Source organism: Molothrus aeneus, chromosome 3 (genome assembly GCF_037042795.1).
Source record: "Molothrus aeneus isolate 106 chromosome 3, BPBGC_Maene_1.0, whole genome shotgun sequence".
Lineage (NCBI taxonomy): Eukaryota > Metazoa > Chordata > Aves > Passeriformes > Icteridae > Molothrus > Molothrus aeneus.
In genome coordinates, this window is record NC_089648.1 from 78,296,706 (window position 1) to 78,368,794 (window position 72,089).

General features: G+C 39.0%; 1 protein-coding gene across 1 annotated transcript; it reads right to left on the minus strand.

The window, feature by feature from the left end:
- Positions 1-7,206: 7,206 nt before the first annotated feature.
- On the minus strand, positions 7,207-51,517 carry TAF1B (TATA-box binding protein associated factor, RNA polymerase I subunit B). The gene is made up of 15 exons (XM_066547221.1): positions 51,474-51,517; positions 50,608-50,706; positions 50,052-50,139; positions 48,186-48,283; positions 47,787-47,882; positions 47,039-47,171; positions 43,518-43,674; positions 37,115-37,214; positions 18,841-18,988; positions 16,636-16,813; positions 16,285-16,331; positions 13,469-13,559; positions 12,946-13,016; positions 10,850-11,075; positions 7,207-7,863 (listed from the first exon to the last, which is right to left on the minus strand). The coding sequence occupies exons 1-15, from the start codon at positions 51,489-51,491 to the stop codon at positions 7,635-7,637; spliced, it is 1,779 nt and encodes a 592-aa protein (XP_066403318.1). The 5' UTR covers positions 51,492-51,517; the 3' UTR covers positions 7,207-7,634.
- Positions 51,518-72,089: the final 20,572 nt, after the last annotated feature.

Below are 72,089 nucleotides of genomic sequence, written 5' to 3' on the forward strand. Positions count from 1 at the left end.
TGTCCCTCCCGCGCTAAAAATGGGATTCCCTTCTCCCTCTCTCCCCTCCCATTAACTTCATTTCTTTTTCATGTACTGCACCCACTTTTAGAAAAATCTAAACTCGCCACAATGATATGAATTGTCTTTACTGTAGTCTTAAGCTGTGCCACGGAAGGTTTACGTTGGACATTAGGAGGAATTTCTTTGCGAAGGAGCGATTAGACATTGAAATGGGGTGCCCCGGGAGGTGGTGGCCTCCTTGTCCTGGCGATTTTTAAGGAAAGACAGGATGTGGCACTGAGAGCTCTGGTCTAGCTGACAGGATGGTGTTTGGTCATAGGTTGGACTTGATGATCTCAGATATCTTTTCCAACCTAATTGATGCTGTGAATTTGCACAAGCACGGCACCAGCTGCTAAAGGGCAGCAGATCCATGTGTTACTCATTGCCTCTCAGATGAACCCGGGTTTGGGGAGCAAGGGACACTTACAATGTGGACAGTGCTGAAACTGCATCAAAATGCTCCAGTGTAACACCAACAGCAGCATCACAAACAGCAGATTTATTCAAACTGGCATGCATGAAGTTAAATCAGATCTTGAGTTTCTCCTTGAGAAATAGGGGTGGGAGGTTGCTTGTCTAAGTAACAAGTTGAATCAAACCCATATAGCAACAGCGCTATCTATCATATGTCAAGATGCTTCAGATAGCTACTGTAATTTAAAAGTATGCTCACTAATAAGAGGTCTCCTTCTAGGTCAAAATCTCTTCTCTATTTGTACAGGATATACTCCAATGCAAAATTATAGAAGAACAATTCAACCAACCAACTGAAGGAAATATGAAACTGAAGACAAACTTTAACTAAGGGTCTAATCCTGGAAGTTGCTTAATATCCTCTGACTGGATCACAGTTAGTGTTCTAAAAACAAAATGCTTTGTTTGGATCTGCAAACACTGCCATTAGGATAGCAAAAGATAAATACCAATACTGAAGTAGGATCTCGCTCTACAAAGTGAAATGAACTGATGTAAATTGCTCTTTATGACATGCAATAAAAACTATTCTATATTTTGAACTCATCTTTAAAATGTAATTCAAGATTACATAGAAGAAATTTCTTATCTGATCTCACATACGAAAAAAATACTGTCACCTGATTAAGAGGTTGGAAAGTTACATTTTTTCAAACAAGTATAACTTGCTTTGTTTCCGATACAAATTACAAAACCAGCTCAAAATCGCAAGTACTGGGAAGGACTGCTGACTTTCTCAGGCGCCATTCACTCCTCATGCTCCCTGCTTCTGTTCATAGAATTCTGGGATGTGCAGATTCAACAGCTGCTTTTTGGCACAGGGGCACACTTTTCACTAACAATAAAATCTAATACTGCCCTGTAGCCATAGGTGACCCAGATGCAGGATGTGCTGGAGTTCAGTCACATGTTTATATTGCACCCCAACTGCTAAAATCTTAGTGATGTGCCACGCTTGATATTTATATTTAACTTGAGTTTACCATGATTTTATTCCAAATAACTCAAAGCTGTTTGTCTCTGCAAAAGGGCTGCCTTTTCTTAACAGCCTGATCCACTGATGAAAACTTGGTTATCACCATAGCAATCGCTTCCACATTCAGGAGACAATGATATAAACACCGGATTGTGACACTGCTGGCTAATCTGCCGGTCACAATCTAGACTCTGCAACACCACCTGTAGGTGTATTTATGTGATGTCACTAACTGGGTTGCATCACCACCAAGTAAAATCAGGCAAGAAGCACAAAGGGATTTAGCAGAGCTTTGGCTGGGGCATAAAGCCATGCCAGCCTGGTGGGGCAGTGCTCTGGCAGGACTTCCCTTGCCCTGTTTGACTGGCCTTCCCTCCAACTTCTTCCTTCTCTCAGCCCTTTCACCTCAAATTCACTGCTCTCCTCCACCTTTCATGCCCTTCCCTTAACTTCTCCTCTGCCTCAGTCCTTCCTTCAGCATTCTCCTTCCTCTCTTCACACATTTGTTTCCTTTTAAATGAATCCCACTCAAAACATACAAGGAATCCCACCACACTCATACATCATTGGTACCCATCAGGCTGAGCACTGTCCCATCATGCTTGCCCCTCTTCCCAGTCTGTCTTTTGACACTGCTGTGTAGAGAAACTGGGATTTATTCTAGACAAGAATTAGCTACTGTTATGACTTACCTAACAAATATGGGTTTAAAATCTCATACCTGATAATTATCATCTACATGCTCTGGTCATTCACACCTGTGTAATAAACAAACAAGTTGCATCAGGTTGTGGCAGTACTTTTGATTTCACAAAACACGGCAGGGAGTCAAAACAAGATACTTTTTGCTTAATCTGAAACCCTAAGATACAACAGCTAGGCTGCAGAGCTGGATGTAAAGAGCAGGGAAGCTCCTATTCTTTCCATTACACAGCACACCAGGCAAGCTTTCCTTCTCTGCCAACAGGCCTGTGTTTGCTAAGGATAGATCTGGAAAAGTGAGTCCAAAGCTGATCACTGACCCTGGCTGATCTCTGATGCTTCCAGAATAAGCCTGAAGACATCAACGAGATTAAAAACAACAACAACAAAGCCCAAACAGAGTTTTCACAAACTCAGTGGAAGTTGAGGCAAAAGAAAGCACAAGAGAAAGAAACAGATGAGTGACAGCGGAAAAGGAAGCTGGAAGGGCCTTGTAAGAAAGAGATGGAAAAAAGGTATAGAATAAAAGAAAGCACAATGTGTGAAATATCAAACAAAGAAACAGTTTGCTTTCCACTTCAGTCATATCCCTATATGCAATCTTGAAAACATTCCTTAAAGATTTCCCTTTTGATTCTGTTTTTATCCCTAAAGATAATGTAAATATTGTTAAAATTAGTTACAAACTACTAGGGTCAAGTAGTTACAAACTACACAGGGTCAAGAGATGTAGCTCCATCAGCCAGACTGAGGACACTCTGAATTTACTACAATATAAATTCACCAATTTTGCAGCAGCCTATATATTACAAAAAGTCAGCCTAAAACCTAAAATTTTATTGACGACAAAATCTTTAGCAGGTCATCAGTTTCACTGAGCACTTATCACCTCTGGTCGATATTGTGCTCCCTCTGGGGCTGACTGCTGTGCCCATGGGTCCTGCCACGCAGGCCCACACTGGTGTTGTGAGAGGACAGTGGGTGCAGCTCCTTTGCTGCCCACTGCTCCCTGCCCAACCCACTTTGCTCTGCAGCACAGAAGCCACCAGCTGCCCAGCTGGGAGCTATGAATGCCCCGGGTCTCAGTCCAGGACACAACTGTTTGCCACAATTTTATATCAACACAGCACCACAGAAGCACCCCAGGATCACAGCACAGGCACTGAACACGTTTGGTGGCATTGTCACAAAGCTATAGCAGGGTCTGCAGCTGGTGAGCAAAGTCACTGCTGGGACAATGGGATGGTCTGACACAGAGTACTTCTACAACAGAGAGCAGCCATCTGAGATTACCAGAGGAAAGTGCTTGTATTTTCTTCTAAAACCACCTGATGTACTACTGGAGGCAGAATGTAGATGCTGAGGGCGGGGGAGGTGTGCTCTGGCTCTGGAAATGCTGCCATGAGCAGTTGTACAAGGGCAGCAGTAACCTCAGGTGAGGACACCAGCTTCCATCTCCTGTCCTGGTAATCCTCACTCTTGTTCACCATTTCAGCAGCATCCTAGCAAAAGGAGCAGAGAAAGATCTTTCACATATGCCTGTTTCCACAGCTTGGCATCTCCTTGGTGCTCTCCCTCATCTAACCTGGCCAGGAACAAAGAGCTTCACACATAAGGAGCTACAGGACCAGTAACTGTGGAGGAGATGCTGGAAAGCATCCTGCATTTAGCACAAGGACAAATGCAGTGAGAGACACTGCTGTAACCAACCCACACACAAACATGCTCAGCCAGGAAATATCTACAACCATATGTGCTGGGAAGCCCATTCCATTTGGGATCAAAATAGAAGATCCATTACACAGAGTCATCCTGACTTTTCTTGACCTGTGAAGAATAAAACTTATGCAACCTGACATGGGGAAAGGACAGATGATCTAGGGGGCAGACACCTTTGGGGATTTATGTGGGGATTTAACATATCCAGAGTTTACCTATCCAAAAGGCCCTGTGGGTCCTGGCTCTTTTGCTCCCAGCCCTGCAAGACTATCCTCTTGACAACTTAGTACAATATCCTGAATTTTTTATTCAGAACAAGCAGAAGTCTTATTTTTCAAAACAGGAGAAAAACCTTTTGAGGAAGGGACTTTTGAGATTTCCAAGATGTTATGAGAAAGCAAGATACTCATTGCCTTGCCTGCAATACTGCATGAAACGTTCTTAAATCTTCTACACATGACTGTTTCAGGGGTTGTGCTAAAAATGGGTTGGAAAAGATGAAATTGCAGTGAAGCCCATGCAATACACTATGGCAAATAAATTAGACTAGCATTGCTTACAGGCATTGAGCTTTGCTGATTCTCATTCTCTGCTTAAATCAGGTTCAGGCCCTTCACTCTGTGTAAGTCAAACACCTCCCCTGTCTGGACAACAGCAAAACTTTGAAAAGAAAAATGTATTTGACTGAGATTAAATTCATACTGAGAACACAGACACACTGATGTAGTGAAAAACTAATAAGGGTAAAATACCAATTCTGCTGAAGGCTGTACCTTTCAAAAGAAAATGAAACATTTGTTGTATTTCTCCAGCAAAACAACAGAAAGCTTGCATTTAGAAGAATTTGTACAGCCAGGTTACTTTTGCCCATTTAAGTACACTTTTTTTCCCCCTAACATATAAAGTAGGAAAAAGTGAAAATTCACTTTAGAAGGCACATAAAGATCTTAGAATAACTGATTTGCTATTGTCTAAGTTAATAATTAATTAAGTCTCCTCAGTATATACTGTTTAAAAGGTTTATTCTAAAACTCCCACTTGCCTTTATCTATACACTTAAGAACTGTCATTCAAATTTTAGAGTAAGAAACTAAACAAGGGGAGCCTCTTTTACTCAAAATTTACACGGGATTAAGTACAAAAAAGTAGCTGAGCTTTACCTGGACACTTTTAGCAACTAGTTACAGAAAGGAGCTGTAATTTCCAAGCCGAAGAGGAGGTGACTGGAAGCGCTGCGCTGCGCAGCCAGCCTGCCCTGCGGCGATGCCCGCAGCTGTCTGCTCGCCCCGCCTCCGGCTGCTGCTCACGGCGCTCGGAGCAGCTGGCCCAGGAGAGCTCAGCTACTTCACTCAGGATCAGGCACTCCTGGGGCTCGTCAGCGCCTTAAACACCATTACTCCAACACAAGTGCTGATTGATTAAGCTCCACAGAACGAACAAAAAGCATTTTTGGGGCACACCCTTTGTTTTAAATCTGACTCTTAGCCTATGTGTCCAGAAGGCACACGGCTCTTGATGATTAACTGCAAGCTTCATGCCAGTTTATTAAAGTACAGCCTTAATTTAGCCTAACATCTAAGGGAGCTTTCTTACGTTTGTAACAATGAGCATAGTATTTTTAATTTGCGAAGCTTAGATTTTACTGCTACAGTAGTTTTAGAAGAAAGCTCTACCTATAATTAAGTGTGTAAGTCCTTCAAATAAAGACTTCTGAATTAAATTAATCCTTTATGTATACCGAGGTGTCTTTTAGATAGTTAATTCAAAATTTTAACAGATATTACAGTAAAAAGAATGAGATGCTTCAGTCATTTGATCCAGCACTGTTGAAAAGAGTGACAACTGTGTATTACAGTTCTGTAGATTTTTAACTGATACAAATACTCATCTAGAATAGTACAAACACTAACTTTACCAAATACCTACAAATATTAGTAATTCACTCAGGTGAGGTCAAACATAATAGGTAATGGCTAATTTTCAAACACAAACACAGACACAAGAGGCGATTTAAACTGGTATGTTCCAAGTCCACTAATGTAAACATCAATTCAGACACACCTCGCCAGAAGTCTGAGGAATCTAGCACAGCATGGCAATAGATTTAGACATACTACCCTGTGCCCACTTACAAAATCTCTTAGCACATACAACCAAGTAATAATTCAGTCTCTTTCCTCTTCCCACATCACGCACAGTTTAGTGCTGTATGGCTAAAACTCTGCCTTCTCATCTGCCTGTTAGTCACTTTATAGGACCATTGCTTTATATCCCTGTGCTGCAATAATCAAAATACCTGAAAAAGCAAAAACTTTCACCCAAACTGTGTCTTTTGTGTGACCCCAAGTCAGGACACCTTATTACCTCCTGCCTCTACTGAGCCAGCAAAGCCTCCTGGTTTGCCAGTATTTCCATGTAACTATTAAAACTTACTTTTAGTAGTCCTGTCTGCCCTGCTTGTATGTGAAATACCACTTTATCACTTGCTCCAGACAGGCAGGGCCCATCACCTCTCCTATCATTCACCTGTTCCCAATTTTTAAACAACTTCATGGTTTAAACCCTTCGCAATCTACTCACTGAACCGATTACCCTCCCAGATTACATCTCACGGAAGCCCTTGCTCAGGGAGGAAGTCATTACTCTTTGTCAAGTTGGCAGGCACCATTTTTCTTAATTATAATAATGCTTAGAAATAGTTGTTGGTTTTGATCAAACAGATTTGGTAAATTCTGTACTCTGTACTGATGGTTGGAAATGATGACTTTAATTTCATTCAGCTGAAAGCAGCATTATTCATCTGGGTATCTACACAGCATCTAGGTTCAACATATGTATCTATATTGTTATGGTGTCTTTCATGTAATGGCAGCACCCAACTTCATTTACATGTCGTCTGGGACAGTATAAAAATATGGTGCAGAAATAAGATCCAGCATGAGAAACTGGTGGAATGGCAAGGGCACAAGCTGCTGAAGATGCTGCATTATAAAGTGGTCAGAAGAAATTCAAGGCTTTAACAGTAGACTTACAAAAGAAGAATGACAGGAGGACCTGGCAGTTAGGATCAGATTTTATACTAGGTACAAAAGTATCTGCAAAATCTGTGAAGCCTGAAATGGAACTTGGACCGGAAAGGTGTTAACCTAAATGACAGTCTCAGGCACAACAAGAGACTGGGAAATATATACAGTATGCAAGGAAATGTAGAAAACAATGCCAGAGTTATTCCAGAACAACTGGAATGCTGTTTAGAAACAATAAAGAAAAAACTCACTGCAATGACAACATTAAACAGCTGCTTCTTTTATTTGTTAACATAGTATTTAAAAACAAAATAAACATTATTTTCTAGAAATATATTTACTGTCATACAATGGTAGGTAAAAAAATAGGTATTTTAATTGCAAAATCTCACAATGTAATTAGATGCTAATGTCATGTCCAGTACACTCCAAATATGTACAATTATGCCCCAAAAAATGGTAATTTCACAGCTTCCTGTTGGCTCTGATGCAAATTAATGAAATAAATGGTAATTAACAGTTTCCTTGGCAGTTTCCCAGTAACAGTGTCTTAAATTATAGATAAAATGACACTAAAACTGAAGTACAGTAGTAGATCTCAGCACTCCTATCTTTACAAAAAATGTCGATGAGACAAAAGAATCGGTGTAAGTTCAGATGTAATACCATGGTTTGGGATCCAAACAACTAATTTACATGGGTTTAATACTGGAGGTTTTAGGCCTTTTTAACTTCCTTAGCACTGTGTTGTATTTTAGTTTTTTACAAAGTTTTTTATTAAAAAGTCTGTGTTCTATCATACACACCTCGTCATGGATATAAGAGGGTTGAATCCTCAGGAGAAAAGAGAACAACCCTAACACAAAATGATAACTCTGGGGAAACTCCACTTCTCTGTAATGAGCCAGATGACCACACAATCTGAAAAGAAATGGGGAGAAAACAAAAGCCCTAAATTACAAGTGCATTTAGTATTTAGCTAGCATTTATATATTAAACTGTAATTAGAGACAAAGTTTACACTTTACCAACAGCATAAATCACAATTCTAGTTTACAGTGTTGAGTCCTGTGAAGTGATCCACTCCCGCAAAACCATGAAGTATAGGACTGAACTAAGGTATCTTCAGAGCTGGTGCAAACACACTAAGAAGAAAAAGCCACTATAGCTTCTTGCACTATGAATCAGGATCTTACACAGCCAGGCAAAGAATACATTTTTTGACTTTCAGGACTAAATGGAATCACTGTTTGTTCTTCCAGGTTTTAGCAAATGTAGCAAAGTATTAAAATGACTACCTCACCCTATCTTTTAAATTTCTAAGACTATCCAATTCAGACACCTTAGGTTCTTTACTCTGTTCTCTCTCCACAGGGTTTCCCCTCTCATCTTCCTGACACTATGTCATGGGATAATAACCCATTCATCTATTGTCCATTGCCTTTGTGTGCTAAATACAAATTACATGTCTAGAAAGTAATTAGTGCTGTAGCAGCCTTCTGCTTCATTATTTTGTAGCTTTTGTGGTCAAAATGTTAATGAAAATGATGAGGTGATTTTTATTGATGAAGTATATAATGAAAATAGCAGACTAGACTTGCTGGTATCAAGTGTCAGACTGAACAAAAGATGACGCAGAGGACAAGCTGCAGAGATATCTCTGTAAACATTAAATTCACCAACTTAGGTTGGAAAACCACCAAACTGGATAAGGCTCAAATTTAGTTTAAAATACTCCAAACTTTCAATTTTTAAATAAAAACACTGTACATTGATATGGGGGTTCAGGTATAATATATGGGGTTCAGGTATATATATATTCACCTATAAACCCTATACATCTTCTAACTTAACAGTATTGCCTTGGGATGTGGAGAAGCAGTTTAAATGTTCCCTGTGTCTGATTCAGAGCAGCTGTCTTAAATATTCACCAGAACAACGACTGGGATCTGTCTGTCCCAATTTACAGGTAAGTGTGCTAATTACTAGACTATAAAGTCATTTGCTCGCTCCCTCTGGCCCAGCAAACATTTACATTTTACCTCAAACTGGAGGAACAGCCAGACCCGTCCCTAGTGCCACGCAGGCTGCACATCAGGGAGCACAGTCTGTTCAAAGCCTCCCAAAGTCTGGCACATTGGAAACCTGCAACTAGGTCTTCATGCCATACATCCCATCCTCTGCCCTACCTGACACCCCCCAAAAGCATATACAACATTTTTCATACACTGTAGTACCTCGTCACATATAGAATTCTACAGTCCTTCAGCTTGGAAAGAGCTTTATGAACATTGAGTACAACTCCTGTCACCTAAAGACTTAGGTGTAATAGCAAATAGTTTAGATAGAATATAATAAATAGAATAATAGAAAATAATAAATAGAACAGCAAATCAGTTTAGAATCCAGTTTAAAACAAAGTTTTAAAATAAAACATAAAAGCATTTCACCAATGATTTGACTGATCTCAGCTTTGCTCACACTGTAATCATACTTCAGTCCCAGGAATAAAGCATTATAGCAGTCCTGTTAGGCCATGCTGATTTTTAAATGAAGAGAATTTGTAAGATTTTTTTTTTTTTAGTTCCATTCTACATACACAGAGGATAAACACTCATATCTGAGGGAGTACATGTTGTTTTCCAATGTTAAGTAAGTGTCAGATGTATACTTAACTACTTGCATTGCAAATGATATAATGGGAAATTTAACCGGTAAGAATTTAAATTCAAATCTTGTTTCATGAAGGCTGTGACAGTTTGCCATTAACATTTTAATATATTACATATGAAAATGTAGGTTTAAAAACAGACTTTGCATGGAAGATTATTCACACAAGCATACACCGAAATATCCACTCATTCAATGTGTACATAAGATTTACGCAAATCTGTGGTAAAAGGATTATTACCTCTACTCCCTTAAAAAAAAAAAAGTTCTTATTCATACAAAAGAATGAATCCATATAACCAAACCTCTTGTAATGTAACACTGTGCTTACATTATTCCAACCCATTTATGTCACTCTGGGTATGTGAAAAGTAACGTGAAAAGGAAAATAAAGATAAGCAAATAAATCCATCGAAGGACAGAAAAAACAGCATACTCGTAAAACCCAGCTATTCTCAAAGGGAATGGAATGCTTTAAAATCAGGATCGTATCACTAAGACTGCATAGGGGGTATTGATATCTGAATACCATTTCAAATTATATACCAGATAAAAATTTCATATGTTACTCAGCAGACAAATTAATGTAACTCATTTCACATGAATGTAACCAAACCTTCTTTCAAAAAAAACCACTTTTCAATAGCATACATGAGAAATTCAGGAGACTCCAAGCTAGCTACAGAGTTGATCTTCTTCACTGATATTACCAGTACATTCCTCTTCTGGATTAGGGTTTCATAATACAACCAATAGCAGAACCAAAGTCTGGTATATGATCCAGAAGTCACTGTGATTAAGGCCATCAAAAAATCATATAGTATATGATTTAGAAAATTAATTTTCTGTGCTTTTTTAGAGTCCGGGGAGGACAGGAATGGGACTGTTTTTCCATTCTTTGTAGAGTTGCATCACAAATATTTTTATAAAACACTGTAAAGAAATTAAGTGGGTATTTGCACCTAGCTGCTACTCTTGCCATGTGACTCTAGTTGTTGATTTTGTCTCTTCTCCTCTCTTCTCATAAACTCACTTTGATCACTCTTCATGTTACAGTTTGTCTAGTCACAGTCCAAGACTATCCATTCCTCACACACCCCTTTCTAGAAATGACTGTAACTGTATGTGAACACATAGCTGTGCACACACCCTGTATTTGTCATTTGCAAAAATATATGTACAATTTACTTTTATGAGAACTTTCTAAAATGTATTTAGCAAAAATGTGAATACTTACTTCTCATTACACAGTTTAACTGTACACAGCCAATAGTCAGGGTTCATGGTTGTCAGTAAACCACATTTTTCTTGCAAAACTCCCTTCAGGCTATGCCCGTGAAAACAACTCCCATCTGTGTTTTCTTCAGACCAACTTAACTGAAAACTTGAAGGATTTGGCTTTTCAGCACGTTGCACTGAACCAGACAGCTTGCCAAACTGATTTTGTAAATTCACAACCATTTCTGTGCAAAGAGAAACAAAAGAAACAAATGTAAAAGTACTAAGTACCAGAATACTGGTTAGAGGTGACTAATGCAACAAGAAAATGGGGTATTTGTGCTTTTTAATTTTTTTTTAACCTCTGCATGAAAGACTGAGAAATCCCAGAAGTCTCTAGGTTATCTCAGCCACCCTCTTTGCAGGTTTTAGTGAAACACTTTGAAACATAATTCAAAATGCCATGTCTTTTATACCTAATGATATTAGTAGTGGGGCACTCTAAAACATTCCTGCAAGTAAAACCTGTAAAATCCATTTGATAGAAAGCACATTCATATATACATGGATTGAAGGTTAAGCTTTTCATGGTGCAAATTTCAACTGATAAAAAACCCCAACAATAAAAAAACCCATTCTATGTTTGCCTGCTGCTAGTGGATGAACGACAAGCTCTCCTAAGTTATTGAGGCTCAGAAGGGAAAGAAGGTATCATGATAGATCAGCACACTCTGTATGACTGCCTATGCCTTGTTTATCTAGGATAAAAAGCAGGTTAAAAAACATTGTTGGAGCTTTAACTGCTTTTAATGAGCTGTATTTAAAGCAACTCATTCATGTATTGAAAAAAAAAAACCACAGGAAAAAAACCTCCTAAAATAATCCAAGGACTGGGAAGTTTATCTTTCAAGATGACACTAAAATCTATGATCAAAATCAAAAGTTTAGGAAGGTTTCTGAAAACCTGTACCTGGCACATAAGCGCTCTAGAGCACTGTCTCTAGTGTGGTACATTTTCTTTAAGATCAATCCTGCCCAGTTGCAATTATGTGATATTCCTGCTCACAACATTATGATAAAGCTCTATAATCTAAGTGGTCCTCTTCTAGCTCCAAGAGAAGCAGAGCCAGAAGAGGAATCTCTTTTCCTATAAATGCAGGAATTAAAGGGCATCTGAGTAAATAATCAGCTTGAAATGAATACATCTAAACATGGTTTTCCATGGAACATGACTTGACGGCAGGATCACTCCAACAGGATTTTGAAGAGTAAGTACTTAAACAAACCCCCACTGCATTCTTGAAGGAGAAATCCAACATGTGTAATTCAAACCAAATAGGATTATACAACTTGTTTAGAAGTCCCTGAACCAGTCACTTCCAGAAACTGAAAGAACATATAAAAAGAAAAATACCACTCGCCACACTTAATATCTCTCTCCAAATACCTGCTGCTTTCTGGATAACATAAAATGTAGAATGAAGAACTCCAGATCTAATTTGGCTGAATAAAATTCCGGTTTTCCTTATTTCTGCAGACAACTGGGGTTTTGTGGTTTTGTTTCTTTGCTTTTATGTCAATACAAATTCCAGAAACTTCTCACAAGTACTTCCAGACCTACTAAAATTCAGCAACTGTACCTGCATTCTGACCACATGCTGCTGGCTACGCAAGTAAAGCCTTCCTTGCTTTTTGCAGAGGATTGCAAGGAGTGGGAGAGAAGAGGGACATGCAAGATCTACTAAAGGACATACTGGCATATTCATACCAAAGCATTTAAGAAACTAAAGGAGGAAACAGACAGGAAAGAAGAGCGACAACTCATGAGGAACAGTGATATAAAGGCAAACTAGAGAAGATGAGGACAAGAGCACTCATTCTGAGACATGGCTCAGTAGGTTGTTGGGAAGACTGGCAAAGGCAGTTTCAGCTGTGCATGTTTGAAAAATTCCAGCCACAGATTGTAAAACAGTACTACATTAATTGTACCCAGAGATGAAAGAGAGGAGACAAAATATTTTAAGATGTAAATGTTATCAGTCACAGCTGAAGATCTATGATGGGAGAAGTTAGAGCAGATTTCTGTGTTGCTGGGAAGAAACAAAGTTTACTCACGTCTTCTCTTTAGAACTTTAGATTTATTCTTGACTGAATAAAACAATGGCTTTTCACATCTCCACAGATACCTACCAGTAAGAGACATAAGAATTGTTAACAAAAAGAAAGCTGGACCAAATGAATAAATGAATAATAAACTATTACAAATACTGCTAAAGTTTTAAATCAAAATCAAAATAATCTAATGTTTAGTGCTATAAAGAGCCACTGCCCCTCCAACATACAAAGGAAATCTTTTTCTGAGCATGCAAACCAAGGCATGTTAGCCTAGATCTACTGTAATCAGTTAATTGTTCAGCTGTATAAGCTATTTTTCACAGTAAGTGAGCATTTAATAAATAACCTGGATAAAGCTTATGAGTATAAATAGAAAATTAAAACAGTAATTTACTCATTCTATTCACTCAAGCTTGGTGAATGGATATATGGAACAAATTTCTAACTTTTTTTATTTCTGTAGGGATCAGAAGTTCACACAGAACTGTCTACCTTAAAAAAGAAGTACTTAAAAGCCTCTTACTTGGCTTTTTCTTCATCCAGTTTCTTTTGCTCCACATCCAAGGAATGTTTTACCACCTCATACCACTTCTTGAATTCAAAATATGGCCCCCCTGAATAAAACATACACACTTTAGTTTGGAAAGAAATGACAGAGAAGGTCTCCAAGCAGTTAGACCCTGCATCTTGCACCTGTATACAAACTAACCGGAATGCTATGTGCTTAAAGAAAATATACTTGATCTAATAATTCTGTAAAAAAGAGAAACACAGAAATGGAATGAAAGAACAGCATGTCATAGGAAGTGCAAAGAAGCCCCATATCTTAGGTTTCATTGATTGAGCACAAGTCAAACCTTTTCCCTCTTTTCTGGAAAGGTAAGCCTAGAAACTACCTCCTCTCTACCAAATCAACTAGTTCTCCACTGTGTGGAGTGGCCTTCAACTGTTTCAAAGTTGAATTCAAGGGATTAATGAAACTATGCATCAAGCTTAAGTTTAAACAAATAAAATCTAAAGAAGATCAGATGCAATATTTCACATAGTTTCACCAGCTCCCCACTGTCTATCCCACTACCTCTGAAATCTTACAGGATTGGAAAGATAAACTAGACAATGGTCTTCACTTTATATCAGCCTCTCATGGTTTGGAGCACAGAAACTTGTTGATATGTGAACAAGTATTTACCAGGGCACATAAAAACATGAAGACATAGGACATATAGCAGCACCTTTATCACTGATCCTCCAAAGAGGCACAAGACTGAAGCAGACCAACTGGGTACAGTAAGGATAAGAATTCCAAACAGAAATATGGTGTAGACTTATATATGTAAAAATAATCAACTCTTATCCCTGTGGGTGGAATATCTGCATTGTGAATTAACCAGACTTTGCATTTCCCCGTGGCCCGAGCTGCACTGCATGCAATGCTTGCGTCATGCTCAGCTTTGCCAGCCAGCTGTTCAAACTCTCCTGAAGGTGCATACACTGTTCTTACAATCAAACTTATGTACCTTTTCTATTATTTGCATTTCTGCTGTTTGTATTATCCTGCCTCAGAATGTCTACATTCTAAAATCATAGATGGTCTCAAAAAGCAAGAGACATATGAAAGGAACAAAGACCCCTCAGCAGTCCTTGAAATTCAAAGGTCTGGATACAACTTCTTTTATCAGCTCCATAAACCCCGAGGTTTAAGTAAATACTCCTAAATTGCTGGGAGAGCAGTGTGGGAGGTGGTAGAAATTGGTGTTAAACTTTATATGAATTATTATGTCACATGCAATCCCATTGTAAGAGACATGATGCTACACTGTAATAACCCTTCACCTGGCCAGTACAGCTGGTCTGACATTAATGTAGCTGAGCTGACTGGAAAATACACAGCTCTGATACACACATACATATACATCTATATATATCTCAATCACCTTTTATTTGAACAAAACCCGTATTGTGGATGTGTGCAGTTCACAGAACACACACAATAGGTAACTATAACTATCTATTGTACTGCTTCCAGTGTGGTTTGAAGAAATGTAGGAGCTGAAATACTATTTTTTAATTTAAAAAAAAATAGACCAGAAAATGGATAGTTAAGTTGAGAATGGAGTCAACATAAATTGAATCTTTAAAACTCAGTATTAACCATTATTCATTTAAGCACTCTAACTTTGGGAAAATGCCAGAGGCAGTTTTGAGCTCTGGCACTGATCAGTCATCTAACAAAAATTCTCACATCAGCTCCTCTGTGCAGCTGCTCACCATCACCGCGACATCTAAAGCACAGGGACAACAAAACACAGCACATGGATCATTTGCACCAGCAGATTTTAAAGCAAAAAAGTGGGCAAAGAAAGAGCTGTTAATTCCCAAGGGCAATGAGACTTGTTAATAAGGGAGAAACCCCATTAAGACATTAATGAGCCTCAGCTTGTAAAGCAGTTGCACAACTCCCCACTCCTGTCACTATCATGTACTTCAAGTTTTCAAGGGAAGTAGAAAGGAAAATAAAAAATCCACCATAAATTTGAGTATCCACTTGAATGTGAAAATTACCAGTTTTAGTTAACAGGGACAACTGTCTCTAGTTTTAGCAGTAATTGAGTCACACATGACTAACACCATAATTTTATTAAACAAAGCATCAGAAGGGTCAAAATGACCCAAAACTGGATAAAAGGCCTTACAGATAAACCGCTGCAACACATCTTGGATCTTATCTTCAACTGTGATTTGGATCAGGCCATGGAACATCTTCCTGAAGATTTCTAATCTTTGATTTGGTCTTTCTGCCCTCAAAGAACCATGTTCACACCATTATCTTCTCCATCTTAATTGCTGCTAGCTTTTCCACACTCTCTCAGGATTATTTGGACTAAGAAACTAGATTACATCTGAAATATGTTCCACACTAAGACATTTTATTTAACAAGACTAAACAAGTTTGGATTTTATCATAAATGTGGTTTGATGCCCCGAGTAAGTATCTGCTATTTACGATCAAAGTGTGCTCCCTTTTCACAGTGTATCCATTTATCTCCACCTACCACACATAAAACTCTAAACCAAGAGGCAAACATGCACAAGCAGAAGTAGGGAGGGACCCAGCAAAATGTGTACCAAACTCCCCTATCCCAAACAAAAAGAATTGTGCAGGTACACTGAGGCCATTTTACATGAACAGGATCTACTCTTTTCTCTGAATAAAATTTCCCCTTAATGAATGACAAAAACACATTTTCATGATCAATAAGAAAAGTCTTTCTAACCCTGATTGCAAAACAGTTTCATTTACAAAATCATTACACTGCTTCTACCAGAATATTTATATACCTTCTGTGTTATTTTTATTTCTTTCTTCAGCAAACTCTGAAAGTAACCTGTAAAAAAATTTTAAAAATCAGGCTGTTTTGTAGATCCAAATACTGCACTTTTCACATGAAATTCAAATACAACAGACAAAAATGTCATCCTAATTTTATTCCAAGTATCAGATACAACCCAAGAAATTTTAAAAGTAATTAATATTTAATGTCTAAAATGCCTTCAAGTGTATGGTTTAAGCTACTGAACTTAAGTGAAATTCCAGTAGTATAAATTTAACTCTAAAGAAAGAACAATCGGAGACAAGCATTTGCACTACTAGAAATTTGAGGGTTGCTACAGATTTGTCTGTACACTTACCATTCATAGTGATCATCTAATAAAAACAATAATTTGAGCACAACTACAATAACTGCTGCAGCAAGAACATCATATTTCACTTTTCTTGTTGACTTATTTCCAGGCATTAGAGTCAGGAAATCCACTTCTCCAATACCAATCTTTTTCACCACTCGACAAGTCCAATTATGCAATTCATCTGATTAACATAAATAAAAATATAAAATGTTAAGACAAGCTAGAAATATTTTTACAGTGCAAATATGATGGGCATTTGAGGAAAACACTGCTTAGGTCTTTTAGGACCATTTGACAGCTGTATTTTTCAGGCTGAGGAGTATTTTTAAAAATACTAGGCAACCTTCACTGTGCTTACATGGAAAACACTTGTGACATTATATATTCATATGGAGAATAAAAAAGTCACATATTTAATAGTGCTTTGATGTTACTTGAATAATATAGTGAGATCATCCTGAATATTCTTGCAGGAAAGCCTATTGCAAATCCACATAAATATATTTTCAAAAAAAATGCCCAAAAGCAAAAAACTTGTCACAAACTTTTTTCCGGCATGTTGACTGAACAGCCGTGGCAGGAATCAGCCCTGCACAGAGGAGGAGCAGGGCTGGCTGTGCATGGAGAGCAGTTTGGTGGTGGCAGGGCAGCACTGCTGCTCCCCCAGCAGAAGCTGTGCCAGGGAGATCCAGCTGCAGCCCCACAAGGTACACAGCAGCCTATCTATACAGGCTCTTATTACTCTGCTTATTTTTCACAGATACAAATCCCCCAAATTTCTCACCTTTCCTGTTCAGCAAGAAATACAGGAGTTGATTACATCACCATCAGATTCCACAAAGGTTAGCAATGTATGACTAAGTACAGCCTTAATCCAGCTGTACTTATACCCTCTTGCTGCTTACAAAGAGTTCAGTAGGAACCTGTTTTCAATCCTCTCGCACATAACAGTAAAAGTTAGAAAAAAGTAGAAACTAAATTTTCTTATAAATACTAGAAGCATAGTTAGTTCTATTTCAGATACATAAAATAGTCTTTTAGTTGGTATTTAGTGTCCTTTAACACTCCCAATTCATTGCCTTCTTTTAGGAGTTGTTAGACAACAACAGCAGCCCTTTTCAATTTTTAAAAAAATGCTTATACGCGATAAAAATCTTAGTTGCACGGAAAAGGACATAAAAAAATATGTTCATTCCTCTTCTGCAGTAATTTTCAAAGAGTACTTAGCTTTGCATTTCTCTGTAAAAGATCTGAAAATAACAAATTTGCAGCCTTTTTTTGATTCAATTGATACTTCACAATCTGTAAAATAATGTAATCCTCTATGGGATCACAACACTGGCGTAAAACTACAAAATCAGAATTACCACTCCAGAATTTTAGCCCTAAACCTTTTGGTTATCGTCTCTCCATTCAATTATGACTAAATAGAAAAACCAAACACTTTTATTCATTGTAACTAATTGCAAAATAACAATAACTCCCTCCCCTACTATGAACTGTTGGAATGTTTTGAGAAAAAAATTTACAGGCTACTTGTCTGTGTAACTCATCTTCAGTCACAATGGTATTTGACAGAAAATATGGTAACCTAACAGAGAGTTCACATACTAGGACATACTGATCTTTCCTTGACAAGTCAATATTCAAGACTTCATTGTAGGACAGACAAAAAAAGTCAATAATTATATACAATTTCAGAACTAAAATATAAATCAAGTGAGACAGAAGCTGATCTGTCACATACCATCAATTAATATTAATATAAATACTAATATACAATATTATATAATACACAAAATATATTCTTTGTTAAAGAATATACATCCATTACTACACATGAGAATTTCAGAGCTAAGCAATCAGGTCCCAACTACATGAATCATTTAGCTGAAGTTAATATATCACATGAATTCGACAGGTGCCTCTTAGTTCACATGGATACTGAAAGATTTAAAATGAAGTATCTACTCCACAGCCTTACAGAGCCAACATCAGAGTGCCCCTGCATATCTGGGCCCATAACACGTACTCTAAATGTTTGAGGACGGTGCTTTCTATAGAAAGAATATGTTTTGGTTCAAACTGAAATGGGAATAAATTAGAAGGAAAAGAGCAGGCACTTTGAAGTAGTAATTTAAGCCTTTTTGCTAGAGTTTAATAAACCACAAAAAAATTTTATCAGTTCAGGCTAGGGAAAATATTTACCAGGTAAATTAGCTTCCATCAAGTACTTCATGCACAGCATGTCTGGATGAAGAAAGCAGCTTTCTGTTATATCTGGAAAACGAGGCAGGTCTAAAAATGCTGCAAGCTCATGCATTTTGTTGAATACTTCTTCATATAGAGGCCATGACTGAAAGACAGGATTGGAGGGGTTATACATTTGCTCTATTACCATATTTGTCAACTATTTAAAATTATTGATGCTAAATTCTGAATTGTTTAATACAGGATTATTTATACAGATTCTTTTAGCACACTATGACTGTACACACATGTAAGAATGGAGCCACATTACAGTACTGCAAAGAGAAACTGCTAGTTTTAAATCTCATGAAATACAAAGGAAAAAACAGAAAGTTGCTTCAGATCTTCCACCACCTCACCACCTTTCTTGTGAAATGCTCATTATGCATCCAGATGCTCCAAAACTGAGCAAAACATTATGCATCCAGATGCTCCAAAACTTTGGGAAAAAACAATAGAGATGCAATTGAGGGTGAACTGTCTAAAGAGCTAAGAGGTCAGAGAAGTACAGAAGGTGGAGGCTGGCAGGGACTGCTTGAGACCACTGGGTCCAAGCCCCTGCTTGGGTCAGTTCAATCAGGTGTCCAGGAGCACATCCAGTCAGATACTGAACATCTCCACAGATGGCAGCTTCCAAGGGTTGTGGGAAATCTGCTCCAGTGTTTGACCAACTCCAATGTACAAAGGAAAAAAGATTTTGTTTCCCCTTACACTTAAATGGAACTTCTTGTATTTCAATTTGTGGCCTTTTCATCTCATCCAGTCACTGGACAGCACTAAGGAGGATCTGGTTTTCCTCCTTTGCAGCCTCCTGCAGGCACCACACCATACCTGCCCTGAATATCCTCCAGCTCCAGGATGAACAGTCACAGTGCTCTCAAATCCCCCCATTTGCCAGGCCCCACTCCCCCATATCCAGATCCCTTTACTGGCCTCACTCCACTGCATTCATGTCTCCCTTGTACTGGGTAACCCAGAGCAGCACCCAGCACTCCTCATGCATCACACCAGTGCCAAGCAGAGAGGAAGGATGCTCTGTCTCCCTTGAGGACTTGAGCAGTCATCAGAACTGCTCAAATCTTAGTGACAGTGACCTTGCAGTGACACCAGCCAGCTGCCTCAACACTTGTGCAGCATCTCATCGCAGCCCATGAATCTTCATATGTCCACTTCATTCACATATTCCCTAAACTGCTTCTTAAAAACTGAGGCAAAAAACCCAATCATCACTTTAGCCTTCTCCTTGGTCTTTGTGACCATATTCCCATTCAGCACCAGGCCCACATCCTCTAGAACCCTTCCACAGAATCTTTCATGTTATTTAGTTAAAAAAAAAAATCCATATTTGCATATTTATTAGTGACTATAAATCTGAAATTCTCTTTTTGAAACCATTGGCTGCATGAGAAAGTTCTCACAATTTGTACTCAGGTTTGCTGCTATAGGAGAATATACAGCAAGATTTTGACATGTTTATTCATAATGAACTCAGCAGGACCTGAAGTTTGCGTAAGTATGGATCTGAGGTTTGACCCTCATTTCACAATACCTGAGCTGTTTCATTAAATATTCTTCATTTTCTGTAGTTAAAATGATTACTTGAATTTACCTCTAAAAGCAACAATTTCAGTTGTCCAGGCTACTTTACCATTTTAAATGTATAAAAAGCAATGATTTTTCTGCCTTAGCCAAGGATTTTTCTAATTCAGCAGAGCACTTTATCATGCATTCATATTTTATAAAGTCAATTTGTACATTTGGAACCTTCCATTAAAAGAAACTTAGCAGGGTTTTACACTTTATGCACAGCTTCAAAACTTTTCTGAACAACAGTGAATGCAGGCTTCTGCTCTTTTTTTAGTTCAGATTACAAACAGAGTAACTGTGTTTACAACAAGACATGACGCGACTTAATGTAGTTTTATTCAATAATTTGCCTTCATCTATTTTAACATAAGCTCTGTAGCCAATGCTCAAATTTTGTTTTGAGTGATTACCAACATTACACTGTCTCTTTTTAAATGATCTCCCCTCAGACTGCAGTTCAGACTTGCATGAACACATGCTTAGGCAAATGAATAATTCTGCTGTCACCTACTATTACACATGTAACTTTTTGTAACAGTTAGGAAGTTGTATCATGTTTATTATAGTTTCTAAACAGTGTTAAAATTGGCTAAGACTGCTCTAGGACTATCTTGAGAAACAAGAAAAACTTGCACTACCAGAGCTCTGCAGAAGACCAGGCTCACAGTACTTCCCATTCCTTCTAAAAAGCAGTGCTAAATTGAATACCAAGCCAATCTTGGAACAAAACCTGAATCATATGTAACTTCTCTTGAGTGTACTGGGAGAAAAATTGAAGTCCCACATAATTCAAATAAGAACATTACAAGAATACTATTCATAATTAGATAGCAAGGAAATATGCTTTCCCCTAATGAAAAGCAGTTGAATTAGTAGCTTCTTAATAATATATCACAGGTGAAAATTATTGAAGACACTGGGAATTTAGTCTTTTGAAGCATTCCCGTTCTCAAACATCAAACTATCACCAACAGAGTTATCCAAAGTCTAATCTGACACTGAGCTACTTTAAGGAATATAGATCTTAACTGGAGGACTCTAATAGACACCTTTATCACCTTTTACCTGAGCTTCTCCCCTGTACCAGGGCAAGGAGACAGCTTTCCTATCCTAGGTATTGGTCAATCAAACCTTCTTCCCTCTGCCCAATATCTGCTTTTGGTTCAAAGCTTTTGTTTGCAATTTACAGAAGGCAATTGGGTTCTTTTTCAAAATGGCTAGAGAATGCTTAGCTTAGCAATGACAACCAATGCTTTTTTTTTTCTGAAGGCAAACAAGTGGTATAAAAACTACAAATAAAAATTAAGCCTGAGAGCTACCACTTGGACTATTTTAAAAACAGTGTTAACAGACAAAAACTGTTCTTGATGTGTGTTCATAAGAGATCAGAAAACATTTAAAATGTGCATCCTAATAGAAAAGATCAACCAAATCAACTGCTGTTTCCCAGGGTTTAAAGCCTAAGCCCAAAAACATTCCCTGTAGTAGTCCCAGCACTGTGCCACAATGGTGAGGCTGAACTGAACCCCAGCACAGTCACCTCTGGAACTGGGAGCTGCAAGCACAGCTGCATCCAGCACAAGGTCACACCTGCCTGGGACACAGCACAGGGCTGAAAGGTCAGGGCTAAGGACACTGAAGGGTTTCTGCAGTAACCAAGCACTGGCTGTTTTCACCAGTCACTGTATGCCCTGTTCATACTCTGTTTAACTCTGAAAGAGCTGTGAGCTCACACAGAAAATCTTTTATTCTGAAAAATTTCAAACATACTGGGAGGGTTAAAAGAGAAAGAACTCCCAAATTCCACAGAACCAACACAGCAAATGTTGAGACAATATTAAGAAAGATGCTGTAAACAAGCAGCCTCAAAATTAGTAAAAGTTACCACCTTCTATGCAGCTATGTATCTCTGTAAAAAAGAAAAAAAAGAACCTGATAAAACAAGTTGCCCTGGAAGTCAACCAGCAAATCCACTAGGAAAGCAAGACCCAGAGCCAGGGCCTCCCTCCTTCAGTTAAAAAACTCTGCCTCCAGCAACCCATGATTAAACCCCAAGGGAGGAGTACTTGGACAATAGAGGACAGTGTTAGATCATATGCCACACACCCTCCAAGTATAACTTTCACTTATCCAATCATAAATTAAAAAATTCAAGATGTATTTCTGTGGTATATATTAGGACAACTCCCCTGTCCATCACCACATGAAGTTACTAAGCTCTCATCTTGTTTTGGGAACCTGGGAAAAACAATAAAAACCACATATAAAACTCAAGTTACAAACCCTTGAGGGCACTTAATAATTCCAGGAAGACTGACAAAAAACCCTTTTAAAGCTATTCCACCTGCTAGCCTTTTCAGGTGTTTCGCAAGCTGGGATTCCTCCAAGACTGATCAACAACGCTGACAGAGTCTGTAACTTGTCCAGATGGGCTACAGAGGTTGCCAAGACCTTTTCTTAAGGTTTGTTTTTAAATCTTTGTCTCTTATTCCCACATATGACAAATAAGGTCAATCCAGAAAGCAGTATAGAAGATTAGTATTACTTGAGAGTACTTTCCCCTGCCCTCTGAGCACAGGAGAACAAAATACACATCGTTGAGTCAGTGAAAAAGTGTCTATAACAAGATTTTCATAATGATAAATATTCATTAAACTATTTAAATCAGTTGTCTTTATCTTTCAAACTTACATGGCATTTTTCACCTGTATTAGAAAACAACAAACTGGTTTTCAGGAGCAGAGGAGCCAAACTATTAGCATGATAATCAGATCAAGTAACAGGTAATTGTTTTGAGTAAGCCAAGATTGCAGCCTCTCCTACTTGTTTGGACAATATCAGAATATTGCTGATCAACAAGCAGAAAACAGTATGCACTGGCTGGCTTTCTAGAACCATTTGCAGGCTCCATAGTTTCTTGTTTTAAATGTGGTCTGACTGACTCTCTTCTTAGATAACTGTGTAAGCCATTTCCTTCACCCATGTCAGGACAATATCCTATAACTTACTTATTCACCATATTCACAACTCAGCTTATGTTATAATGATAATGTTCTATTATTTCTGAAAATAAATAATTATACAGTTCTTCTAAATTCTTCATTTTATATTTTTCCCTTTCATCTTTCTTTCCTGTTCAGTACTTTTTTTTGCAGCAGAATTCCCTTCCTTATCCTTTTATCTGTGCATTTCCATCCTGGGATCCTTTTTTCCCCATGCCTGCACATTCTCTGAAGTTCTATCTACTTTGTGCTCCTTATATTCCACACTGGACATTTTTCCCAAGGGATTTCTTTAATGATCATTTAATACTGGAACCTAATAAGATCTGACTAATTTTTTCATTATCAGCTTTTTGTAAATCTTAGGGAATCTTCTAATGTTTAGCGTTGGATATGCAAGGCCTCATCATTTTTAAGATGACAAATTCAAGTTAGACCGAGTTTGAAAAAGAGTGCACTAAACTTACCAGGAAATGGATTAATAAAGCCATTTAACTTGTAGGTTTGGAAAACAACAAGTTATGAGGGTTGAGGAATGGGTTTTTGCAACACAATCCAGAATTCTGCTTCACACCTTGTGTAAAGCAGGGCATGCCCATAAAATAAAATATATTTATTGTAAAAATAATAAACCAAATGGCTACCCTAGTGCATGTAAAGATCTTTGAATGCTGCCTGGATTGAAACACACATTCCCAGGAACATAAGCTGGCTTTACATTTACATAAGGTAAAATCAGGTACCAATAATGAGGAGAGTAGTCAAGTTCTCTATGGCACCTGGCTCACCTTACTTTGCTTCTGCTGCTCAACTGGTTCAGATATATCTGGTCATCTGCAGCATGAGCCTGATGCGGGATGACAACAGCCACAGTGCATGCAGATTGCACAAAAGACTTGACAGTAGAGACAATAACTGTATTAACTGTGAAATTTACACCCAAATTAGTATTTAAAACGGAATGAAATTACCTTGTGGACCAATTATTAAATACTAGATCATTAACATGGTCACAAATTTTATTTTTCATGGTTTTTATATATTCTTACAGTACTACTAATCTAACTACCTTCCATATAAACCTACATCAACAAATACAGCAAATTTATTTTAAAACAACATTGGTTTCCCCCTTGCCTGACCTCTATCTACCTCTCAGGCACAACCACCATCACACCTGGAACAGCCACAAACGAATGTAATAGCCATTAAACACAAATTAAAGGTACTTTAACACTGTGTATTACGATGAATACAAACTTTGAAAAAATAGGAAATACTGAAACTTTTTTTTTCCATTTAACCTAGCTGGAAAAAACTTAATGTAGGCAACTTTGTAACATGGTTAGATTCTGAGCAGTCTTTTCAGGAAAGCCTTCTTTGTCAGAGCAAAAGGTATACAGAAAAGACATAGGTAATGTTTGAAGAGGCTCTTTAAAGGTTCCTTCCAACCCAAACCCAAACCCAAACCATCTTGAGATTCCATGGCATCATCAGCACTGTCACCACTGCTGTATAGAAACACCCTAGGCTTGTGATTTGCTGGTGAGTGTGAAAGTGGACAGGGAGGAACCCCTGCACCCTGCTCCTGCCTCCTTTCCTTGGTCACATCTGAAACAGGAGAACAGACTCCAGGAGCCCCACATCTGACTCAGTGCACTCATTTTTATATGGACTGTATTAATTGTGAAATTTACACCCAAATTTGTATTTAAAATGAGTGGATAGCATTTAAATGAGTGGATAGATTTCTCCAAACCCTGATATCCATGAATCACATACAGATGCTGATGTAACAGTGAGAGGGTGTGCCTGGAATTATTAAAAGGGAACCAAATGACAAGAAGAAGACAGGTGAAACTGCTAGAACTCCATTTAGGTAACTGCAAAGAAATATGCATCTCGTGGAACTTCTTCCATTAGAAAAGACAAAGAGACCAAGCACACAAGTAAAGTTGCTCCTTTACAAGCCTCCTATCAAGCAGAAGGAAAAAAATAAAAGGAAATCAATTTGTCCACCTGAAAGACAGGGAGACAGGTTGCCCAAGTTATGTGTCAGGTCACAAATGGGCAGAAGGGAAGAAAAAAGAAGTTGGGATACCATCTCAAAATCACAAAAGTCACACTGGCAGGCTCTCACTTTCACTCTCCTTTTAATAACTGTTTCAGCTGCAACAACTACTACATCCTAAAATCCCAAATTACTCCTGGTCATTGCTGTAGAGCAAGTGAGAAGGGCCTTTACATAGCAAAAAGATTAATTTTAGAAAATGACTCAATAAACAAAGCTTATGCCTTTTTGAGAGAAAAAAGGTGCTAGGGTATTAGACTGCATTAAACTGATCCAGGCAGTTCTTTATTGAAGAATTCAAGATGGCATAAGGATGAGCCAGCAACCTACATACAAAGAAAAAAAGCCATCTGAACGTCTATTACAGATGTACTCCTTTACTAGGGGGAAAAAAAATATTTGGCTGCCTAACAGGCTTTTTAATGGGCTACTTTCAGAGGAAGACATATTTTTCATTACATGATTCCTGGTTAAAGTGGTTTTTGAATAAATGAGTTTCAATATTAATAAACCACGAGAGACACGTGCTTGAGCATTACATTGTTCACGCTCACAAGCAAACTGTGTCAAGTATCACTTTTCCAAAAAATGTAGTCTTTCAAAAACACAGAGAGGACTCCAATAAGGAACTGAACTGTCATAATGTATTGAAATCTAAGAGTTTGGAAACAAATTTTATTGAATTTCATAAATACTTTGGTAGGTTTGTTTTCTTTCTTCATTAAGTAATGCTTAAAGACAGGTATGGACAAGCTAGAGTTTCTGTTACACAACAGCAAGCTCTCATGATAAACTTGATTACAATAACCCTTTCAGCAGTGAACTTCCTCCTCAGCTTTTTTTCTTTCAAATAAAAGCCTCACCCTTGCTTCTTTTCATTCCGCACTACTTTCTACCCTGAAAAAGTACTGCATGCACCTGCTAAAATGCACAAAAAATTCAGAGTTAGGCAGAGAAAAAAGCCCCTCTGATAGATACACACCCACTCCAAAAAACCTTAAGATTACAAAGTATCTCAAAACACCAGCAGACCAAATCAGGAATCCCTCCTTGTTTGGGAAAGTAAGTGCAGCATAGCTGATTAGCAGAATTTGTAGAGATAGAATTTTATCCCTCTCAAAAGATTTTTTTTTAATAAATAAGAATGAACACCTTCTGTCTGAATTTGAATTCTTTAAATAGTTACCACTGAAAACAAGAAATAAAAAAATCATATGGCAATTAAGGTAATTCAAATTTTAGTCAGGAAAAGAGGCTTTTACACATTAGACCTGGAATATTTTGAGAGGAAGACTTCAGCAAACAGAGGAACATGTCTAAAAGCCAGTCTGATGGATAAGCTTTCCAGGGAAGCAGAAAGCTGTTAACATTCCAGTCCAAACTCTCCAGGAGAAAACAGCAAATATTTTGACCTGCATTTATGAGTTCATGAACAGATTTAGTCAGGAATTACTCTGTCTGAATCAGACCCAAACTAAAATACATACATGCAATCCACCAAAACTTAAAGTGTTATGTACATATCCATAAGTCAGCAGTTTCCTAAGAGCTGTGTGATGACTTGAAGACATGTGCTTTAGCCAGTAGCAGATTATTAAGGGATACAAAATCCTTTCAAAAAGCCAGTGTGGAAAAAAAAAATACAGGCACCATTTTACAGCATTTGGAAAATCTTCAGGTTTCTTCATGACTGTGGCACAAACCCACCCCAGTCCCTCAGGCAGGTGTCTTTGTCCCAGTTTTCCACCTTGGGACAGAGCAGCACAACACCAGTCCTGAGAGCCCAGCCCAGCAGCAGTCTTGTGACCAAGGGGAATCATCAGCATCAAAGGAGGAGAAAGGACCAAATATTCTGCAACTGAGTTGGTTTCACGTGGCTTGTACTAATGCAGGCTTGAACGCCATATTAAATGAGAAGAAGGAAAAGATTCCAAGCAGCTCCCTACTTCCTGCATGCTGACCTCAGACGTTATCTTGGTTTAGAAACAAAATGAGATGAAATTGTAATGACTATACCCTAGAGCACTTCTACAGTCTCAGCTAAATGCATGTTCTCTTCAGTAATTCCTAAATTTCACATGCTCAATTGTAAAACTTTAATCAGCATTCAAAGAAATGAAAAGAAGATAGAGTGTTAACTTAATCTGTTCACAAATCAGGACCTGTACTTGCTGTTAGGGCCAAAAGAGGACTGCGCAGAACCGAAGACTGTTTAAAAATATTAAGGGTAAAGTGCGAAACCCCTTGAGCTGCGGTCCCTGTCAGCCCAGGAGCTCCCCCCATGACCTAGAATTTATTTATTCTTACATAGCTTTTCATGTTTCTCTTCTTGCTACATTTCTAGGCCAGGCTTCTTGCAAGTGTTCCTGTTTCCTCCTGGCATTGGGATCATCACTACTACTCAACAGTAAGGAATTTTACATTGTGAGTTATTAACCAAGCAATTCCTTTATAGTTCCTCCATCAAAACAAACCAAAAGGTCACTAGAAAAATACAAGCTATTTTTTAAATAGCAAAGTTTTGCTTAAGCAAAATGTGTAATATTTATTGCTTAGAATTCTTTGCTGTAGGCTAGACATACCCCTTTTATGCAATGATTTTGTATACTTTTACCATTTAATATTCCTCAACATTTTTCAAGTTGAATAAGAAACACCCTGAGATCTCTAAATGTGAAAGTTTATCAGACTGTATTTAGTTAACTTAAAGGCTTGAACTATGACTTTAAAAGAGTTGTTCTAAGATAACTAGTTAATGAAAAATGAAGTTTTACGATCTTTAAAAAAGTCTCCCCAGAACACAAAACCCACAAACTGAAAGCCTAACTGAAACCCCAGAACAAAAAAAAAAAGTGACTGTACCACATCAATCAAAATAATCTATTTAGCCTTGCACCCAGAAGCGAGCAAGCAAAATGTGTAGGGAGGAATTTAGGAACCAAGCAAGCCACAACACTACCAAACATCTGACCAGCTTTGTACCTTTTGTGGCTGACTCAGCAGTGAGATCTCACTATTCTTTTGTTCCAGATCTCTATTCCTCCATGACATTTGTACAGTCAGCATCTGGCCCTTTTAACATCCAGAGCATCATTTAAGGCAAGGAGTTTCACCAGTTACCCACAAAACGTATGAAGCCACATCTGCTGCTGTTTGACTCTGAACCTGTAAACCAGCAACCTCTGCTGACACCTCCCAGTCCTTGAATTGGAAGAGACATTGAACAATTGCCTCCTAAACATGTTCTACAAACTATCACCACATCTTCCTCTTAGTCATCTCTTCTTTAGGTTGAAAGATAAGTAGATAATATTAATTGTTTCTTGTAAGAAAATTGTCCCTGTTTGATAATGCTTCTTGTGACTCTGTACCTCTCAGTTCTTCTGCAACAAAAGGAAGGGTAAGAAAAGCAAAACACTCCATCAAATCTCTGTATAGCATTTAAGATACAGTACATTATAGATTCATACATTAATATAAAATTTTTTCATCTCCATTCTTCATTAGATGTCAGGAGTTATTAGAAAACAACTCTAATGTAGCTGGTCTAAAACAACTGCGTGTTCAAAAACTGCATCATAAAGGGATTACAGAAACCTATATCAATAAAATCACACAGGTATTTAAACTAAGGCTGCTACCTGAACATAGCAGCATTGATAACACCAGCTTTCAGAGAACACTGCAAACCAATTTTTCTTTACTTAATACTATTTTTTCTGCCTAGAATAAAGATATTCATGTTAGCTGTTGGACAAGAATGAAGTCTGAGAAATTTCAAGCAATATTTCTCTATCTGTATTCTCCTAACTATGAAGCTACAAGATTATATATCTCAGTAGACACAACAAGGGGAATATTTGATTTGTTCCAAACTGCTCACACAGAATCCAGAATTTTATTAAGGAAAAAAAGAGAGGAAAAGTGAAAAAAACAAAGACTTAACAGAATGATGAAAACTAAGGAACTTGCAGGTATACCTTTGTTTACACTGGATTTTTTTTTCCAAAATTATCATTCTTCTTTAAAAATTCCTTCTGCCTGTGTAAGTAATCTTTGCATGTATCAGCAATATGCATTTTACTTTTTCCTACATGGTTTATTCATCAAAAATGGTCAGCAGACCATTTTATTTAAAAAAACATCTTCAGACTAGAAATTCATTTAACTTGCTACTAGCATAGCATTGTTATCATCTACCAAATTAGCAACACTAAAACAGTCACCAAACATTATAAATCATCTCCACAATAACAATTTCAGTACAATGTCCTCACACAATATTCACAATACAAAAGTATACAGAGAATTCCACTCCATAGACAATGGGACAAGAAACATAAAGCCTTAGAACAGTGATTCACTACACCTGTCCCTCCTAGAAGAGTACTATAATTAGGAGACTAAATCCACACCCACAACTAAAGAAACACCAGCACTTATGAAATACTCAAGTTTATGAACTTCTATTCACATACTCAAACTCTGTAATGAAGTAAATTCTAATCCTTTGCTTTTAACTTGATGAAATTACAGTACCATAAATAGCATCTTTGATATAAAACATTCACAAAGAATGAACTATCATTTGCTGTATGAAAGCACTCAGCCACATTCCATTCAATTTAGGGTACAAATCAAGGAACTACAGGAGAAAACTGAAGGGACACATTGGCCTGAAGAGCAAGACAAGTACCTCTATTTTTAGTGGTGCTAAAAACAGTCATGGTGAGATTTCCAAGGATCTTCAGTGGTCAATATTACAGTTTCATATGAATTTATGCCACAACCTATGAGCAAAACACTCTACAGACATTCCTAAGTAGCACCATCCCCTCTGCTTTTCCCTGGGCACTTCATGGTTCAAGGACAGAACTCATTCTTCCCTGTGGTGCAATGAGGGTCATCAGTGATCTTTTATTATGGGAGAAGATTATTAATTCTTTCAGTTCGAAAAGAATGATGAAAAAGTCCTTAGGCCTTGTTTTCAAGCTTTGCAAACTTGCACAGACCTCCAGAAGAGCTGAGTGTAGGCAAGAAGAGAGAAGTATCAGTACTCTAATAACAGTCCCTCTGCTAATCTCTATCCTTCCCTGCTATCTACGTTTATGTGACCTAATGAAAATACTCTCAGTAAGTGAGAGAGCAGCTACTTTTCAAAGCTTCCCAGGGAAGATCCTATCTAAGTTTATACATTTCAAACACAGTAAAATATCTGTGATATGCTTCTGACTGCAGGAAACAAAACAAAAGCAGCTCAAGGTATCCAAACCAAAATGCAAACAAGTGTTTCCAATGTGAATAAGCCAAGCAATACACTTAGATACAGGAGTGATAGTTTCCTTGTGTTATTAGGTACTGTAAATTCAAAGAATTAGTTTTCAATAAACCCATAATACTGATGCTACTTCTGGTCAGAAGACAGACAAATTATTCAACCAATCCCAGAAGCATATTTTACAAGAACCCCCTCACACTTTGTAACAACCTGGTAGAGATTATTAGAAATTACTGGGGATTGAGTGCCAAATTCTTTCTAAAATTAAGCCATTATGCTCAAAAGCTAAGGACTAACCAATTCCTGCTTTTGCCTGTATATGGCAGGTTAAATCACAGAGCAACTGTCTTTCCTTAATCCATGAGAAACCCTCCATTTTTATGTTTTCCTCCAGGCTACCTGACAGTTCTTCTGCCCCCAACATTCACAGGGAAATCAAAATCAGGAGGCGTCTTAAATTACTTAAACTTTTCAGCTAAATTTACAAAACAAAATGGCTTTTACTATGCTTGAACAAAGCTGAATTGATTCACAGACATTTTTGTGGCACATCCCCATGTAATTCAAAGCAGCTTTACTGAGCTACTGAGTTGTTGGACGGTCACAAGGCACAAAGTGTTTATGTGGTACAAGTATTAACAACCATATTCTGATTGTAATATTGCCTGTAATGAAGAGAATGAGAGAAAGGATACAAATGTGAGGCTCCATATCTTTAACCCATCTGCAGCAGTAAAACTCTGGAACATATAATCATAACATAAATGATTAACACTATATGTCATTTATAATGTGGAAGACAAGTCCCACACTGGGTAGTAGTGCACAAATATACAAGTTCTGAGTTTAAAACTTGTTCTCAAGTACATCTTTCTTAATACAGTCCTGGTAGGTCACTACATTCCCAGACAGATCTGCCATATTCCTCTTTTTATTGTGGGATAATTGGATAAAGGGAAATCACCAAAAAAAGATCCCCCTTTTTGAAGAAAGGGGAGGCATTTGACTGCAATGGTCAGAGACAACGTTGTCCTAGATAAAAAAAATAGAGACAAGAAACTACAGATATTCAGCAATGAAACACAATGTAAAGGTGTTAAGTTGTAAGCAGCAGGGAAACAAAACCCAAACAACCCCAAATTCTTGAATTTCAATGCCACAGGTAAATAGGTATGTCATGAAATAGGAAGAAAAGCAAGACTGTGCTATAACTAGAAAAAGAATACAAATCCATTGCATTAAAATCACATGTAAGGAAGAGAAAAATTATGTCTGCAAAAAAGTAAACCACTATCTGATAAAATGGAGTATTTTACAAAGGAGAGGCCCAGATAATTTACACACAAGAAGCTTCAAGGAAATAACTGAGGAGTTCTCTGAAAAACAAATGTTGTTTTTTAAATAATCTTAAGAAATTCTAAACATCAAAGGGCTCTCCACTTTAATATGCAGTATTTAAAAAAATGTAAAAGGGGAGATTCAGGAACTTAAGTAAGTACATTCCTTGTTACAGGCAGCAATACTCCGGATTATACAAAACAACAAACAAAAAACATGAAAAAAGAGACTATGGAATTGAATTACAGAACAAAAAAGGAAGAATTTTTAAGATACAGATTCCTAGGCAGCAAGGTGTTTCAACAACACTGTCAACACTAAAACATTCAGTGTCCTTATAAAACATGTGGATTTAGAATTGTGCAGCTACTTCCACCTAAGAGAAAGGGAAGGGGAAGGGGGAATGGAGAAAGGCTTATAGAGAGAAGCCATTCCATGACCACACCCCAGGGGCAGAAGAAGTAGCAAGGATAATTCAGGAAATACCCATTCTTTTTGTCTTCAGGGACAAGGTGGTAGACAGGTCTGAACAGAATTCAACTAACCCACCAAGCTCAACTTCCTCCAGACCCCCCCCCCCACATTCACTGGGGGAAAAAAAAAGATATTCTTAACTCATTTCTTCCTAAAGTTTTCTTTTAAATTTGGAGAAGAGATTGAGAGAAAGGAACTTCTCTGAGGTCACACATCATGCTCCTTGCCAAGTCCAAATACTTGTGCATCCAGAGACAATCACTTCCAAAGCTCTTTAGCACAACAGGATCTGAAAGATGCTTATGAGACTACACCTATCCTGCTGCACACAGCACATACTCCAAAGTGACGTGGTTGTTATCTTCAGTACTTTAGTAAATCATGTTGCCCAACATCCATGGGAGTGACCTGCTTACCTATATATACACATATATTTAAATTTGTGTGTGCATGAAGAATGTGAGAATCAAAATGAAGCATTACTTTTGGACATTAAAGAAATTCCACTTACAATGCATTAAAGGTAAAATACACAAAAAATAGTGTGTTTTATATAAGTAATGAGAGCTAAAGGTAAATTTGAGGCAGGAAAGCACAACCAATTTTCAAGCCCAAGAAAATAATACTTGAAAGATAATTTGCTATACAGTCCCAAGTCAAAAATGCATGGCAAGATAGACCTACGGCAAAAACAAACTGTTGACAGTTCAAGGCAAAAGGGATGCTTTAATCAATTTTGTATAAAGATCAAGATAAATCCCTAAAAGCAAAGTGGAGGATGTGTATCTTAAAGATGTATCCCAACTTCATGCAGAAATAAAAGAGGGAATTTGTGTGAAGCTGGAGGACAGATTATATCAATAAAATAATACAAGCTGAAAACAAATTATCCAGTGAACTTTATATATACTACTAATAATTTACAAATACATTTTAACTCCTATACTAAGGGGTTTTAAAAGAAATAGATATCCTAAAATCCTAGATATCCTATGTGCATTAAAAAGGGAACAAAGGTGACTTCCACCTAAAGAGAAAAGATGACTGCACTTATCAAAAACGTACTGGCTACTGGCACAAGCCTTAGGACGACCAGAGATCTACTGTAGTTAATTTGCAAATACAAGAAAAAAACTCTTTACCTCCTTGCACAGAACAAACCCAAAAACTTATGTATCTTATTCTTTCTTCATACATACAAAAAGATTTTAATCAAATGGAATGAGAATACTTGTTTTAGAAAAAGGAAATTTTGCTTTTCCTTCCTTGTACTGGGAAGTTAGAACTTCTGAACAAAACAGGAGCATTTTGCTGCTGCTGCTGCTGTTTGCCCTGTTAACCCTCTCACTCACTCATTTAGGTAAAACCTATTTTCCAACGGCTAATTTCTAATATACACATGATTTAATAGAGGAAGGGATAAATAAGATGACTAATTAAGTAAAAGCTTAGAAAACTGACTTGGAGCAATGGAAAGAAAATACATATGGAAGATAACTCATTTTTCTTAAAGATCTTCTATGAAGTACTTTTATCCTTCAGACAACACTTTTGAGTAGTACTTCTCTCCAGCTAGGCCCTGACACCTGTCTAACAGTTATACATCATGATTAAAGATAGTACAGAGAGCTGGAGGCTCCTTTTCTCTTTATGAGACAGTCATGCTCAAAGCTCCCAGACCTCTGGACAGAAGTGTTCAGATACAACCATACCTTTGTGGCAGGTATTTTAAATAAAGTTCAGTTTTAGCAGAATGAAGAATTATGCCCTTCTTGTTAGCTGTTCCACTACCAAAATATGAAGGGCCTATCTACCACCTATACTGAAAAGGTGGAACAGAATACAAGGCATACTTGAGGTTGGAAGGGACCTCTGGAGATGATACATGGAGTCCAACACCACTGCTGAAGCAGGATCAACTACAGCAAGCTGCCCAGGACTCTGTCCCATCAGGTTTTGTGTACCTCTGAAGACAGGGACTCTACAGGGCTGCCTGTTCCAGCACTCAATCACCCTTTCACAGTGAAAAAATTTAATATTCAAATGGAATTTCCTGTTTTTCAGTTTGTGCCCTGTATTTCAGTTGAGTGCTGTCCTTCCACTGCACACCACCAAGAAGAAAGCCCAATGCCATCCTCACTCCTCCCTGACAGACATTTATACACATTACTGACATTGCCCCCAGCCTTCCCTCCCCAGTGATAAACCCCCAGCTCTCAGCCTCTCCTTGTACAGCAGATACTGCAATCACCTCTAACTGCTAAATAGGATGCAACACAAGGAAAAACTGTCAGTGATACAGACTCCATTCCTAAATTACACAACACAGAAATTTATCACAGATGGGAAGCCTGAAACTAGTCCCATTCCTTGCATATGGGAAACTACTAAGTGACAAGTCATAAAAAACCCTTTGTGCATGTACACATACACATGCCACTACACAGAAAGTAGGTGACTCACTTCATAATAACATTGCATTTACTTTTCTAACACCTGTAACAACTTCAACCTTGCACAAATTCAGCATATTTTGAGTATGTGGGAAATTGTTACTAAAAAAAGTCTTTAAGGCCCTGAGAATATTTATATACAAGATGAGCCTCATCAAGTTAGGCTTCATCTGCACTTCACTGATAAAGCGATATTTAGTATGATTCAAATCCTTCAAGTTACTGTAACAAAATTACTTCTTGATTCAAATTTGGGATTCAAAGGACACAACTAAATGCACTAAAAATCTGTTCAAAATTAAAAAGGAGACATATGGAATAGTCCTGTCAGTTATCAATATTTTGGAATATGTTTGCAGCTTATATTCACCAGACTTGAAGTACAACAAATAATGGCATTAGAGCAACTTACACACCTGGTTGTAACAGCCATAATATCATCAAGGTTTTTAAGATAGTTGTCTACAAAATATTCAATACAGAGCAAAGCAGAAAAGAACGTAAGCTATATTTTCAGAATGGAGTATTACACAATCTCATTTCCTGCTCCAGGACAAAAACCTCATCTCTTGAATTTCTCAAAACTCAGATGCCAAAACTAGACACAGTATGACATTGGTAATCTCAGTGCTGCAGTGAGAAACATGAGATGTAGGAAAGAGCTAGTCAGAATTTTGCAATTATCAGCCTCATGATGTAGTAAAAAAACATTAAAACTAAATACAACTGAGTATATGCCTTACTAAAGAAAAATTGAAGGTAGAGTAAGGAGCAGATATTTCTAAAAAGAGGAAGCCACAATAATAATACAGTGGCTGGAAAACAAATGGTAGAGTAAGCCTAGAGAACTACACCTATATATCTCAGTGAAAACACAGTTAAGAGATTACCTGGTTAGTGTGCATATCTACTAATGCTTTGGAAGTGAAGGGAGCAGCCCTATCCTAAAAGGAAACAGTAGGATCCTCCAAAGCAAACTCATCTCCTCTCGGTGAACCAGTTCTCCCACTTTCAGGTATGCTACAAGCTTTACAGTTGCAATTCACAAAATAAAAACTCTAGCAGAAGATGAAGGCAAAGAAGGACAAAGACTTAAAACCAAGTTTATACTCATATTTCAACCTAACATATTTTCTGTTAAGGAAATTTCTAAGACATAGAAATCAAAAGCTTTTATATTAAATTTTTCTCCTGATTTTTAGAAGTTGAGGTCATAATTCTCATTTATCCAAACAGGAAAGCAGTAACACAAACCCAAAAATGCCAAAACTTCTGAGAAGGCACAACCCCTGAACACCTCATGACTTGCTGAATATAAGCTACATACTGGAGAATGTTAATGTTACTAGCAACATCATCAGTGAGGGCTTGGCAGAATTGCTGCTTTCTGCTCTTAAAAGCTAAGATTTTATTTGCACACTTCAAAAATCCATAATAAATTTTTGTCTGCAACAGAAATGTCATTGGGCAATTGTTACCACAATACATAAGAATCTCAATAAAGGAAACTAAATTTCACTCAAGTCTGTCCATTACTATTCAGTTCCTAGAAGAGCTGTATTCCCTTACATAGATTTTAGGTTTGATATATTTCAATCAGTACAGCAAAGAACAGAACAAGGGATAGCATCTAAACCATATTTTATTAAAAGAATATGGAATTGCAAAAAAATTCAATAGCTCTTTCAAATAAGCACCAAAAGGGATAATATATGGCCATTACACTTGAAGCTAAATCCTGTTTCTGAGTGTTTTGAGAGCAGTTCTGAATACCCTTTTCTCCACAAGTACTTATTGATTTCGTTCTAACTTAGGTAATCAGTATAATAAGACTGGTTAAAGATTAAAGCACTCCAAGTCACAGAGTGCACAGGTTCTGCCAGGCTCCAATACTGTGAAACATGAACTGTATTACATAACAATAGATTTAATCAATTTATTAGTACAGTGACCAAAATAATTTAAATACCACTAAATAACTAGGTTTTGATTGGGTTATTTTTAAATTTTCCTTTAAGAAAAAAATTACCTCTACACAAAAGATCTTAAGATCAAGTCCACATAACTTCATTTTCTCTGGAAAATGCTGGAAAACATTCATATATGGAATATGCCCTTCAACAACAAACCTGCATTAAAAAAAAATAAAGACCAAATCAAAATAATATATAAGGTAACAAATTAATATGTTTATTATAAAATTAATATACAAATCAACTTCTGATTTGAAATAACATCAGTATTATGCAACCTAAGCAATTCAACCTGAAGTTACACACTGGAAATCTCCACAGAACAAAAACCAGTTCAATCATTTAACAGGCTTTCAAATTCAAGCTGAGATGTGACTGACAAATGATAACATTATGGCAGTAAGCATATAATCAACAAGCTTCCATGGAGTTTGTTCTGCACATTCTTCAACTACTGCATTTCTTGAACTGCTTTAAGCCTCCTTGAATGGCATGAATTTTTTTTTTCAAAATCCTAAAGCTTTAAGTAAATTTTACTTTTAAAACATAGACTTTCTGCTGGAGGAGTTTGAATCAGGTAAAATGATAGGGAAGAAAATCACAGAATGATGAGCAGATACATAGAACTGAAGCCACATTACTTACATTTTGTGATGATACTTTTCAAAAACAGTATTACTGAGGGATGAATAGAAATTGCCTTGTATACTAATAAACAAAAATAGTTTCATTCTTATTTGCACACAAATAATGCATCTTTGTTGTTAAAAACTGGTTTTGGTAAGTGGTTGACAGTATTATCTGATATTTTTCTTGAACACATACACACACACACACACACAAACACACACACACACACAACACATATATATATATATAAAAGATGAGACTAACAATAGATACTAATAAAAAGCCACCACTACACCAAATCCCTCCTCTTATCCAGCATCTTAGCAGACACCCACAATAGGACAAGCAAGCACTGAACAAGCACACATCCTCACAAGGCAACAGACCCAATTCCACACTAAGGCACACTGGTAGTCTCCCATAGGACTAAGCTAGAAATGCCTTCCTGTCTCCTCTTCTCCAAACCAATTTTGTTAAAAGAGCACATTAAACCTGACAAACAGAGAAGACTCTAATATCTGGACTGAAAACAATTTTCTCCCCTGCTGATGAGTGTTATCTCTCTGATCTTGTTACATAGATTAATAACTTCTTGATCTACAAATATTTAATGATATTAAATAATTATATTTAGTATTAGTTATATTTTAATTAATATTAATGTAATAATATTATTTAATATTAATGATAATATTAATGATGTTTAATAATGTCCCTTCTGAGCCTACAGCAATTCACAAGCTCACCTGCTATCTCCCTGTTCTGTGCCTCATCACTATTTGTTCCATGTTATGTAGTGTGTATCTATTGAAGTTGACTAAAATTCTGTTTAAAAGCTAGTTACTGCAAAGTTTACAGTTACAGTCTACTTTTTTTAAGCAGTCTTACCTGAATGTTCAGTTTAATTGAAAAACAAATAGTTAAACCCAGGATTAAAATAAAAAGTGCACTTCATGATTGAAACTGTCTCAGTTAGAATAATTTATAATGATTCCTGAAAAATAACAGCAATATGAAAAATCACATTGCCCAACAGCCTTTGTTCCAAAGCTCTGCTTAGTAGTCTTTTAAGTGAAGAAGTAACAGGTGGTGCACAGTCCTTTCTAATCAAATGGTGTAATGATCAATCATTTTGCTAATGAAATTTCAGTAGCTTTCCTGAAGCAGCAGAAACAGCATTTCCCCCCCTGAGCAGAGATGTGCACTGGACTCCCATGAGGTTGCTCTCCAAAGCAGCCCCCATTGCTACTCCTCTCCACCCTGCCTGACCTGCTGGGCAGCTGGCACATCTACTCCTTAGCTCCTTTTAGTCATCCACTACGCTGGGGAACATAAGCTTCAGGTATGGTTTCACAAAGTTGATTGAGACAAACTAAAAGCTCAACACAACTAGCAAGACCTCCTCCTTGTGAACCAGCCATGAGCTGCTGTTGCTCATCTCTTCCCCAAACCTAAATCACAACAGCAGCAGAAAACCACCAGTTACCCTATTGCCAGCAAGGCTTCTTTCATCATCTAACAAACTGTGGAGAGGCTCACAGATGCCTCTGCAAGTGAAACAGTTGCCAGAGGGAAGGGGGTGCATGACACAGGCAGGAGTAGAGGGAAGCAGGACCTTCCCCTTTCAGCAGCAGTGATGCATTACTGGCTCAGCTGATGATAAGCTTTGGCTGACACACACTAAGGCACAGTCACACCACTGGCTGTCAGAGATGAAGGCCTGGAACCAAGGCACTGGGAGCAGCAAACGCCTGAGCCAGCAGAGCAGCAGCTGGAACAGGACAGAATCAGGACCTTGTTTCGGGTGTGGTGTGGTGGTGATGTAGCCAAACCACCCTCACAGCTTGCTGCCTCTGAAATGGGAATCCCACCCTCCTTCAGTCCCCTGCCACACACTCCTCCCTGCTGACAAAAGCACTCGTGTGACTTCCCAGAGCATCAGACTGGAATTAGTCTCTTCAGGGTTTCACTCCAACAGACTCAGATGACTGCAGGAACATTACTGCCAGCACAAGGCAGAAAGGGACAGCAGTGAAGCACAGCAACCTGCACTAAAATGTCCAGTGAAACTTTCTTTTACAAAATTTATCTTCTCTAAATCTACTTCTTTCACCTAATAAACCATAAACCACATGAATGCTAGCATCCATGGCAAGAGAAAGAACAGGAATGTTAATGCAAGATCACGGCACCAAAAACTTGGAGCAGCTTAAACTGATGCTGGAACCCCATCCTTACACTGCAAGAGACAAGTAGTGTCCACCAAAACATTTTTTTTTTTTTTTTAAAGTTTTCACTAATTTGGTTGTACCAAGTCAAAGCACTGCAACTGTTTAAAAGTAATATCTTTTCTAGCTTAAAATTATTATCTCCAGAAAAAAAAAAAAAGAATGCTCTCTCCTCTCAGGTTAAAAGTTGTTTTTACACTCTAAAAATACAGCACAAATAACCTGTTGTGAATAGAATGTGCTGATGATGCAAGTTTTAACACTTAATCCAGAAGTCCAGACTTGGAATAGCACTTCAGAACAGTTTCTGTTGTCTGCTGTTCCTCCAAACCTTTCATTTAACAGACAGATGGACAAAACACCTGTAGGACTATGTTCCATCAGGGAGGTGCTTGAAAACTTGGCTGGCAGATGCAGTACACAGTCCATGTTCTTTTAATTACAGCAGCAACATACATTAATAAGGCCCAAGTATGAAAAAAATCCTCAGTCCTCAGCATGCTAGAAGGAAGTGATGCATTTGTTAAAGCCACAGTAATGCCACAAACTGATTATAAGTTTAGTCTTGCCAGCATATGAAAGGCATTAGTTCTCAGAATCTCAAAAGTCTAGCATCTTGAAACTTTTTCCAAAACCCAACTATTTCATTATTTAGATGAATAATATACATCATATGGAATATTGTAAGACTGTTCTCAAAGGAAAAGGATTTAATGTGTAGCATAGACATGAGCAGAATGCTGTTGAAAGTGTTATTTTTAAACCAAAATGTTCCTGTCAGAGGAGGTAATTGTAGTGTTTTTCTGCTAAGTGTGTCAAGTAGCAAGGAGGAGTATATTTTTGGCGTTGTAAATCCTTTAAAAGCTGGCAGATTGCCCAACTGTAGTGCCTAAGCATGTATCACAAGGGAGGAGTGGTAGTCAGCTGACTTCAGGGTACAGAGAAAACCGAACTGAGGAAAAAACAAGGCAGAACTTTAAACAGAACTCTAATTCAGCTGGTTTAAATAAAACAATTTGCCTACAAAGACTTAAAAGGCAGTGCTGAATACTTAATGCTTTCTCTGCATAGTTTTCATCTTCAGTCTGTCGTTATTTTGTATCTTAATGCATGCAAAAATGTGAACATTGTCTGATTTTTTAAACTTAAATATTCAGAAGTCAGAAAACAAGTATTTTATGGTAGTTCATGCAATTTAAAATTCTTTCTACTTCTTCATCAAACTTGTTGAAAGGCAAAGACCTTAAGGGTAGGGAGGGAAGCATGATAACGTAATTACAGTCTTATATAACTATCATATCATGGTAAAACTTTGCAATACAAATAACATTCTTTTAAACTTCACTTTCTGTACTTAATCCAGTTCATATGTTCAGTGCATTTAAAGTTACTGAATCATTGTGATTTACACAATCTTACACACATAAATTGTATCTAATTACATTATATATTCTCATTCAAATAATCTTATTTCAATTTCCAATTGATAGTTTTAGATTATGCCTTTCTGTGCTACATTTGCTACTTGATTTTTAAAATCCTTTTCCAACCTTTTTACTGCTTTCATGTTTTCTCTAAATCCATTCAAGTGTGCTCATCTCTTAAGGATATTAGTCCAAAGGATAGTCTCCAGGTTCTTTTTCCAGGATCTTTTCTGCAGTCTCAAATTTTTAATGTGCCAAACACAATAATTTACCATTCATATGCAAACAAAACTATCTATCTTCCCTCTTGACAGCTGACTTCAACAGTTGTTGTTTGGTTGGGTTTTCTTCCAACCATACCATTGTACTAAGACAGAAACATGTGAAGAAGTCTTTGCCTGGCATAAGCCAACAATGCTTCCAGAGACAGTTTCCAAGATACAATAACCAAAGAATATATATTTAATTATTAATTTTTCTCTCCAAACAGAATGGGGTAACTAATAATTCTTTAGTGTGAACCAGTTGCTCTATCCCAGAAATTGTAATTTATTACCTGGATTTTTGCCGTATACAAACATTATCAGACAGGTTTTACATTATTTATTTGCTAACCATTAACAAAACTACTGAGTATGTTATGGTAGTTCTGACTCATACAGAATTTCCTAAGGAAGAATGTAGCCAGTAAAAATCTTGTTATTGAACACTACTTTGGAGTTCTATTTCCTAATCTACTCAATAAATACTTTTGTATTGCAGGGTATTAGTTTGAATTCTGAATATTATAGCATTTTAATGAAAATTTTACAAGCATCTTTTATGCAACAGCGTATCCAGTTATGCAAATATGCAATGGTTTGTGCAATTCTGATCAATGAAGGCAACAGCCACTCAAAGTAAAATCAAAGGGTTAAATTGTTTTGCATAGCAATTGATTATCTAGTAGTAACTACTGTACTTCAAGACATAAAAAACCCCCTTTTGGAAAGTAGATCTTTTGTAAAAAAGATCCTTGAATATCCATCCTTCTTGGAAAGTTTGTACAAAGCTAGAAAAGTGCAGGTGGAACCTGGCATGCCAGGGGAGAGAGGCCACAATGGAACATCAGGCTCTGGGGGAAAAAGCCCCTTGCATTCATCACACTTTCAGCAGCTACACCAGATGTAAGCACCACAGGTAGGGGAAAATGTACCCACTGCCTTGCCTTTTAACTCACAGGTTACATATTTGAAAAATAAAAATAAAAGCACTGAATTTTAAATCGGTTTTTCCCTTACTTTGTCTGAGTTTTCAATTTGATTTGCCAATGTATTTACTTGAGTATTTCTATTCCATATATTTTGGCCAAGTAATATTTTTTCATCATCTGTTTAGAAATACCCAGTATTTCAAAAGTTGTTAAGAAAGGGTATCAGAATAAAAAAGGTTTTCCAAGGAAAATCTAGGATTTCCTGAACTTATTTCAGCCTGATTTAAAATATTTATTGCCAACAAGAAGAGTTGATGAATTATTTTTCATTCCTGAAGTAAAGTCCACAAGGAAGTGCTCATGGCCTTTTAGGGGAGAGAAGGGAGCTGCATTGTCAGCAGTAGCCTGACAGTCTCCATTTAGCATCAAACCCTATTATTAGAACAATTTATTTCTACCATATTAAAAGGTATTATTCTGAACTCTCATAATTACAGATACAAAGATATGAAGGCAAAATGATCTTCTTATATTAATTTCAACTCCACTGCGTGAAGTTACTTTGTTGCATTTCAGATCACTGTATACTGCTGGTATTGTCTGCATGATGACACTGATGTAAGTCCTGGAGAATGTTTACTCATTTAATTCTGACATGCTGACAACAGCAAATATCACAGAAGTGTGGCCATACAAACCTCCAGCAAGTCTTAAGAATTTTTGAAGGAGAAGGGTAAAAAACACCTCTAACTTCAAAACCTTCTTCCTTACAGGTCTTTGAAATTCACTGCAATCAACAGAGAATGTCCTCCAACAGCAGCTGCACAAATGGTTATGACAAAGGAAAGACAAGACAACTAAATATAAAGAACTTCTCACTATTACCGAGCAAATTCATGTGAGGGCAATAGTACAGATCTACTTTTGAAAAAATTATTATTATTATTTATAAAAGCAACAATTCTTCACTAGAGACCATTCATACCTTAAGAGTTCGGACAATGTAATTGGCTCTCTCACCCAGAGCAAAGCCAAGTAACAAAACGAAAGGGTCATTGGCATTGTCATCCTCAGTTTCTCCTTTTGGTTCTTCATTAAATACAAGCTGCCATCTACTGATCCAGAGTACACAGAGGTGCTTTCTTCGGTTTTTGTTAAAAGAAAAAAAGCAATTGATATGATAGATACACGAACCATGCGTACAAAAATCAAGATAAAGGAACATACAAGACTTGTTCAGCAACTAGTAACATTTTGAAACCATTACTTTGAATTTTTTGCTTGTTTGCGTGCTTTTCTATGAAACAGTTTAACCCCAATTTATTAATCTACCACAATATGAGAAGAGAACCTGTTTCACAAAGTGCTATTCCACTCAACTAGGACATTAACTCCTATATAACATATAACTAGTAGTACTTATGAACTGGAAATACTGTTTTCCATTTGAGACTGTGAGGAAACAAGGGAAAATCTGATGTACTTAAATCAATGCCTCTGAGTTTAGCATTAAAACACAGTTTTAAACTTCAACACAGGCAGGACTTTAATGAAAAAGTCATTTACATTGCAGAAATGTTACTGATGTTAAAAGTCTGCCCTGAATCCATCTGTCCAATGAATATATAATCTCCAACTGTGGAAACAAAGGTATTCTTTTAAAAAATGTATATAAATTCAATGTCAAAGAAATAACTTTAAAACAAGAATGTAGGAAATGGTGAAGAGGGTGGGAAAAAAACCCAAATAAATTATCATCCAAACCTCTCTACTTCCTTACTCAGGTGAATCACTAAAAACTAAGAGAAACAGAGAAAAGAGAAAATTTTGTTTAGTAGACTGATTTATGAGTTTGGAACATTTTCAGCAGTGAAACCTGAGAGTTCAGGAAAAAAGGATAAAAAAAAATTAAAAAAAAAAATCTGTAAGCCCCTCTTCCCTACATCATGACCCAGCCAGGATGAAGGAAAATGTATTTAAAGCACACCGGCACAAAATATCAGCAGTGACTCTGCAGAGATTTTCCTCACTTCACTTCCCCACAAACTGTTCACCCCTTCAGGCAGGAATGGCGAGAGCTGGATCCACAGCTCCCCAGCTGGGAGGGCAAGGGCAAAGAGCCCGCTGGAAACAACCGGGACCTTCCGAGAGCCTGGCAGCTCCGCGGGCGGGCGACAGCGACACCTGCGAGGTGGCAGGGTCAGCGGGGCAGGGCCACAGTGCCCGCAGGACGGGGACACCGCGCACAGCGCGTTCCAAGGCCGGGCTGCGGTGCCACCTACCGGCCCCGGAGCCGGCGCTGCGGGCACGGCAAGGCACAGGCACAGGATCGGCACGGCCCCGGCACAGGCACAGGATCGGCACGGCCCCGGCACAGGATCGGCACAGGCTCTCGGAGCCGGCCCGAACGCCCGGTGCAGAGCAGAGCGTCCCAGCACGCACAGGTGCGTCAGGGAACAAAGGCAGGAACACGGGAACATCGGTTTAATCCCTGGAGTCAACAGCTTCACCTTTCACATGGATACTTGCGCTTAAAGGCAGCTTCGTGACTGAAGCTTCATTGTTAATTTCACATTCAACTCAATTTATTTAAAATAATCCTCATTATATTTGTGGCCTTAATGATGGCACACAATTTCCTTTTATTTCTTCCAGCTTATGCATGGCATGACAACACACAGTTACACACAGCTAATAATTTAAGAGTTTTATAGGCTTCTCTAGTATTATCTCAGTGCTATACTCAGTGGAATTTGCTATTAACCCTACACGAAAATAACAAAAAAAAAAACAAAAAACCAAAGCCAAAAAACCAAATGCCATCTGGACAAGCCTCTTAGGGAAAGAAGGGAAAGAAGGGTGTTGAGCTTTCCAGTTGGTAGCAATAACAGCTCAGCAGAAATGATCCCAAAGAAAATATTTATGAATTTTCACAAGAGTTTACAATAGACTAGAACACACTTACTTTTGTTAAATTTCAATAGACAAAACTATTTCTATGTTTGTCTGATTGCACTGACATTTACTTTAAGTATCACTGAACTCTTTAACTAATTTCAAGTGATTTTAGTGAAATTGATGTCTACTGGAAGCTGAATTCAATCTGTGAAACAACTAACCAAGACAATAAATTATGGCCTACTTAGGACTACCTTGCTGTTCTAAAACTTTAAGCAGCAGACCTATAAAAGGCACAAGTACTGAGGAAGAAAGGAGTTACCCTAGACACTAAAAAGGGGAAGGAAATTCAAGGGAATACTTTCACTAGAAATGCCTCACTCAATTCTTTCCTTTTTGTATTATATTTGTATAACACCCAAGATTCTACATGCACAAACATACAGTGACTCTTTACCTCAAAATGTTGTTGTTTTAATATATAAGGATGAAAGGTTCTAGCATAAAATTTTAAAAAATTTGCATCACCATTTTTATACCTTTTCCCCGCCACCTCCCTAAATCTGTCTGGAGTTTTCTAATTGCTGCTGATCAAATTTCTCATTCTATTACCACTTCTGGACTTTACAAAATAAAGAGAAAAGCTTGAAAAAACAAGATTGCATTCTTGTGAGGGTAGAGAGGCAATATCACAGAAGAACAGAAACATCCCAAAAGGAGGATAGTACATAACAGGGGAATAAGAAACACAGAGACAGATAAAGAAGGAAAAAGTAAGCAAAGAAAAAGGCAAGAAAGAAAACCATCATAAGTTTAAAACAGAAGCCAAAGCTTTCAAATATGCCTTACAATGCATTTCCAGTATCAGCCATTGCAGCATTGTCTGATACTACACTTGCCAGCAGAAGCTAACACTCCAGTTCTCTATGACATTTTAATGAAGAAGTTCAGCATGCTGTAGGTATTTTCCTGCTGCTATTGTGAGCAGAAAAGAGAAACTGATGGAATGCTAAAATATGATTTTTCATAGAAGGGGTCATTGGGAAAGCAATAAAAAGACTGTGGAGACAAAAGATACAGAAATACCAAAGTAATGTAAAGAAAAAAATTAAAAAGCTAAATATATCTATGGGATAGAAAAAAAAAATTCACCCCCATAAAGAACAAGCAGATGTTTTTTAACATCAAAGTCATGACAGACAGCTCTGCTATCGGTTAAATAGGGTTTAAAAAATGGTTAAATATGGTTCAAAGCTGCTGTGTTTGTGAATATCTAGCTTGGCAGATATAACAGCAATTTTTTCCCACTCCAAACAGGAGGCATGGAGCAAACTTGCTATAAACCAGAACTTCCCCCTGCATTTCCCCCAGAACTTCCTTCTGTATTTCCAGGTCCTGTTCAACTTTTATCTCCTTGGGTGGGGGTTGGAGGAGGAAGTGTTCTATTTCTGGTAGAAGATAAAGTAGTACAGTGTCATACAAGACTGAAAACTTTACAACTTCCAACCAGTTCCTCCAATTCACTGTACACAAGTACACTTTAAATCCATTTATATTTAAAAACTACAGAAAAACTGGTTTTCAGATAGTTCAGCTCACTGCTCCTACCTGAGGCCTTGCTCACTGATGAGGCAAAGCTGCAGTCGGTCTGCAGGTCCCCCTCACTTTCAGAGACAGACAGCAAGTGCAGGAGGCTGGGTCTCTCTGGGTCACTGTCCACATCAGTACTGCTCTCACATACCTGGGGTTTGTAAATAAATATTTGTATTAGCTACTCTTAGTTACAGCTTTGATCTTAACAAACCACATAAAGCATGACAGATGCAAAATTAACAGCAAAAGTTAAAACCCAAACTGTTCACATTTTTACTCCACGAATCACCAGTAAGTGGGGGGAAAAAAAGAAAAAAAGAAAAGGAAGTATTTTTCAAGGATTTCTCAAGGTCAAAAAACTTCCAGTGACTACATTTTAATCTGCTACAATGACCAGAAAGTTGGCAACACACAGAATCAAAGCTTGATCAAATGAGTAACTTCAAGAGAGCAGGCAGGAAAGGATGGTAGCTGATGATACAGTTTGCATTGTCATTTGTATTTACTGATTATCTATGACAAGACAAAGCAAAACTTTTAAATAAGCAGTTTCAAATAATCACAGAAATATTCACCTCTTGAAATAAGACTCCAAAAAACTCCAAAACCCAGTAACATGGACATGTGCAAGGCTGTTCATATGATCTCCTTCATACTGAGGTGACATTATTACCATCGAGATATGTCGCCTAAACAAAGAAGATCTCTGTTGTTGCTTTTAAAAAGATACCAAACATCTCATGGGATTTGAGCTTTCACTTACTGATAATGCTTTGACAGTTTCCCCAGCTGGTCTCTTGCAATATGCCTGTTTGCTCTTCTGAAGGTAACACCTCCAAAAATTGCACAGAATTTCATCCTGATAAACACAAATGGATGGTAAATGGTACAATGTTTACAAGATCATTAATTGCTGAGAGAACAGAGTGTAATTATTAACTCAGGAATCTGAATAATATTCCCTCTCTAATTTTACTAACTGTGATTTATAAAATACATTTTAAAATTAACAGAGAAACGAATTTTTATTTCATATGCTCAATGATTTTAAACAGAGACTTGTGTGATTCACTTTAAAAATTAAAATCTTTTAAAATCCCACTTTCTGTAACACACACACACACACACACAGAGTGTACAATTCACACTGACATCCACATACCTTCATTTGTGGACATACTCCTAATGCTTCTAGAGCTTCCACTTGTTTCTTGAGTACAAGCTGAAAGCCTTCACAAATATACCATTCACAACCTCCATCTAAGGAAGAAAAATGGGGGACTATGTTTGTTTGTGCTATTTTGGGTTTCTTTAACCTTATGCACATGTATCCCCATATCTCTATTTAGTAATTTCAGACCCTAGTGCATAAACCAGCTACACTGAACACTCCATTAACTTCCATTTATTCACAGCCTTAATACGAGAAGCAAAGTTACTGAACAAGAACTTCACACATTTCCCAAGAATAATATAATTCATTATAATGTCTAGTGTGGCATTTGTAATTGAGCAGAGCATTGTTAAATTACCAGTTTAAAAATAACTGAGAACCTGCCATTAAAAATGAAATATGAACATTCCTTTCCCACCCCTGACACAGAGAACTGGAACATTACAGTAGTGAGTCAGGCAAAAAACAACCAATACCACTTTGGTGCTTTACCATTCTCTCCCACAGAATCATACATGTTTAAATAAAAGAATATCCCAACTTCTAACAAATCCTAGCACAACATAAATTTCACAGGGAGTGGGCCTGCTCCAATCTACTCACTATTTCTTTAAGGCTGCATTGCAATTACTTTTTGCCCTTACCTCTCTAAATTCACTACTAACCTTTTCTACAGGTTTTTGGTTTTAGAAATTTTCTCTGCATTTCTCACTCCTTTTTCATTCCTTCCACACCTGTTCTTCACTACTTTTGTTCCAAAACACACCTTGCATCTCCCCATCTTACACGTTATCTGCCCAAAGCTTCTGCCCTGCTTTAATGATGCTGCTCTTAACTGCTAACCAGTGAGCTAACAGACACAGCTTACTCCCAAACATTCATGGAATACAGTGTAACATGACTGCATTCTGAAGATAAGGATTTCTTTCTTAAGAAGCCTGGGCTTGGCTAATGACCTTCTCAACAGGATAAATTAAAAGCATGAGTGGTCCAGACTTTAGAAGCAATACAGGATAAGGAAAAGTGGAGGGGTCCCTTTCACACCTCCTTTCACTTCCACACAATTGCTCTTTTTGAAGCAATGTAGCAGCCCCACTGCCTCTGCAACAGAGCAAAGGTAGATGAGCACATCAGAAAGATAACCCCTCACTTCATTTGGCATTTTAATGCAGTTTTGTTTTCTGAAAGTGGTCACAACAGTAAGAGATGCGTCCAGCCAACACAGAATATCCACACAGCTCTAGCAGCAGCTTTACCACTACATCCTCAGGGCCCAGATCCTCCTGTGTAATGACCACTGTTCTTCTGAATATTCATAAATTAAAAGTAAAAGAGTGACTCTGGATGAAAGATGCAGACTGTTTCAGCTACTGGAACTGACTGAAACCTCTTCCATGCAGTTTGTGTGTAAGCTGCAGGGCCCAGTGCCTGTAACACAGGCCAGACTGACACCAAGAGCTGGACCACCATCACACCTCACCTGCCAAAGACAAACAACCTCTCTGGTTTTGTGATAGCCATCACAGGGGAGGAACAAAGGATCACCACATCTGAATGCATGCCTCCAGTAGCTTCAGTGAGTATTTGCTTCCAGAAATCAAAGCACAGTAGCACATAGCTCCATTCAATCAAAAAACCCCCACCTCTGGGCTCACCAGAGGTCACCTGTGGCTCAGGAAGTCACCAAATGCGATCTCTGAAGGTTGTGGCAGCATCAGGGAGGTGCATTTTGCCCCACTCCTACAGTCTTTCTTGCCTATCTGCTTTTGTTCTCCACCAAAGACATAATGGCCTAGGTGAACAGCGGCTGAACAGCCACCCTTTTGCAAAAAACAGACAGAAACTCATACATACCATTTTTTTCCTGCTTTTTTAAACCTTTGGAGATTGTTTGGACTCTTGAATTAGTAATAAAATCAGTGTTTACAACTTCTCTGGTTCTCTGCAAAAAAGGAATACAACTTAGCAAAAAAAAGAGCCAGGTCTAACTTTGTCCCATCGATTGTCCCATCATAAAACAAATGGAGGAATTAACTCAAATTTCCTAAACTAACAGAAGACGAGACAGTCTGAACTTCTGATTCAGAAATTTCAAAAATAGACAATTAGTATAATGGACACACAGGTGACATGCATCAGGGTTTGCCTAGATTTGGACTGCACAAAAGGCAGCAACACCCAGACAATGCTTCTAAGGCACCTAGAGAGCACACTGACACCACAGCTACAGCAACACAGCAGGCCAGGATGGCTCATTCTAAATGTTGTGATTTCAAGGAACATTAGTTTTCAATAGTGTCAGCTAAAGCATGACAAAATGCCCTCAATGCCAAGAAGAAAAATCTGTAATTTTCTTATATAAAGTCAAGAAGCAATCAGAATAAACCTTGCAAGTAAATCATGTTTTTACCTCAGTAACGTTGTGGCAAGATCTACAATAAAATCTGCCTCCATCAGTGAGACCCCAGTTCACTTCTGAACACTGAGCACAGCGCTCATTAAAATCTCTCTGAAAGAAAGAAAAGCCAGAAGACTTTCACAATTGCTTAAGTAAAACAAATGGCATTATTGCTAGGCTACTGCACAGCTTCTGAGATGATTTATAGAGGAGAGGATTTACAGCCTTTGTGTTGGCTCTGGCTGGTAACAAGTGATCATGGCACTTGCCATCAGCCGCAGGTAACTCTGAACATGTAATTGTAGCTGTGAAGCGCCGGCTCCCGTGTGTCTGAGCGTCAGAACAACAGGAATGGTGATCCACGCCTCGCACACACGTGGCGGGGCCTTCAATAAAGCCACCCATCAGAAATAAAAAAGGAGACACAAACTCAAGTGGGAGGCGAAAAGAAAAATAAATTTCTAGAACTGTAAAGAAACACACGCGGTGAGAGAAAGCTCGCACGAGCCGGCGCTTCCCGGAGAAACCAGAGAGGGGAAGAGAAGAGGGAAACCGACAGATTAAAACAAAGTGGTTTCCAGAAACGCCTACGTGCGTGCCGGGGAGAAGCAGCTCCGCCAGGCCCAGCTGAGGGGCGGCCGGCACCACATCCCCGGCCGGGACCGAGCGCCGGCCAACGCCGAGGGGCCGGGCACGGCCTCGCCCGCCGCCTCCGGGCCCCGCTGTGGGCAGGGCAGGTCCGGGCCGGGCCGGGGCAGGCAGCGCCCGCCGGCGCCTCCCCTTTTCCCCGTTTCCCCGTTTCCCCCTCTCCCGCCGCCCGCAGCCGCTGCCCGCCCGGCGGGGAAACGCCCCCGGCCCTGCGAACCCCGCAGCCCCACCGTGTCCTCCTCGTCCATGGCGGCGGCGCCGGGGGCGCACCATGGCAACCGCGCCGGGCGGCTCCGCTGCCCGCCTGGAAACCGCGGCCCCGGCGATTGCGTTCCGGGCCGCCGCGGGCCCCGGGGGCGCAGCGTGGCGCCCAGGGGACACGGGAGCTCCAAGGGGTCATTGCGTGCCTCACTGAGGGGACATAGATCCAGGTGTGAGACATTGGATAGGAGGAGAAAATTCTTTCCTGTGAAAGCGGTGAGTCAGTGCAGCAGGATGTCCAGGGAGGTTGTAGACGCTGCACTTTTGGAAGTGTTCATGGCTGGCTTGGATTGATGCCTTGAGAGACTCCCTGGACAGAGGCTGGACTGTGTAAAAGGAATAAAGTAGGGATTCACTAAAAGGCCTTCAAAGGATACACCCTGGGCAGTACAAGAACCCGGCCATGGCTCCACCCAAGATGGACACAAAGTCACGAGTTTTCACACTTTTATAAGTTTTGGTCCATTTACATATTGGGGTTAATTGTCCAGTTACAGCTTCAGGTTATGAAGTCCGATCCTCCCAGTTTGCTCTCCTCAATTATCTCCTTTTTTACACTTTTTGGGCCTGAAACTGCAAGACTGTCCTTGGTTCTTGGCTGGAAAAGGATTGTTTTGTCTGAGTAAACTGTGAGGAGAACTTGCTAACACTTTATATGAAGTTCAGAGTACACACTAATGCAGTACAGAATCTGGAAGATATGAAAGCTAAAACTTAAGGCATCAGAGGGGATGCAGCCTGGGCAGCCTGGTCTGGCGGAGGTGTCTCTGCCCACGGCAGGGGGGACTGGGGCTCGGTGATCGGTGGATCTCTTCCCGCCCCTTAATATCCTCTATATCCACATGGTGGATTCTATAGCTTCTGTGCTTCAGCCATGGAGGGGACACGGCAGCTTCAAGGGGATGTGGGGTGTCCCAAGGACTGCAGGGTACTTTCCATCACACAGTCACTTGGGTTGGAAAAGACCTCCTGAGATCATCGAGTCCACCACCATGTCAACTGGACCATGGCACTCAGTGCCATGTCCAGTCCTTCCTTAGAGACCTCCAGGGATGGTGACATTGCCACATCCCTGGGCAGCCTGTTCCAAAGCCTAATCACCACTTCTCTCAATAAATTCTTCCTGATGTCCAACCTAAACCTCCCCTGGCACATTTTAGGACTATGACTACATGTGCAGCTTAAGACTAACACTATGTGTGCCCTCTGAGCCTCAGCCCATCGCCATCCTCTCCACAGAGCTCCTGCATCCTCATCCTTGCATCACCTCCGTGGCCCCAGCTGGTGACCACCAAGGCTGTACCAAAGCTCTGGGAAGGGGGCTGCTGCTGCCTGTAAAGAAGGCCACAAAACCTCATTTAACTATGTAAGAGTGTTTGGAGATCCTTGAATAAGGGAAACTACAATTTGAAATCCACTTTCAATTAAAAAACAACACCCAAACCTCCAGATCTTGATGTAGGTCTCTAATTTCTTGCATGCTAATAATAATGTTTAAAGATGTCTAAACACCAAGATCTGTTATTGCAGCGAATTTGCCCACAAAATTGGAGAACAGGTTTAAGCCTTTAAAAAAAAAAAAGTCCACTAAGCGAAAGCATGGGAAAAAATTAAAGTTAAAATATACATATAAAGAGGGGAGGCTACCTTGACAGCTGTGGTTACATTGATGTTGGAGGATATGTAGAGAGCTAGAGGCGAATTGTTTATGTTTAAGAAAAAAGTTATTACTCATACCAACTGTGATCTTTTTTCAGTGTGGGCTGAACATTTGTAACAGCCATTAAAGAGAATTACGCATGTAGTTCCTGCCATGTTAAAAAGGTGATTGTCAACCTCACAGAAATGCAGCTAATACTTTGATGAAACAGATCCTACTTGTGTTTTTAATTTCCATATTTTTTGTTTGTGGAAATACTGTTCTGGGAAAGCAAGGCCATTTTGTGTGACAGAGAGGGTTTGATCTTTTTCTAATATATTTCTAAGATTAAATACTACCTTGAAAAAAAATCATATCTGTACCTGTGATAAGAGAGGAAGAGGTGTGTTCCAATGCAGAAGATAAGGCATTGCTCCTGCTGAGAGCAGTGCTGATGTGTGACTCGATGCTGTGAGCGGGCAGTGGGCCTGCCCAGTGGACTTAACTAAATTGAGGAATTTGTTTAAACAAAATGTGGAACTGACTGCTTTGATGAGGCAGGACCTCAGAGTTAGGTCTTCTGTTTTCTAATTACAGCTGGTCCATAAAATATTAAAGGAAGTGTAATCACAGAGCTGCCATTTTGTCAAAACTTGATCACTTCATATTTACCAGCAGTAGTTGAAGATAAGCAAGAAAAGAAGAAAGATGTGGGGGACTGCACAAGGAGGTGTTTAGGTATAATTGTGGCCATACTGGTGCAGCATGCCAATAAAGTTTTTGAACAGGAAAGCCCTTACTCTCTGCTGCTGGACAGCCCACACTGCTTGTCTGAGCTGCATTTTCCATGCAGGTGAAACAGATGTGAAAAGGTACCAAACTTTGGAAAGGAACCAAACTTTGGAAAGGAACTTCTACAAAGACTGATGCTGATATTGCTAGCTACTTATTAGTGTCCAGGCTCCCTATAAATGCAAAGTTTCTATTGGTATTTCTGAAGTCCATCAATTAATTAGTGCAGACTACTAATCTGGTAGAAAAAAAATCAAAGTATAATAGGGTTACCAAGTCTTATAACTATTTCTTAAATATTTTTTGAAATGACATGAATAAAACCGGTTTTTCAGCATATAAAATGATGTGTAACCTTTGTCCCTAATTACAAGTTACCCAAGCATACTGATAGGGGTATGATAATTTCAAAGCCAGGAGACAGACTGTCTTCCTGCTTTGGCTCACTTTTCTAATTAAGATCATTATGCATAGTAGTCAGATTGATTCAAGGCTTAGATAAATAACACGTCCTGTTGTTTCCATTGATTTGAATTTTTAATGAACTGAGTTCCATTGCTGATATCACATTTCTGGTTCTTGACTGCAGACTTTCTGCATGTGAAAATGTAAGAAATATATATTGGACTGAAAGACATGTCCCTTGGCCTGTCCTTTGGGTTGCTGTTCATGAAATTGTGCTGGCTCCAGGATACAAACTTCTGTAGCAGAGATTCTCCCCAGAGTCTTTACCCATTGTCAGACACCTACTACAAAGAGTTAGAGCAGAACAGCAACCTCAGCTGCTCCAGAGATTGTGCACATGAACACAGGGCAGATCTACCAGATTCAAGTTTATAGAAAATGCATGCAGTTATTAACACACAACATATCATCTTTGCACCATCTCTCCATGGAAGGACACATGTTTAAAGGCAGACAGAAAACAAAAGAGAAATTAGGAGAACAAGAAGCAGATGGCTTCACTCTGATCTTTGGAGACCACGCTGTAGAAGGGGTCAGGGTAGAAGCTGGGCCAGCAGTGGAGGCAGAGGTGCAGCAAGTTGTGCAAGGACAAAGGTGGGAACAGCAGCAAGGTGTGGGGGTTACAGCAGGCTCGGCAGGGAAGGATAACCAGGGAGGGGCTGAGCTCAGCACAGCTTTGAAGGAAGCGACAAGAAGAAGGAATTTAACGTTACAGCTCAGACACACCCAGCATTGCCTTGCAATAGTGTTTGTTATATGGTTTCAGCTTTCAAATTTTATTAGTTAAATAAATTTCCATCCCTGTTGTGGAAAACCTGAAGATATGATCTTAAACATACAAATCACCAGAAAGCAAATAATCTTTTTTTCCCAAAGTTTACTCAGGTTTTCTTAGCATTTTCCTAGGATGTAAGCAACAGGAATTTGAATTCTTAATTACCAAAAGCATCAATATTGTACCCAAGAGGGAGGCAAACTGATCCAGTCTTAGGGACTAAGTTTGGGATTCACACCATCAGCCTTTTCTTTGCACATTGCTGCAGCCCAGCCCACCTCACAGAGTTACACTGGGGTGCCACAATCCCGGCCGAGGTTCAGCTGTGGCTCTCCTGCCACAGAGAGCTGGGGATCAGCTGTGTGGTCACCCAGCCAGGGGGCTGGGGACACACACCTCAGGGCAGGACCTCACATTCAGATGAGATGCTCTAGCAGGCATAACTCAGGGAGGCCATGCTAGCACATGGCCAGCCATGGAGGGATTTGGGAGCCTGGGGATGCTGAAGTCCTGGCCGGAGTCAAGGAAATACCTCCTAGTGTGTCCTGGCCTTCAGAGGCAAGATGTCTTTCCTGAGGAGCACCACACTGCCATCCTGCTGCCCATGCTCTCAGAGACTGCACCCCTCAGTACCTGGTGACTATGTTAACCTGATCCTACAGAGCTATGGAGTGGGGGAAGGACACTTGTAGGAGAGAAGCCACATAGCGACAGAGCAGGCAGTGAGCATTTGAATGTCCCACTTCACAAAGGCATCTATAATGCCTTTATTTTCTTGTTTTCCACATTTTATTGAGCAATTGACATGAAACCTTCCTTCAAATTGTAATAATTCAGAAGTGTCAGACTTTGTCTAGTTTTCAGCTTTACTGAAAGAAAAACCTGTCACATACTAAAGGGGATCTTGGCTCCCACTGTAGCATTGTGCATCCATAGAGCCATGAGGATTGTTCTCATGATCATTCTGGGATATATTTAATTCACAAAAGCAGTGGTATTTTTAAAGGAATCGAGAGCCACCTTGTGGAGCTGGGATTCACAAAGAGATTCCAAATAATACAGCTGGGAACAGCTACTCCTGCTAGAAATTCAGATCCGGTGTGATCCTGGAGATTGTCAGTCTGGGACACATGCACCATGCACGTGTCTGTGTATATTCAGTGCACAGTGCATCACAGAACTCCTCTGCTGACTAAGACTGAGTGACAAAGAAATGTATTTGTGGACAGTGGCAGGTAGGAATGTAAACCTGTCAGAAAAATGCAGAAAGCAGCAGAATCAGGGAAGCAAAGTAAGGTACTCACTATGACCTACACAGCCTTGGTGTGGGTGGTGTTGCTCACAGGGCATTTTTCACCATATAATTAATTAAACCCTCAAAAATGCTGATAAGTTTTGGAATCATTATGTGCAGATTTCTGTCACAGGTTTATTTTCTTCTGCAGTCATTTATTAACATAGAGAATTAGGATTGCCAGAGCTCAAATACTCCATAATCAGAGAAGTAGCAAGAAGGGGCTACCTCATATGAGACTTATTTCTTCACAGAAGTAAAGAGCTGTCTTAACTTCTCAGTCTCTGAGGCTGCTGCAGGGACTGTGAAATGTTTCATTTACCATTTCTTTCCCATCACTCCTCATGATGGACTCTGAGCTGCTTGTCAGTACTGATATGTGGATACCAGCACACCATCTTGCAAAAGAAAAAGGTATTTGCTTTTTTTCAAATCTTTTTGGTCTTTTCCAAGACCTTTATGCTGCACCAACTTTGTCCTCAGCACATTAGATGATAACTTAAAATTGTATTTTATGTAAGGACAAATTTTTAAAAGCCTCTGAGTAGTAGACCTTAAGTATCTGAAGAAACTCAAAACAAAAAACAAACAAACAAACAAACAAAAAAAATCCCACCAAAACAAAACAGGGCTCTGATGCTCAAGTCATTCTCCTAGAGGTGAATAGAGAAGCCAGTGCTGAGGCAAATGGTTGGTAGTCCACTGATAATCAGTTTGGTTATTGAATCATGATACAACTGTCCTACATGCTTTACCCATTTTCTGCTGAGTGAATTTTAGGTTCCAGAAGCTTTTAAAATTAGTTACACACTAGCAGAGCTGAAGTTAAGTTAAATTTCAGAACAGATACTACTTTCAAAATATCTGTTAGCCAAACAGTCACTAATATCCCAAAGCACAGTACAAAGCAAGTAGAATGTGAAAGCAACCTGAGAGGTCATTCCTTTTAGACCAAGTCTTAACAGACAAACCTAGCATATCCTTTATGCTTAATAGAGTTCAGTTTTCCCCTTTGTTCAGATGTTGTTTTGGTAAACAGGAGATATCTATGGGTGTCATTAATGGTTGCTTCAGACTGCATTAATTTTTCCCCAGTAATTTAAATGTAACCACTTATAAGATGACATGTGGTAGTAGGAGAAAATTCATAAAAAGACACCACAAGGCTATGGCAACGAGTCAACAGCTTCTGGTTTCAAAACTATGGAAATCTCCAAAAAGTCTGCAACTTTTCCTGTCGTACTTCATTCCATCATGCTTCCAAGAGACCATGGTACATGGATACATGGAGCACTAGGAGCAGGTTTTCAATGTTTGTTCCAAAAAAACTATGATAGATGATTCCACATTATAATAAGTAGAGGTGAAGGGGAGCCAAATCTAGAAGAAATAGAAATAAGTAGAATGCAATCCCCTATTTTCAGAATGTTCCCAAGCTTTGGTCTCAAGTCTGCACTTTTCAAGTTGTCTCTGTCAAGAAGGGAACATAGCAGCATTCAGGAGAATCCAGAAGAACCAGTAGGATCACCCTAGCCAGGGTGCTGTACTCTTCAAAACTGACATGCATGTTCAAGGCTACAAAGGATGTTTGATAAATGCTGTTCTAAACTAGACATGGTTCTGGCAAAGTGAATTTTCTGTGAAGAAAATTAAACCCAGAATAGTATTTAATACACCCTTAAAACAAAGAATAGAATATTGTTTCTCAATTTCTATTCCCCACCCAAAATACACAGCTTTTATGATAGTTTTTATTGTAAATACATATGCAGGTTCATGGAGTTTAAGAGCAGAGTTTAGAAAGATAAATTTTCTGTTCTAACTACAATATTAAAAAGGAAAAAAACAATTAAATTTATAGGACCCCCTGCAATTCATGAACTGTTTTTTAAAGGGTAGGCTATAAAACATAGTAGTAGGTGCTATTAATAAAAATGAAAGTATAGTAAAGTTGAGGCATAGCTATGCTTTGATTTACAATCTCATTACCCCAATGGTTTTTGCCCTCTATTTCTCACCATCTATTTTTCTGTCCCTTTCTTTCTGAAGAAAGAAAAGGTCACCATCTCTATTCAAAACTTGATTAGGTCTGTAAGTTACAGCATGCTATGGAACCTAGAACATATTGTGTCTCAGCAAGGCTCAGTGCTGTTTTGAGCTCACCACTGCATTGGGGTATTTGTTGTGGTGGTGCTACAAAATAGACCTTAATGACTAAGGGACAGAGCTGTGATGGTTCTTTTTTTTGTCTCACCACTACATAATATACTTAAAAGAACCTTTTTTTCTGCAGATGCACAGAAAGGTCACAGAGGAAAGCTTTGCTCCTTCAATGGTGAATCATAGAATCATTACGGAATCACAGAATGGTTTGGGTTGGAACAGACTTTAAAGGCCATCCAGTTCCAACCCCCTGCCATGGGCAGGACACCTTTCCCTAGGTCAGTTTGCTCAGGACCCCATCCAACCTGGCCTTGAACACTTTTAGTGATGCAGCATCCACAGGTTCTCTGGACAACCTGTTCAGAGTCTCAACACCCTCACAGGAAAGAATTTCTTCCTGATTTCTAATCTCAACCTATTTTGGCACATCTTTGTTTTAATTATTAATTATATGATGGGGACATCAGACTGAAGAAAGTCAGGATGCACCTGAGACTCTGTGAGGACCTGTTAGAGTACTGCAAATTGTCTTTCAGCCCTGTTTTATCAGTACAGTTCTAGGAAATTTTTAGCTTAAGAGGGTGCATTTCACAGTGACTAAGGGATCATGCATTATAATTAGGAGAAAAGTGCTGAAGCCAAATTTTAAGAGCTTTTGTGCAATAAGAAAAAAGCTAGGGATGAGTCATGTTATTTTCAGCTTTTTATGTTTCGTCTTAAAACTTAATGGTTTTTTAACAGTGTTGTTTCTACTTGAGGACAGTAATTTAATTATGATTGAAAGTTGTCCATCTGGTGGCCTTTTAATGCCATTAAAGGCACTGATTGTATTCCTGCAGTGGTTGTTTTTCTGGTTTTAATCATAAAGCTGTTTGGCTCTTCATTACAGTATAAGCTTCAAGATCCCACACAAAACTTGTTAAAAGACAGTGGAAATTTTTTCACCCATTTCAATGGATTTTTGATCATGTCCACTTGGACACTGACCCAGGTTAGGTGTATGAATGCATACAGCAGCAATTATCCCAGAAGATTGTATTTAGCCTTAGCTCACCCTTGGGAAACAGAAGTATCACTGTCACCACTTGCAGATGGATCTGTAGATCTGCACACCACGAGTTGTCTTAGTCAGATCAACCATAATCCTGAGCACGTTATTCTGGAGCGATCGCTTAGTGTTGCATCAGGGATTTCACTCCCTGCCATGTCTTTGTTATTGTTTACTTATTTTTTTTATTAATTTATACCTGCTTTTCTGTTCCTGGCAGGTGAAAAACTTTTAAGTAATAATTTCCTTACAGCCTCCCCTTCTTGGTTCAGTCTGCACACAGAAAATGTTACAGCTTTAAAAAAAATAGTATACAGCTATACAGCTTTTAAAAAAATAGTAATTCTCTTTCCCCTTGCTGCCTACCTAAAGCACCTCTTTAAATGAGTTTTACTCAGAAGATACTTTGAAAACAGGAAGGTGGGATGCAAGTCCCCAACATAGGGAGTGCTCTGGGAATCCCACCCTTGCCCAGAGGAAAATCCAGCCCATTTCCGTGTAGCAAAATCGCCTTTGCTTAGTGGTCTGCTCACAGTCTGAAGGTAGTGTGGACATGTGGCCTCATGGTGTAGGGATTTGGGTTTTGATTTTACTCAGGGATTTTTTTTCCAATGGTAGCTAAAGAGATGTTTGCTTTCTCACATGAATATAATGTGTGGTAAAAAGGCCACGTGCCCAAATTACTGGTGCCTTCACCATCTTTATTCTATTTCTACTTTTTAGCCACACACATAAGGCACTACATGCTAATTCAAGGCACTACATGCTAATTCAATATACAAGATAGGGAAGGGATAATTTACTGATTTTAAAATTCTAATGTACTCTAAGTATCCTTCACAATCATCAGAAAGGAAGAAAAAGGAGATCTCAAAGTCAGACCAGGAATCTTATTTTCGTCTATCCCTGTCCATAAGACAAGGGCAAACAAACCTAAACAACTGCATAAACAACATCCACCCATCCCCAGAATTGCTCACACCATTTAGGCAATTTAGAGCAGTAAACACAGATAAGCAATCTGCATAGAAGCAGCTTTGGGTGACCACAAATGGATACCGCTGTTTAATTCAAGCCTCTCTCACCTAAACAAGTTTGTTTTCTCAGCGGTGTTTATTTGTATAAGGGAGTGCTAGGGAAAAAAATTCCATCCTCCTCCAGATTATCTGCTTCAATGTTGTGAAAATTCAGTATTTCCCCAGCATGGGAATATATTCCTCCTACAGACACAATCTGTATTTTGTGGTCTCGCCAACATTTGTTAGCTGGTTGGGTTTTTTTTCCCTGTAGCTCATAGCATTTAGCTGGGACTAGAGCTGATCCTTGAAATGGGAGAAGTCCTACAAGGTTCAGTCTGGAAGGGAAACCCCTTCTGATCAGCACTTCTGTCTCGAGAGGCAGGAAAATGGAGGAAGGAGAGATGAGGCCAAAATAGATATATTAGGTTTGAAAAAATAAATTGGGGGATGATGCCAGAGAAATGTTTTTCTCCTTTTCATAAATTTTCTTATACTGGACAATGGAAATGGTGACAAAAAAAGTAAGAAGAGCTTTTGTGATTTTTTTTTTTTTAATTCACAGTGAAATAGCTGTCTGACACAAAATTGTAAACATGTCAAGTTGTCAAAATGTTTTCCCTAGCTCATACACATTTCAATCTTTTTCACTTTCCTGTGAAAACAAACAGTATAAGGCAATGGCTCATCCTGTGTGGTGGTGCTGGCCTGGATACTGGAAGCTGCACTGGCTGTCAGTCCCACTGAGCCAGAGCTTGGTTAATATCCCAGGTAGAGGAACTCCGTTGGAAGAGCCCATTTGTTTCAGGTTGCCCTTAACTGTCCTCCTTCTCATCCTTCTGTGCAAACACAGACCTGGGAGGGTGGAATAAGGGAGCCTGTGTTCTCTTCCCCCTCTCTGGAGTTTTGTGGTCTCCCTGATCAGGCCAAGGAGCACACCTGAGGCTGGATGGGCATGTAGGGCAGTGCTGGGGTAAGGAAATGGAAGGGGAATGGAAAAGGGAAATAGACATAGGAAGAGAACATCTGTATCAGCAACTACATTCTAAATGTGGGGCTACCACAGTTTTCCCCTATCGACACCCAAGAAGGTCTTGGAAACATCTTCAAAATTCACATCTCTTCTCCAAAGAAATTTGAGATAGTTCCCTGATACATAGGGCCTGGCACATGAGCTTTGAAGTTTCAGGGTGACAGTCTTTGAGATACCTCAGACTTTGCCAGGGTAGTGAGAAATTGTCTATATTTTATTCTCTACTGCAGCCCAGTGCAACCTTTTTCCTGTCAAACAAGACCTGCATATGCAAGGTGAATACATGAAACTGGTGCAGAAATAACATCTGAAGTGAAAATCTGCCCACTTTCCACACTTATTCATTCTCAAACCCATGAGAAAAAATGATACATAGCAAGCTTACTAGCTTGCTTTGTTATTTCTAAACTTGCAGGAAGGTCCTTTCAACAAAATTATATAGTAAAGTATGTTAAAATAATCCATTCACAAAGCAAGTCTGAAATAACTTTGAAGCATGGGCTGACAATGACAGAAAGTACTCATATGTGACCCTTAGCTTCAAAAGAGTTCAGAATATGCTGGCAACGGCACAGAGATTATCTCCACCCACACAGGAGAGCATACATGGCGGAGTGGCTCTGTAGCACACAGGGAAACAAAACAGTCTAGCCCAGAATTATCCTTGTGGAGGAAAAAGTGCTCTCTGCTGGGTAGCAGAGAGCTTCCAGCCTGGCAAACAGATCAGAGGTTTGCACTCATGTTTGAACTCTCCATCCTTATGTTTCCATCACTCCTTGGATAGGGTGTAACCACCAAGAGAAAGAACAGCTAAAATTTCTACAGATTCTGGCTATGAAAAAAACCAAGGTGGAAAATACGATCCAGGTCTTCACAGCACCCCCTGATGTCAATGGTCTGGGTGTCCCAGGCAGGTGCTGACCAGCTGCTGCAGAGCACTCCCCAGTGTCTGGGGAGATGCTGCTGGGGTGTGCCAGGCTGCCACAGCCACTGACTGCATTGCTTCTCCCTGGGTTTGCCCAATGCTTTCCATACAAACACTGCTATGCACACCTGGCTCCAAAGACTTCATCATTAAGGAGAGTAAAGTAATGCATGAGGAGACTGAAAAGAAGTAAAATCTACTATTTCTATATCTCAGTATTTAATATGTAGCTGCAATTGTCACAGCTCTCCACTCAAACATCACATTCAGGGAATGTCTTGTATTAAGAAGCAGGTCTTGAGGATGGGTTTACACATAGTTTAAACATTCTCTGAGCCTAGCTCAGAATAGCATCATGAGGAACATTCCTACTAGAACCAGAAAAGACAGAATATGTTTCTCAGTCTTTTTCTGAGGCAGAAAGCTCTAGGAAAAAATCATGTTTGTTACTTCTTTTTGAAACTCTCAATTTATGAATCACAATTTGATTGTCACTGAACCTCAGGGTATGTCACGTTCTTTCTGTCTGGGATGCTTATCATCAGGAGAGCATGAGGTTCATTGGAGATGTGGTCGCTGTGGTCAGTTCACAGCAATCAGGCAGGATACTATTGTTTACAGAATGTATATGACAAGCTGGGTCTTCTTTTCCATTCAGCTTCCCTCCCCTTCTCAGGAGTGGTAACTCCTTTTGTCTCCTAGTCAGTCTTATCAGTAGCCTTTTAACCCCAAACACACAAAGTGAAGCACCTGAAGGAGGCAGTATCTTAACTGAGGATTTTCACTATAGGACCCTCTGAGAACAGCTGACAGCCCTTTGCAATTTCCTTCTTACTCTTATCTCTTATCTAAACTCAGGTACTGCTGAATGGAAAAGCTCTTGGTGGCTGAGAAGCAATGGTGACACCACCAGTGTCCCAGTGCTGGGGAAGAGCTGGTGGGTGCTCTGGCATGGAGGCTGCTGAGGCAGGAGACATCTGTCCAGCTGTGTTGAGGTGTCTGGTGTATTTAGGATCTCACATGATTAGCAGCATGAAGTTGTGTCAGGGGAGGTTTAGGTCGGAAATCAGGAAAAGGTTTTTCACCCAGAGGGTGGAAGGGCACTGAAACAGGCTCCCCAAGGAAGTGGTCACAGCACCAAGCCCAAAAGAGCTCAAGAAGTATTTGGACAATGCACTTGGGCATGTGGTGGGACTCCTGGGTTTGTGCTTTGCAGGACCAGGAGTTGGACTCCAATGACCCTTGGGGGTCCCTTCCAACTCTGACATTCTAATATTCTGTGATATAGCTCTATCCAAATTCACTTGTACTTGGGCTTCTGCTGTATAGGCTCTTGGTGCCAATAGCACCCACACTCAGGAAGTACATTCCTGTCCTCTAATTTCAGCTTATTAGGAACATCTATAATAAAGCTCCTAATTTCAATAATTTGGATCATATTTGGGTTACATCCCTGAAGTGAGCAGTGTGATAAACAAATCTGCCTTACTCCCAAAGTGATAGGAGCCACTGAAACACTATATCCATATTCCCATAATTGTGTGCATTCATGTGTATGGTGTAGGGCCTATGATAGTTCAAAAACTACTACAGTTTGCAGTTCCCTGTCTGAAAAAGTGGAAAAGATTTTCATTTGAGTTCCCATTTCTTTTTCTAAGCATCCTTAGAAGATTCTGTGGAGGTTTGCTACAGTACAGGGTGTTGCTGATGCATCTTCCCATTGCTGCAGTAGCTGCTGTCAAACCTGTCCCAAGGAAATACTGTTCCCCTTTCCCATTCCCTACACTGGTAGTTCTTCTCATATTACAGTTTATAAAGCATCAGTATGGATGCACACTGTACACTTTTAAACCACTTCTCAATGTTTCCCAGGAATAAAGCAGCTAGGAAGCTCTCTATGCTGTGACAGAAGTTAGGTCTGGCTGCTGCATTGCAGCGAGGCTGGTATCATTATGTTGCCTTGTTTAACACAGATTGCCTGCCAATAAAGTCGATACTTCTACACATTTACATGGTTGGTTGCCAAATTAGAAACAATAAATATAGTGAAACAAATACAAACAGTGCAAAGGAGTTTTCAGGCTTTCAAATGTAGCCCTGGTTTGCAGAACTCGTGCAGTTGTGCCCAGCCCTGGAGTGGAGCTGCAAAGCTAGCTGGTGGCCATCAGAGCTGTAAATACAGCCAGTGTTTTTTGTGTGCTCAATAAATAACAGCTGTGGGAGGGCTGGTGACACTCTTGAAGCAAAATTTTAATAGATATCAGAGAATTTGCCTTGTAAAAAATAAGAAAAATAAAAAATAATTCAGAGAATGAGAAGCAGTGGGGAAGGGTCTGTATGTGGGCACCTGCTTCTAGTTTCACTCCCACAAGCAATATAAGATGCATAAATTATTCTCTCCGTGCTGGGGAAAAGGTGCAGCCCCAGGACTATTAGCAATGGTGGAACCTTTGCATTTTAGCACTGTGGAGAAACACACATCCTTCTGAAATAGTGATAGACTAAGCCATGTGCATGCAGCAGCTCCTACATGTACTGCTGGTTGGAGCTGTGTCATCTCACGTGGATCCAGTCTGCAGACAAGCACCTTTGTATTATGGTGAGACAATGAATTAGGTAGAAAAAATCATGCTGTCTCATTAAGGTAAGATTATAGCATTCAGCAGGGGAATATAGGCTGATGAGCAGAAGCAGCATTTGGAGAAGATGTGCAAGATTTGAATCAAGAGGAGAGCTTCAGTTCTTCCCTTCACAGCTGCCTTTGGTGGGTTCAGGTAGTAAGGATGGCAAGGGAACCAGACTGCTCGAAACAGAGTCCAGCTCCTTTCCAGGTCTTGCCAAAATCCTTTCCAGCATCTTAGCCAATGGGAATGACAAAGGCAATGTCCTTCTTTCTGCTAGAGTCACCTCCTCAGAGAGATCCCAGGGCATTGTGGGGGCTGTAACACGGGCGTTATTCTCAAAGTGAACCTCTTCTGGAGATGGAAGCTGTACATGGCAAGAGAGATGCAAGTTTAGGTCTCCCAACACACTCTTCAATGTAAAATGACACTGTGTTACTTCCAAGCAATGCCAATAAAGATGCTTATGGCATATTGGTTTTAGAAATATACTTTTTTCACATCAAATTGTGCACCTAATAGATCACAGAGTATTAATGTGCTCTTCAAAGCCTTTTCATAATAATTCTGCTGTTTATTCTGTGGAAGTTAAACTATCAAATAAACAAATTCTTGCATTTCCAAAAATGTATGTATCTGGATGCCTCCTAGTGAAAAATCAACGAATCACATTAGTAACATATATTGCATTATACAGGTTAATTTATCCTTGAACATGCCATTAAATATATAATGATTTTAAAGTACATTATTCATACCCACTGACATTCTACTGATAAACCGTATTTAGCAGAAACAGCTGCAGAAAGATTTGTTAATTGAGCCCCCAAGCAAATGGTTACAGTAATCAATTATTTGCCACATTTCTAAATAACAAAACTGGGCTGAATTCCTAACTGATGCAATGCCACTGTCTTCAGAACACCCTGTTTATCTCATTGTACTCAGATAATTTGCTACTTGCACTTGACCAAACATTTTAGAATACTCTTGAGGCATATGTACAACTTTACATCCCCGTTCTGGAAAATCTCATAGCTTATCCTTAACAAAGACCTTTCTGTAGGAATAGGGGTTTCAAATTATGTGTTTCTAAGGATTCAGCTTTCTGGCATATAAATAGCTCAGGGGCCTACTGGGGTGCAGGTAGCTATCCCAATCACTGATGAATGAAATATCAGTGGAAATGCAATCCTCTACTGTCATTTTGAGTATTTTCTTTAGTTGAATTCCAATATTGCTTTCATGCCACTGTCCCATTAAACACATCATTGGTTTATCTGGATTGTACTGCAGTGACTGACTGTAGATAATTCGTCACACATTTTAAATACTGTGGGCATGTATTTGCTGTTTCAATGCTGGACTATAAGCAGCCACTTTAATATATTTGGCTTTCCAGTGTTTTTATCAGTCTGAGATTTCCACTTTTTATTATTACATTGATTTGCTTTATGAGTTTGGAAGTGTAAGGATTTTTGATGGTTTCCAGTTTACACATAGTTTTCTTGAGGCAAACATCAAGGAGGGACTGTGGTCATTCTCCTAGGGAAAAAAACTTTGCCAAACTAAGTAGTTTGGAAGACTCTTTTCTAAGAAGAGTGCAAGAGAGAAACAAATATTTCTTTTAAATCTGTTCAGGACTACATACTGTTACTGTTTGAGCAGATTTTAAAATCCCATTATCTATCTGGGAGCCTGGTGTGATTCAGCCAGCACAAGTGTGCCCAGCACCCTGGCAGCCAGTCCTGGGGGCTCCCAAGGTCCCTGGGGAGGTTTACCTGCTCCCATCTCCCATATGTATCCAGCTTCCTCTGGCAGCTGAATCCAGACATGGTGAATCCCGTGGAGCAAGCAACTCTGCTGGCCGTCAGTCAGATAGGGAGCTATGGGCTACACAGTCTCCACATTTATTTTGTATTTCTGAATTTACTGCTTGTAAACCTGCAGCAGAGGAGCCCAGCCATGAAACTCTGTTCCATAAGCACTGATCTGGGTTAACCCTCAGTCAAGTCCTAAAATCTGGCTTGCAGAGGCTGCTGTTTTGTATGTCTTCCACGTATTTTTTTTACTTCTAGTCAACTTTCCCTGAACCCATGAAGAGCAGAATTGCCTTAAATGTGTGGTATGATTGACTGCAGGAGGTGCCTTAGTGACTGTGCTTTATTTTTCCATGATGGCATTCTCCAGGCTTCTGCTGAAATTTGTGTAGTTTATCTATTGATTGAATGAATTGCTGCCTTTGCCAGCTATTTGTCATCTCTAACTACCGTTTGGAATACAGAAATATATTTTAAAGTGAGGGTTCATTTTATTTTTATTTTTGGCAGCTTGGTGAAGGTTTTATTCCAATAGCAACATGGAGCTGTGCTTGATGTGTTATAGCTACCTCTTCAGCTTTAAGACTGGGGATGTAAAGACGTTTTTGGCCCAGGGTATGGTATCAGCACATATGGAAACACAAATGGTCTCAAAAGCTTCTTGATTTAAAAGTTGGGATTTATTTTCTTTTGACTAAAGCTCTGTAATTTGAAATATTCGTAGTGATGACCCTTGCTTTCCTTATTGCAATGAAGAAAGCCTGAGCTGGGTGTTGAAGCTGTTAGGTAAATACAGGGGTTTTCATGGGGGGAATTGTCAGAGCAGGTTGAATAGTGCACCATAAAGGTGAAGACTCATTTACAGCTGTGGAAAATAGTTCCCTTTCTTTGCTCCAAACCTATATGCTTAGAACAACTAAAATTTTCATGCTTTTACACACAATGCAAGCCTGATAAATGTTCTGTCATTAAAGTTATTTTGGACAAGCTGGAAGTATAGAAATAATTCTCATTCTATTTTTATCTTTAGCACATTGGCTCAGTACAATGGATAGGACTACATTTTCCTACAAGGATAATTCAAACTCACTGGCTTCCATCCCATTTTTGACTGAATCTTCTTAATTTCTTGCCAAGAATTTCAGTGCTTACCTAAGAAAACTCATGCCAGGATTCAACAGCTCGTGTAATCTGCAAGATCCTATCAAAAGTCATTAAACCATGTTGCTATAAGAGTCAGTTAGCAGACACAGAGGCCCAAACCTATACCTGCCTCACTTTCTCTGCATATCCAAGATGCTCTCACAGCTGGAGAGCAGAAGTGACAAGGAAGGAGCTCCATTTTTAACTATCCCACCTGGCAGGATCTACCTGAAATGGCATCTCTGGGACATGAAGGGGTTCTGCTCTGGGGAACACAAAAAAGGAAAGGGTCCTTAATTTTTTTCAACATTCTAAGGTCAAAAGAGATTTTTCAGAGGTCTAAGAGAGACCTCATGATAACTGCTGCAATTGTCTTTGCTGTTGATGTTCCACATGAAAAAATAAAGAGCTCTTCCAAAAGTTCTTTTAAAGACCTTAAAAATATAAAATATTTGGTAACCTCAGTATATGGCAATGGTCTCCTCATGAACACTGTTCTTGCAATATGTAATATATTATGCCTAGCTGATGTGAAAAGGGAAGACCTGCACAGGATCTAACTAAACCACTGAATATGTGAGGGTTTTAGTTGTTCTGAAAATCAAGACATTCTAAAAAAATCATGCAACCTTTTATAATATATCCTTTAATCTGTCATATCTTACAGTGTAGCTAAATTATCTATTAATATTCAGATTTTTCCCAAAAGCCCTTATGAAAAGTAAATATATGTGTAAGCAAGACATATATATACACACACCAAAAAAGCTTCAGTTTAGCAAAGAGCCATACCCTAGAAATGTTTTTTGTCTCTGCCTATATATGCATCAAGGTTAAGAGTTACCACGCAAGGTGGCTGTTGAAGAAGCATGACTATAAAAAACTCCTTGAGTCTATGGAGGACAATATGTTTAGTGCACAAAAATAAATACTCATGTAAAATTGATTGGGAAAAAATTAAAATAGGATAATTATAGTTATAAATCCACTGGAACAGTGGGATGTGAACAGCGTGGTTTGATTAGACGATTTGCAAGTTGATTAGTGATCCTTATCTTTTCCTGCAGCATTTAATTGCCCCTGTTGGTCGTAGCTGGCCTGATGAGAGATCTCAAGGCAGAATTTAGCGCCTAATCACGAGGGCAGGTGCTCTGAGAACAACCCCAACACCGCAGTGGAGATCCAAGCTCTCCCTAAACAATCTGCAGGAGGGATTTGCACTGTGCCAGGGGAATTTGGTGCAGGATGACTTTATTTCCAAGTCTCAGTGGTATATGTCAAACAGTTTTTCTGTCTTCTCAGTCTAGTAGCTGTGGCTAACTTGCAGTCCCAAATGCTTCCTTTCCACTGAAGAATCCTGGGTGTTTCCTCCTCATCCATAAACCTTCTCCTGGAAACTAATTTTTTTTGTTGTTGTTTTGCAGTAGTGCCCAGACCTTTCCCCTGTTCCAAAGTTCCAGAGTCTTTGCTTATGGCAGAGGAGGGTGATGTACCCAAGTTTTTCCTGCAACCCAACCTGACCTCCCAACACCCAGTGGGCCCCATTGCATGGGGATAAATAAGGAAGGCTGGCAGCACCTCCACTTTGTATCCTCCTTGCCTTAGTTTTCTCTAGGAAAAGAGGATACAAAATAAATGGAGAGCATTTATGCTTGTGTTTGCATTTATGCACTGACCCACCTCCTTGGACTTCAGCTAAGTCCAGCACCTTCATCTTTGCAATGCAGCTATCAATAGGGGTCACCATCTGCATAGAAACATGACCCCAAACCTTGGTGGTGTGGCTCCAAGTCCCTGCCAAGCATTCAGCTGCTGTTTGTGGCACAAATCCATCACTCTTACCCAGGGAATGTTCTTGCAGGAGGGCCCCCACCCAACAGCAGCACTTTGCTGGGGCTGAGCTCACCACCACCACCACTGATTTCAAAAGGCAGACAGCAGAAGTGTTTCAAAGACAGGGTTGAGACACCCAATCCTTTAAAAATAATTGAAACTTCAGGTGTCTGGCTTTTATAGCCTTGCTTACCTCCCATGCATTGGTTCAAGAAAAAGTCAACAACACCACACAGGATGAAATACTGCATGAAGCAGAGTTTTCATACCAAATATTTCTTGGGGATGTTAATCTAATCTAACTTTAGACATTCAAACTTTGTAGTCTAAGTTTAAGTAAGTTCCACACACAGGTCATTCTCATTTTATAATAGGAAGTTGCAGTGTCTCATTTCTTGTCACTGGCTATTAGGGAAATCTAAGGTTGAAAACACCAAGTTTACATTTTTCTTCACCATAGTTACCTGGCTTAAAGGCACCAGTGGTCAGCTAATCCACTACAGTTTCTTGCCCACCAAGAGATTAATTCCAAGCTTACAGCAGAACCAAAAAAAAAAAAAAAAAAATTACTGCATGGCTCTGTCCTTGAAACTCCATCATTTACTTATTCTTATAATCCTGAAAGCCCTTCTGGTTTTTCTGAGCTGTATTTTGATTCTTCTGTCTTTGAAGGTGACAACTGTCATGTTTTTGTTGATGTCACTAATAAACAAAAAATAGTTGATTCCAAGATCAATTTTTTAGTAGCACCCTAAATAGTTGTCTTCTACCCCAATTGTTTTTTAGCTCCTATTTCCATATTAGCCATTTCTTCACCTGCCTTTGACATATTCCTCATTTAGTTGTTTCTAAGGCAACATCATATAAAATACTTTACTTAGGATGAGAAAAACATTGGGGATTTTCTCTGCTAAGAATCCATTAAGCTTATTAGAGATAGAGCAGGTTAGAGACCTACCTTGGATTAAGCTGTGCTAAACTATACTCTTTTGTCTATCTCTGCCACCTGTTGAAATGAAAATAACAGTTGGTGTTTAGCTAGATCAAAAATTTTTCACGCTTTCTAAAATATAGAAGATACTCTTGTTTTTCTCCCAGCATCTGTTCCTGAGGAAACATATCAATTTACTAGTTTGGGCAGGTTCCCGTGTTAGTTGTGTCAAGGTTTTGGATAGAGATGGGATTTCTTTGCCCAAAAATATTAGGCCCTTAGATTTTTTTCTGCTCCAGATGCTCTCTCATTCACCTGAATCACTCCATCTTGGCATGCCACTGTGCTGACTAAAAACTGAAGTTTTCATTTCATTTTTTGGCCCATACTTAGGTTATCTTTCACCCCAATCCCCAATTATTACAGCTTAACGGCTTCAAATTCTTCTTTTTGCTCTCTATTTGTTTATATGACTAAAAAATATTTTACAACGTGTTTTTCATTTCCTTTGCAAGGTGTAACACAGCCCTGCTTTTCACAGATCTCACTTTCTCCCCACACTTTCTGACCTATAAGATACAATTTTCCATGTTAGTCAGCCCCTTTTTTCCATTTCTTGTAGGCTCTTTGCCTGCTCCTCATATCCCTTTCTGGTTGGATTGTCACCAGTTGGGTCTGGAGTTCTTCATGAGTTTTTTCTCCTTCCTGAAATGCAGACACAGTTATATATCTTTGACTTCAAGAATCTCCTTTGCAGCCAAATCTCAATGTTCCTTCACTCCTCTGAGACTAAAAAAAGACAAGCACAAGAAGGCAGAACAGCACAGGGTTTTTATCTTTCTGTTCAGAAAGGGCTCTGATCTGCTTGGTCTGGGCTATTTTCCACAGCCACCTCTTCCACAACATCCTCACTGTGTTTGAATTAGCACTGCCTCAAGAAATATATTTTTAAAAATGTCTTCCAGCAGTCCAGAATCAGGAAGAATGGAGCTGTCATCACCTGTAGCCTCAGTTTTATTATTGATACCATTCTGCTCTGATTAATCTCCAGCAGCAGGAGGTCTCCCACATTCTGTTGACTGTCTAA

Excerpts from the sequence above, each read along its gene's own strand:
- TAF1B (XM_066547221.1), bottom strand. Across the intron at positions 18,989-37,114 it reads TTAAGATCTTTTGTGTAGAG|TCATGGCCTCTATATGAAGA; the intron begins GTAATTTTTTTC and ends CCTGTCTTTCAG. Across the intron at positions 13,017-13,468 it reads CTGGATGAAGAAAAAGCCAA|GTATCTGTGGAGATGTGAAA; the intron begins GTAAGAGGCTTT and ends TCTTACTGGTAG.